Source organism: Momordica charantia, assembly GCF_013281855.1.
Source record: "Momordica charantia cultivar OHB3-1 chromosome 9 unlocalized genomic scaffold, Mcharantia_2.0 BLBB01000009.1, whole genome shotgun sequence".
Classification (NCBI taxonomy): domain Eukaryota; kingdom Viridiplantae; phylum Streptophyta; class Magnoliopsida; order Cucurbitales; family Cucurbitaceae; genus Momordica; species Momordica charantia.
In genome coordinates, this window is record NW_028275167.1 from 19,937,127 (window position 1) to 20,009,215 (window position 72,089).

General features: G+C 37.4%; 1 protein-coding gene and 5 non-coding genes across 8 annotated transcripts; all 6 read right to left on the bottom strand.

The window, feature by feature from the left end:
* Positions 1 to 15,304: 15,304 nt before the first annotated feature.
* Positions 15,305 to 15,391, bottom strand: LOC148209168 (small nucleolar RNA snoR114). The gene has a single exon (XR_015787503.1). It is a non-coding gene; the product is annotated as a small nucleolar RNA snoR114 (small nucleolar RNA).
* A 13-nt stretch (positions 15,392 to 15,404) lies between these two features.
* TRNAG-GCC (transfer RNA glycine (anticodon GCC)) lies at positions 15,405 to 15,475 on the bottom strand. The gene has a single exon. It is a non-coding gene; the product is annotated as a tRNA-Gly (tRNA).
* A 9,568-nt stretch (positions 15,476 to 25,043) lies between these two features.
* TRNAD-GUC (transfer RNA aspartic acid (anticodon GUC)) lies at positions 25,044 to 25,115 on the bottom strand. The gene has a single exon. It is a non-coding gene; the product is annotated as a tRNA-Asp (tRNA).
* Positions 25,116 to 25,192: 77 nt separating this feature from the next.
* On the bottom strand, positions 25,193 to 25,279 carry LOC148209169 (small nucleolar RNA snoR114). Its single transcript, XR_015787501.1, has one exon. It is a non-coding gene; the product is annotated as a small nucleolar RNA snoR114 (small nucleolar RNA).
* Positions 25,280 to 25,292: 13 nt separating this feature from the next.
* Positions 25,293 to 25,363, bottom strand: TRNAG-GCC (transfer RNA glycine (anticodon GCC)). Its single transcript has one exon. It is a non-coding gene; the product is annotated as a tRNA-Gly (tRNA).
* Positions 25,364 to 25,624: 261 nt separating this feature from the next.
* TH1 (thiamine biosynthesis protein) lies at positions 25,625 to 39,979 on the bottom strand. Of its 3 annotated transcripts, none has more exons than XM_022301390.2 (10): positions 39,800 to 39,979; positions 39,023 to 39,283; positions 38,196 to 38,270; positions 37,857 to 37,932; positions 37,705 to 37,780; positions 32,478 to 32,612; positions 27,731 to 27,795; positions 27,514 to 27,641; positions 26,718 to 26,974; positions 25,625 to 26,399 (listed from the first exon to the last, which is right to left on the bottom strand). In XM_022301390.2, exons 1-10 carry the CDS (start codon positions 39,842 to 39,844, stop codon positions 25,868 to 25,870), a joined length of 1,650 nt encoding a protein of 549 aa, XP_022157082.1. In that variant the 5' UTR covers positions 39,845 to 39,979; the 3' UTR covers positions 25,625 to 25,867. The 3 variants fall into 3 exon arrangements, with proteins under 3 accessions (XP_022157082.1, XP_022157083.1, XP_087973960.1); XM_022301391.2 differs by having other exon boundaries at positions 39,023 to 39,248; positions 39,800 to 39,934; XM_088117834.1 differs by having other exon boundaries at positions 39,023 to 39,251; positions 39,800 to 39,933.
* Between the last annotated feature and the right edge of the window lie 32,110 nt (positions 39,980 to 72,089).

A 72,089-nucleotide genomic window follows, 5' to 3' on the forward strand; every position in this document is an offset into this window, starting at 1 on the left:
GATATTCAATATAATAGCTAAAATGAGCATAGTTTAATAGTAATTGACACCTACCTCCAACCAAGAGGTTGTGAATTCGAAACCTCTCCCTACACGTTGAAGTAAAATAAATAATATTTAATATAATAAGAATTTATTGTTAAAAAAAAAGGTGGAGATCCTTCGAGTGCTTTTCCTTCGTTTGTACACTTCAAATCTTGATTTCTCTCCCTATCAGTTTTTTGTTTTCTTTTTTCAAGTCAGGTTTATTTCATCAATATTATAGAAGTGTTTTGCACTTACGATCATAATCGATCGACTGTCTGTGTATTTGATCGGTCTATTTTATGAAGCCCTCTAAAATCAATAATCTCTAATCGACGAAAATCGATAGATCAGTTTTCGATGTCGATTTGTGCCAGAAATCAACTATGACTGACCGTTGATCACCCCTACCTTATATCATTAAAACGGTAAGTAATATTTTGACAAGTCTAACTATCCTCGTAACTAAATATATTGCATCACAATTTGCATATATAATATAGGAAGTAGTTTTAGTAAAGCTTATCTAAAAATTGGAAAAAATGGTGTTTAACAAAGCTTATATATGTTTGTTTCAAAAATCAAAAGTAGCTAAATCTAATATTTCAAAAACAATAAGAAATAAATAAAAAAAAAACTAAAATATATTATATTAACTCTCACGGTATCAATGCAACACATGACATATTATAGTACTAAAAAAAACGACATATTATATTTTATAAGGAAAATTTGGGAACAATTCACATAATTACCATATTTGTAAATATAGGAAGGGGATGTGATTTTGTAAATATGATAATTTTTCAAAAGTTTTTTTTTTACGCCTATTTTGATATTTTTACAAAATTTATTTTTCACTTTTTATATAATACTCATTTACATCTATCAATCTAATATAAGACAAAACAGAGTTTTGGTAACCGTCTTACAAATGTTGTAAAGTATAATATCTCCCTTACATGCAAAATACTTTGAACCTAAGCTATATTCATGCAAAGTATTCTCTTTTTATAAAAACAATAAAATTACCCTCCGGAAGATTCCGAATGTCTGCTTGGTCTAGTAACTTTTCCTCGTGAATCTTCAGGAGGGAAGTTTTTTCCTTATAAAAATAGCGGATCAGTCATATTCTTAATAATGGTAAGGGACGATTCCAAACTTTTTTTTTTAATAAAAAGATCCACCTTTGTGACAAATATGCCCCCACAAAGTATATCTTCACAAAATCCATTTGCTCCAATAACATCTACAATAAAACTTTCCAACCTCTAACTTAGTAATAAAAAACACTAAAATCATAATTAGTTTCCAAGCTTAATTTAAAGATATAATTTAGCTCCAAATTTATCGTTCTAATCAATAAATTCAGCATTGATATAATAAAGCCACTGAACAATTTATGATAAAGAATTTAGTACTAAAATACATCTTTCCTATCGTTTTCCATCGAGAATCTTGATTTTAAGTGGTTAAGTAGAAGGAAAATAACTATTTTATTGAGTTATAATTCGTCCTCAGTCTCAAGAATTTAAGAGATATGGCATAACATTTATATATTAATAAGGTTAAATAACAAATTTGATTTTAAAAAATACCGTGTCTTATAAGTCTCGTAACTTTTATTAAAATGTCTAATAAGTTTTCCTAAGTTTCCGTTGTGTCTAATACATTCCTAAATTTTAAAAATAAGTTGCCTAGTAAATTATTGAACTTTTAACTTTTGTATACAATAAGTCTGTACACTTGAAAAGTATATAATAATACATCTAGGATTATGAGACATTTTTAAGCTCAATGACCTATTAAATAAAAAAAATAAGGTTTATAAACCTATTAAATATTTTTTTAAAGTTCAGAGACCTATTAGACACAGCAATAAAAACTTGTGAATTTTTAAATAAATATTAAATTTCAAAGACACAACTCTAAAAGTGTAAGGACCAAATTTATAATTTAACCAATAAATAAGTATATATAAGAATAATAAGTATAGGCTTTTGAGATGCGTTTATGTGATGTTTGATTTATTTTAAATTGTATCATTTAGGGCCCGTTTGATAACCAGTTTTTTGTTTTGTTTTGTTTTTTTGTTTTTAGTTTTTGGTTTTTGATTTTATGTTTTTAAAAAACAAAAACCATATATCTTTGATAATCATTTTTTGTTTTTGTTTTTTTTTAAAAAAAAAAACAGAAAACCAAACATGTTTGGTAACCACTTTTAGTTTTCTGTTTTTAAAAAGTTAGAAAATTGAAAAAACATATTAGAAAGAGAAAATTATGTGTAGAGTAGAGATTATGACAATGTTATGGGTGCGAGTGAGAACGATTTCCCCCATTCTCATGCTCGTGAAAATTTTTAATCCCCATCTCCTCCTTGTTCTTCGGTCTGCGAGATGTTCTCGAGAAAAATTATCGGTTTTATAATTGTTTTTAATTATTTTTAGAATTTTAAAAATAAAAAAAAGTGTAATAAATATATATTAATTATTTAAAAAATGGAATTGGGGACGGGGTCAAGACATACATTTCCTATTTTCGAGGCCCGACCCTACAGAAATTTTTGTCATCCCTAATGTGTAGAGACATGAAAATTTAAGTTTAGATGTAAATAAACTTTTGGAACATAAATTTTAGAGAGATAAATAAAAAGATTTAGAAAAAAAGTTATTGAAAGAAAAGTTAAAGACAAAAAGAGAAAGATTTTAGAGAAAAAAAAGTAAAGTCGAGAGGAAAAGATAAGTTAAATAAAAACAAAGAAATTAGAAAAAAATAGAAAAATTATAGTGGAAAAAATTTAGAGATAAAAACAATATTCAAAATATACTTTTCAAATAAATAAATACAGAGATAAATAAAAGTTACCGTAAAAGAAAATTGAACGAGAAAAGAATACATAATTTTCAAAGGAAAAAATAGATTAGGAAGAAAAAGAAAAGTTATAAAAGACGAAATTTTAGACGGAAAAAAGTTCGGACAAATATTAAATTTTTAGAGAGATAAATGAAACTAATCGATTAGAAAAGAAATAAAAAATAAAAATACACCAGAGATGAAAATTTTGGAGAGAGACAAAGTCAAGAGCGCTTAACTTTGGAGTTCTTACGATTAATTGCCAAAAAGGAAGGTGCACATTGTTAGTATAAACAGTAACTATCAATTTTTTTAAGTCTTTTCTTAATCATGCTTCCATGGTCTCATGATCCCTCTCATTCGGATATGGTATCGATTCATTCATGTACCCCTCCTCTCTACTCAGACATCACATGTCTACTAGCTTCCGCCTTAGTTTGTCCCCGAACCACATAGTACGGAGAAAATTTTCGCTCTGATACCATTTGTAATGCCCCAGACCTAAGATTTCGAATCCTGAGCCTAGGGCGTTACACCCTAGAATTTCAAAATGGTTTTTGAAAAAAAAAAGCATAAAATTGAATTGGTTATCAAACAAGCTTGTTTTTTAAAAACTAAAATCCACAAAAAACGAAAGGTTATCAAACGAGCATTTAGTTTTTAGTTTTTTTCTTCACCTCTTTCCATGTTACATAGTTCTTTTAAGAGTAAACCCATATTTATTTATTAGATCTCATGTATAGTTTATAGTGGCAATTATTCTACTTTATTCATTATTAATAGTGAGTTTGGAATACATTTTGAAAACAAAAAAATGTTTCAAGTAAAACACTTTTTTTTTTAGCATTTTGAGAGGAAAACTAATCAAATGCTCCCTATAAAACATATTTAAGTACTTTTTTTTTATCTATTTTTAAAATTTCTTAAACTACTTTTTATTGTCGAAAATTTTAAAAAGTGCTTTAGGAATTTCTTAAACTAATTAAATGCTTCCTCTAAAAGTAATCTACTAACCTTTTAAAGTTTTAGCTAAATACTACCATTTTTCACAAAAACGCTTTTAAGCCTAGTGTGGAATTGCTGTAGCTGTCTAAATAATTGTTGTAATATTTGCTTTTAGAAAAATCGGTTGTAAAATGAAATAAATTAGTATTTGGTAAATTTTAATTTTAAACATGAAAAAAAAGTTATAATGTTTAAATTAATATAAATCGGCGTTATTTCTGCTAAAATTTTTTACCACTCAAAAGCTTACCTAAATTCAGAGTGAATCCAAGAAAAACCTTATAAAATTGTGGAATGCCTAAATTCATAGTGAATCCAAGAAAAACCTTATAAAATTGAAGAAAGGCATTCCACCGTGTAAAATAGTAAGAATCCAAGCTATTAGTTTGAAGACAAGCAATTAGATTCACGTACGACCTGTGTATGTAGGAACTGGTATGTAGGTCTTTACTAGATATTTTATACGTCGCGAGATTCCTGGTATGATACTTGTATTGGTAGTGAATTGAGGGTTGATGAGCAGTTTTGTATGATACCTCCACTCTGAAATTTGCTTAGATTAGGGTGTAAAAGCGGTCACCAAATACAATATTCGTCGGACTCGAGCATGAGATGTTGCACCTCAAACTCCAATGACGTTTCTTTTTTCGTGATTTATCTATAACATAATCAATTTTACATCTAATTAATACTTAATTTCTGAATTTTTTTTCACAATAATTATTTTATATTTATATCTGTTCAAATAAAAAATTATATTGTATTTACCCATTAAATTATTTGTTAAAAGGTTAAAAAGAAAAGTAGAATTAATCAAACTAGTTCAAAAACAATAATTTTATTAATTTTTTTTTATCAGACGATTGTGACTGATCCATGATCATAGACGACACAGATTTCATCACAGCGAGATTTTTAATCTCGAGCTTTCTCCCATTTTTATTTTAAAAATTTCAATTTAATCTTGAGCTCTCCCTTCATTTTTTAAAATTTTCAACCTCTTAAAAACAACAATCAAATATATAGGGTTATTAAGTTAAATTAACCAGCTCAATTATTTTTTTACCTTCTTTAAAAGTTGAAGGTTCAATTCTGCACTCCTACATTTATATCAAAAGAATTTGTTTGGGGAAGAGAATACCCTGGACACGTGGAGGACCCCTATTGGTGCTCCAAGATGACTCATGAGTCATGCCCAGCTCGGACGGCCGAGATCACCACCACTAGCGTTGACAGATGCTAAGTATGAGGGCCGAGGTGAACCTGGCCGAGGTCCGACCTACCGGGAAGCTCGGTGGGGGCCGATGTGAGCTACTGTCAGCGGCATGATTATCGGGTATAACCGTTGGTCCCGAGATTACCGGGTGTAACCGACGGTCCCGAGATTACCAGGTGTAACCGTCGCGAGATTAGCGGGACTACCACCCATAAGTAGAGGACTTCACTCCACGATCAAGTACGATGATTTCTGACCTCGAACTAAACTGGGAATCCGACCTATACTGACTCGATCGTCGGAGTGCTCACCTTTTTGTGCAGGTCCGCCCAAGTATTCAGATCGGTCCGGAGGCCGAGTTCGAGCTGCAATCTGATATACACTGTTGTGCATATCCTTGCATAAACATTTGGCGCCGTCTGTGGGGAACGACAATCTAAGTCATCCCAATCCTTTTAAACCAATACGCGAGCGAAAATGGTTCAACCAGCAAACTCGACCAATACGGCAGATCGAAGGACTCTAGCTGCCAGCAATGCCCACCAGAGGGAGGTCGGAGCAGCAGTGGTAGAGGGGCAAGGTCACGACGGCCTAGCAACAGAACCCCTCCGCAGGTCGGCACGAATCCCGCGCCTGTCCTACCACCTGCGCACCCAAGGACATCCAAGGCCACCCGTGGCCGAGGTGGGACCTCTAAGAAGGGCGATCGGGGTCCAGCCCCGGCTCCACCAAGTGAGAACTTTGACGCACTCCAGAGAGAAATGGAGGCAATGCGCACACAAATGCGGTCCATGGAGGAAATGTATAACGAGATGATACTAGCTGCAAGCGCAGGGTCCCGATCTGAAAATCGAATGACGCGCATTGACATACGCGAGCAAAGGGGTTCCCACCTCGGCCCAGTCGAGGAGAAACATCCTGAAGACAACAAGAGTGAGGGACACACTCGCCAGAGAGGAGACCTTCGTGAACACCTCAACAGAAAGCGAGGCTCATCTCTCCGAAAAGGACAGTCACCATCCCGCTCACACAGGAGCTCCAACCAGCAGGCTGAATCCTCTCACAACCCAGCAACTTCCGCAGGGGTGATCACAAGGGCGGAGTTCGACCAGCTGAGGGGCAAGCTCGACGCTCAGGTGGAGGCCTTAAAGGCCAAATGTGAGCAGAAAGAAGGTTCACTGAACGATGGTGACTTGGGAGAATCGCCCTTCACCTCGGACGTTTTGGAAGCACCGATCCCTCCGAAGTTCAAAGCTCCTATCGTGAAGCCTTATGATGGGTCGAAGGACCCCAAGGATTATGTTGAGGTCTTTGAAGGCCTCATGGATTTCCAAGCGGCATCAGACGCAATCAAATGCCGCGCCTTTCAGATCGCGCTTACTGGCAGCGCGCGATTGTGGTATCGGAGACTGCCAGCCAGGTCGATCTCGACCTACTCTCAGCTGAGAAGGGAGTTCCTCGCCCAGTTCTCTTCTCGACATTATGACAAAAAGACAGCGACCCATCTCGCCACCATCAGACAGAAGGAGGGTGAGACGCTGCGAGAATATGTCACCAGATTTCAGGAGGAGCAATTGAAGGTCGCACACTGCTCCGATGACTCGGCCATGTGTTATTTTCTCACCGGTCTAGCCGACGAGGCCCTCACGGTGAAACTTGGAGAGGAGGCCCCGGCCACCTTCGCCGAGGTGCTTCAGAAGGCGAAGAAAGTCATCGATGGACAGGAGCTCCTCCGAACTAAAACCGGCCGACCAGAACGAAAGATCGGCCGGGGCAGAAGTGGAAAAGATATAGAAAAGGCAGATCCCAAGTCCAAGGACAAGGGATCCTTTTCCAGCGGCCGAGCTGAGTATCGAAGGGCGGAGAACGGACCTACCAGGAACCGACCTTACGAACGCTTCACCTCGACCACGATTCCAATTTCTGAGATCCTAACGAACATCGAGGAGTCTGGAATGGAAAAACTACTCAAGCGTCCTGAGAAGCTTCGGGGAGCCCTGGAAAGGCGCAGCAAGGACAAGTATTGCCGCTTCCATCGGGAGCACGGCCATAACACGTCGGACTGCTGGGAGTTGAAGCGCCAAATTGAGGATCTAATTCAAGATGGCTACTTCAAGAAATTTGTGGGAAAGCCCAGGACCAGCTCGGTAGAGAAAAAGGAAGAGCGGAAGCGTTCGAGGACGTCGCCCCGGCGCACTGACCGATCTGCGGTCATCAATACCATTTTCGGAGGGCCAAGCGGGGGTCAGTCCGGACATAAAAGAAAGGAGTTAGCTCGTGCAGCCAGGCGCGAGGTGTGCATCATCAGGGAGCAGAGGCCGACCTGCCCCATCACCTTCGACAGTACAGACTTAGAGGAGGTCCACCTGCCCCACAATGACGCACTTGTGATCGCTCCCTTAATTGATCATGTGGTGGTCAGGAGGGTGCTGATAGACGGAGGCGCATCTGCTAACATCCTGTCCTTACCGACCTACCTCGCCTGGGTTGGACGAGGTCGCAATTGACGAAAAGCCCAACACCGCTGGTTGGGTTCTCTGGAGAATCGGTCATCCCAGAGGGTTGCATCGACTTGCCGGTCACACTTGGGCAGGACCAAACTCAGGTCACCCAAATGGCCGAGTTCGTGGTAATTGATGGTAGGTCGGCCTATAACGCCATCTTTGGGAGACCCATCATCCACTCATTTCAGGCCATTCCCTCGACACTTCATCAAATTTTAAAGTATTCCACCCCCAATGGCGTGGGCACGGTCTGAGGAGAACAGACCGCTTCGAGGGAGTGTTATGCCTCCGCACTCAAAGGCTCATCGGTCTGCGCCCTCGAAACTCTCGCCGGTAGGGATGGGACGCTCGAGTTCGAGGCTGACCTGCTGAAGAGGGAGTTTGCCGCACCCACTGAGGAGCTCGAGCTTGTTCCTCTACTTAGTCCCGAGAAGCAAGTAAGCATAGGAACCAAGCTGGGGGCCACCGACAGAGAGGAGCTAATCCACTTCCTCAGATCCAACTCGGATGTCTTTGCGTGGTCCCATGAAGACATGTCTGGCATTGACCCGAAAATTATGACGCATCGCCTCAGCATAGATCCGTCATTCCGACCTGTAAAGCAAAAAAGAAGACCTATAAACAAGGAGCGGAGTGATGTAATTGTTGAGGAAGTTAGCAAACTTTTGAAAGCTGAATACATAAGAGAAATTTCGTATCCCGAGTGGCTCTCCAATGTTGTATTAGTTAAAAAATCTAACGGAAAGTGGAGAATGTGCGTAGATTTTACGAACTTAAATAAGGCATGCCCGAAAGATTGCTTCGCACTGCCGAGGATTGATCAGCTCGTGGACGCCACATCCGGGCACGAACTGCTCACCTTCATGGACGCCTACTCTGGGTACAACCAAATCAAGATGCATGTCCCAGATCAAGGTCATACCGCGTTCATAACAGACCAAGGTCTGTACTGTTACAAGGTCATGCCCTTCGGGTTGAAGAACGCAGGAGCGACCTACCAGAGAATGATGAACAAAATGTTCGCCAAGCAAATCGGCCGGAATATGGAAGTGTATGTAGACGACATGCTTGTCAAGAGCAAGCAGTCTAAGTCGCATCTCTCCGATCTGACCGAAGCCTTCGAGGTTCTGAGGACATATCAAATGAAGCTCAACCCAGCTAAATGTGCCTTTGGAGTCTCTTCGGGAAAATTCTTTGGCTTCATGGTGAACAACCGGGGAATCGAGGCCAACCTCGAAAAGATTAAAGCCGTGCTCGAGATGGAGGCACCTAAGACGCTGAAGCAGCTTCAGTGCCTCAATGGCAGGATTGCGGCCCTGAACCGGTTTGTTTCAAGATCGACAGATAAGTGCCTTCCTTTCTTCAAAGTCCTACGGAGGAAAGGGCCGTTTGAATGGACAGCGGAGTGCGAGCAAGCATTTCAGCAGTTGAAAAGCTACCTCTGTTCAGCACCTTTGCTCGCCAAGCCCATGTCGGGGGACAAGCTCCAATTGTACTTAGCAGTGTCTGACAGCGCCGTCAGCTCGGCCCTAATCAGGCAAGAGGAAGCGCGGCAAAACCCGGTCTACTACACAAGCAAGGCTATGACCGAAGCCGAGACCAGATACCCTCAAATGGAAAAGTTGGCTCTTGCTTTAGTCACTTTGGCCCGACGGCTTAGACCATACTTCCAAGCCCATACTGTGGTGGTGCTCACTAACTTGCCCCTAAAAAACATCTTCCATAAGCCAGAAGCTTCTAGACGCCTGATGAAGTGGGCAATGGAGCTAAGTGAGTACGACATCCAGTTCGAACCCAGAACTGCGTTGAAAGGACAAGCAGCGGCAGATTTCATAGCCGAGCTCACACCACCTTCCGAGCTGAGCGAGTCCGACCTACCGTGGACAATCTATGTCGACGAATCCTCCAATGAGAAGGGGTGCGGGGCCGGGGTCCTCTTGCTCGGACCAGGAGGCGAGCGATTTGAGTATGCCTTGCGATTCGGCTTCTGGACTTCTAACAACGAGGCTGAGTATGAAGCATTTATTGCCGGCCTGCGAATCGCTAGAGCATTGGGGGCCTCTTGTGTTAAGGTCTTCAGCGACTCCCAGCTGGTTGTGAGCCAGATCAAGGAAGAGTACCGAGCCAAAGACTCCCGAATGGAGAAGTATTTGGGCAAGGTCAGATCGTACCTCGCCCAGTTTCGAACTTACGAAGTAAGTCGGGTTCCCCGAGCAGAAAATTCTAATGCTGACGCCTTGGCCAAGTTAGCATCGGCGTATGAGACCGACCTGGCCAGGTCGGTCCCCGTCGAGATCTTAGATAATCCCTCGATCTCAGAGCCAGATCTGATGGAGATCGGCGCTCCAGAGTCCTCATGGATGGACCCGATTGCAGACTTCATTAGGGGCAACTCACCACAAGACCCCAAGGAGCGCAGAAAGTTGGCAAGGCGAGCAGCTCGGTTCGTGGTCCGAGGTGGAGCATTGTACCGACGCGGCTTTTCCCTGCCTCTATTGAGATGCCTAACCCCTGAAGAGGACCTGTACGTCCTCAAAGAAATCCACGAAGGAGTGTGCGGCAATCACTTAGGCGCCCGGTCGCTATCAGCCAAAGTGATCCGACAAGGATACTATTGGCCGACCCTCAGCCAGGAATCCAAGAAGTTCGTTAGAACTTGCGACAATTGTCAACGCTACGAAACCATAATCCACCAACCTCCCGAGCTGCTCACCCTCATCTTGGCCCCGTGGCCATTCGCGCAGTGGGGGGTAGATATCATTGGTCCTTTCCCTTTGGGCAAGGGCCAGACCAAGTTTGCTGTGGTTGCTGTGGATTACTTCACAAAGTGGGCCGAGGCCGATGCGCTCTCCCACATAACGGAATCCAGAGTCACGTCTTTCGTATGGACAAATATCATATGTCGCTTTGGTATACCGCAGGCCATTGTGACAAACAATGGGAAGCAGTTTGACAACGCCAAGTTCAAAGACTTTTGCAGCAAGCTTGGCATAAGTCACCTTAGCTCGTCCCCCGCACATCCGCAAGCAAATGGGCAGGTGGAGGCAGTCAACAAGATCATCAAGCGAGGCATCAAACTTAGACTGGACTCCAAGAAAGGCAGGTGGGCCGAGGAGCTACCAGAGGTTCTATGGTCGTACCGGACCACCCAAAGAGAATCGACGGGTGAGACCCCGTTCTCCCTGGCCTTCGGCTCCGAAGTTGTAGTCCCGGTTGAGATCGGCATGTCATCTGACAGAGTAGAGCATTACGAGCCTACGGCAAATGAGGAAGAGCTGCTCATCAACCTCGACTTGTTGGAAGAAAGAAGAGCAATGGCCCAGCTACGCCTGGCGGAATATCAGGGCAGAATGGCCAGACATTACAACGCCCGCGTTCGACCTCGGACCTTTCAGGTCGGACATCTGGTCTTAAGGAGGGTCCAAACCCATGTGGGTGCCCTTGATTCGACCTGGGAGGGCCCGTTTGAGGTCAAGGGCATAGTCCGACCTGGGACGTACGTATTGGCAGATCTGAAAGGAGACGTCCTCGCGCACCCGTGGAACGCGGAGCACCTGAAGCGTTATTATCCTTGAAATGCCAAAAGGGTTTTCAATGGATCTGTAAAAACTGTTTCAAAAGAATTATGATCGGAATAAATGTGATGATTTAATTTCATGATTCCGAGTTCGACCAGAAATTAAATGGGGGCCACAGACTCCCACGCGATCACATTCCAGCAGTCGGTTAAAATTCAATCCTCCAAAACCTAAGGGTACGAGGTGCGATGCCAAAACCACTGATGAACTTAAAATTCAAACCTTCAAGGTAAAGGGATGATGTGAAAAGTTCAAAATGATCAAGCCTCTGAACCTGAGGGTACGATGTACGATATGAAGAACAGCTATGGACTTAGGATTTTAGCCTAAGTCCGTAGTTAAGTTAAGGGTGTGATGTTAAAAAATCCAGAGTTGGTGCAATGCATTGAATGCTAGACAGAGATTCAAATTCAAACTTTCAAATTATTTTAATTGAAGGCGCGACCTCAAAAGTAAGAGGTGTGAGGTGACATTGGCTGCAGTTCAAAGAAAAAGCAAAGAAAGGAAAGATGTTGCCAACAACAAAGTAAAAACAAATGGGAGCTTCTTTATTGAATGGAGAGCAGAGCCAAGGCTTATAGACCTTGCAGCTCTGCCCTGACACTTACAAACAAAAAACAAAAGAGAAGAGAAGAAAGACAGCGAAAAGCGTCTTGAAGGGTGGTCGCCTAAGAGCCTGCATGAAGAGCGTCCTCTTGAGTGGTGCCGACCTGATCCTCTTCGAGGTCGGAGTAGTCAGAGTCCAGATCTCTGACGTACTTATCCACCAACGCTTGGGGGCCAGGGGTGCCGCTAGGCCCAGACGCCCACTGCTCAGCATACCTCTTCTTCAGACCACCGAGATCGATCTGAAGGTCAGGCATGTCGGAAGCAATGCCCTTCATGAGAAACTTGAAGCCCGTGTCAGAGAAGTCTTTGGCAAATCCATCGAAGTCAGGATGTTGCCTAAACGATTCCTCCAATAGGGCTTCATTGCTGAGACGCTCCTTCACCGTTTGCAGCTCGGCAGTCGCATGCTTCAGCTCCTCCTCCTTCGCTTCAAGCGCCTGGAGCATGTCGTCCTTCTCCTTGAGGAGTTGGAACTTCTCCTTCTCCAAGCCCTTGGTGATAGCATGGGCAGCTCGAAGCTGGGCCTTGCGTCTGTCTTCTTCCTTCTTCAGCAGCTTGGCCTTGGTCTCCACCTCGGCCTTCAAAATTTCCACCTCAGAGTGAGCCTTCAGCAGCTCATCCTTCATGGTGGAGGAAGTAGCCTCTAAGGCAGCAGAGAACTCCTCTTTCTCCCTCGCTGCCAGAACTTCCCTCCCATCCAGCTCGGCCATCACGGCCAGAGCCGATTGAATGGAAGCAACGAACGCCTGAGAAAAGGTACAAATAAGAAGTTAGACCGAGCTACCTGTTAGGTAAATTGAGCAAAAACATCAATCTTACCTCAGCGGCGTAGTCGATGGTCCTCTGCAGAACGGACCCTGGGTCACTTACAAATTTGGACGCCCTCCTTAGGCAGCGGTCCAAACTTGCGGCCGAGATGCGGGACACCTGGTCCCTCACCCCAGAACTTGACGGCTCAACTCTGAACCGTGCCGTCACATCGGACGTCCCGCCCATCCTGGCCTCAGGATCGTACACCCGATCTGCGAAGCTCGCAGGCAAGACCCCACGAGCTCCGACCTCCAAGGGGGAGGTGGTCTTCTTCTTCTTCCTCCTTCGCTTCAGAGGGACTTCCTCCCTCACCTCCTCGTCCAAGGGCGAGACGTCCACCGCCACGGTCTGATCCCTGGGGCGTTTCTCCCTCGAAGGACCCCCAGAAGACTTCAGCTCGATCACTGGGGCTGGATCTTCCGAGGCTGGCCCTACCACAGCAGGGGTGGCAGGTTTCGAACTCTGGGCGGCCTCAAGAGCATGGGCTCGGACCTTGGACTTGCGCTTCACGTTGCTTGCAAATCCGCAAACCATGGCTGCAAAATAAAAACAGGGGTCAACACAAGGTTAGAGGAAAAAGGGGGGAAGCAAGCTTGGCATACCAAGTTCGGAGTTCGGCCTTGAGGATTCAATGGGACGAACTGCGGGGTTGTAATCTAGCAGCCCAGACTCAAGCAGCAGCTTATCGGTCACCAAGGTTCCGACCTTCCTACCCCTCAGAAAACGCTCCTTGTAATATTTCAGCGTGTCGAAGGAGGCTTGTGTAAGCTCGGGGACTGGTCGGATTGAAACTGCACAAAGACAAAATTTGAGTCAGACCTGAACAACAAGAAAGAAAGTTATGACAAGAAGTAAGAACTACTCCGTACCTAGGTTCCCAAACCTAGTGGGAACGTCAAAGAAGGAACGACCTGACTCGTCCTTTGCAAGCCATTCCCCAGAAGCGTAGAACCACTTCCTCACCCATCCCTTGATGGAGGTCGGCCCCTTAACTATACCGTCTGCGCCTTTCTTTGCGCACATATAGAACTGGCCAGGCTTCTTAGCTATCCTTTTCGCTTCGAAGCACGCGAGGAGCTGTTCTACGTCTAACAGCTCGGCCTCTTCACTATCCCGAGCTCGTAGCCAAAAAAGGATGGCCAAAGCGAAAATGACACCCCACCCATTGGGGGCCACTTGAGCCGGAGCCAGCCCAGTTCGGAAAAGAAACTCTTGGACGAAAGGGTGAAGGGGAAGTCTGAGGCCGTACTCAAACATTTTGAAGTAGAGAGTGACCCATCCCTCTGGAGGATTGTCAGCTTTCTCCCCCTCCTCCGGAATCCTAAGGAGGATGTTCTCAGGGATAGCGAACCCCCTACGTAGGGATCCGAGGTAGTGCTCAGGTATCCTAGAAGGGTATTCCAAACTCTGACCCGAGGTGGAGGCATCACTATCCTCCCCGTCATCGGAGAACCTAAAGTTTTCTATCTCCTCGAGCTCGGACTCTAACCTACGAGCTAAATCCTCATCGGATCCTAAGTTGCTGCTAAAAGAGGACGACATGGCAACTACGTTCGAAAGAGAAAGTGAGGGAAGAGACCGACCTACCAAGGGTTCGAGCTACCTTCAGATCGAACTCCAAGAATTCAGGGAACGTAAGGTATGACCTGAAGGATTGGGGGTATTTATAGCTCGTCGGAAAAATTTCCCCACCGTACACGTGTAATCAACGAGCGGCTAGGATCCTCCCTAAGATCCGAAGCGTCGGAATATTTGAATATTCCGACGATAAATCTACCGCAACGGTTATATTTTTCCACGAATAGGAAGTCGCCACGCGTCCAAAGCAAGTCGAATGAACTTCTCTGCCAGGTCGAGATCGGACCAGACAGAGAAGGGGCCAATGTTTGGGGAAGAGAATACCCTAGACACGTGGAGGACCCCTATTGGTGCTCCAAGATGACTCATGAGTCATGCCCAGCTCGGACGGCCGAGATCACCACCACTAGCGTTGACAGATGCTAAGTATGAGGGCCGAGGTGAACCTGGCCGAGGTCCGACCTACCGGGAAGCTCCGTGAGGGCCGATGTGAGCTACTGTTAGCGGCATGATTATCGGGTATAACCGTCGGTCCCGAGATTACCGGGTGTAACCGTCGCGAGATTAGCGGGACTACCACCCATAAGTAGAGAACTTCACTCCACGATCAGGTACGATGATTTCTGACCTCGAACTAAACTGGGAATCCGACCTATACTGACTTGATCGTTGGAGTGCTCACCTTTTTGTGCAGGTCCGCCCAAGTATTCAGATCGGTCCGGAGGTCGGGTTCGAGCTGCAATCTGATATACACTGTTGTGCATATCCTTGCATAAACAGAATTTATTATGAAAAATTACATAAAAAACAACAAATATTAAAACATGAAGCGAGCAGATTTGGTGGGGGAGAGATTGTAAGGGGCCATATTTCGAACCATATACGTAGCAACAAGCAACAAATTGAGTGATGAAGGAACAGAGAACATACAAGTGACAACTAAGAAAATGTTGATAAAAAAAAATAAAAAAATAGAAAATCGCCTTTGCCGGGGATCGAACCCGGATCCACCCGCGTGACAGGCGGGAATACTCACCACTATACTACGACTTTCTGTTTATAAAGTGACTTTCTACTTTTAACAAATCATAACATTTTCCAAAAAAATTAAAACGAAAAGGAAAATCCAGCTCGGATGCGCCAAATCTTTCATCTGGGATCAGACGGTTGTGATCGACCTACGATCACGAACGGCATAGATTTCTTCATGGCTGGATATCAAATTTCTGCACCAGCCGGGAATCGAACCCGGGTCTGTACCGTGGCAGGGTACTATTCTACCACTAGGCCACTGGTGCTTTATGTGATCAAATTTCGTCTAACTCAGTCATTATTCTCGTTTTAACTCTCAATGTTTCTTTTTTTTCTTTTCTTTGTTTGTTTGTTTTGTTTTATTTTCTTTCAAGAGCATTGTCTCTATTTTTATTTTGAAATTTTCAATCTCTCTAAGAAGCACAATTAAATATATAATTTACTTGAAGAAATTTAACTAGGTGTTACATAATGAGTTAAATTTATTAAGGACCTCACTTCCCATAATGATTTATGGTGTTCCCGAAGGTCGAAAGCTATACCCAATAAACAAGACTCAGTGGGTGTATTGGCATTGTACATAGCAACCTCGATGTAGAAGAAAATAGTTACGATGAACCAAATGCTCGAGGATATTGCCCTATAAAGGAAGCTACATCAGTCACACCAATGCAGCTCATGCAACCATAGTTTGCTGCCCCTTCTCCCGTCTGCCAAATTAATGAATTCACTTGTTCTTACTGTAATGATAACCATCTTTATGAGAATTGCCCGCATAATCCAACTTCTGTTTATTATCTAGGTAATGTGAATCAGCGGAACTTAAACCCCTACTCAAACACGTACAATCTGGGGTGGAGACATCATCCCAACTTTTCATGGGGAGGACAAGGAAGTTCCAATAATGGACCAATCAAGGGCAGAGTCAGCAGTACAAGTAGTCCTATGTTCCTCATACTTTTTCGAATCAACCTATGCAATCATCACTACCGCAGCAGTATAATCAAAATCAAAGAGCTCCGCCGAAGCCAGCTCAAAATAACAATACTAGCCTCGATAATATGATGAAAGAGTACATGGCACGTAAGGACATGTGGATGCAGCCACAAGCTTCTACCGTGAGAAACCTAGAGATGCAAGTAGAACAACTTGCCAATAATATGAAGTTGAGATCGCAACTTTCTTTTGGATGACATACTGAAGTTCCAAAAAGAAAAGGAAAAAAGCAATGCAAGGTGGTGACTTTGAGAAGCGGACTAACATATGAAGGACCAAAGATGTCGGTTAACACAAAGGAACCCTCCACGTCAATTCAAAAACCCCCTAGTGAAACAAAGAAAGAAAAAACTCCCTTAGGTTAGTTCTTATTTTACCCTAATCCCTCATTTTCCACAAAGATTAGCCAAGAAAAATCAAGAATCGTAGTTTAGAAAGTTCTTAGACATCCTTAAACAACTGCACATAAACATTCTTGGAGTAGATGCTTTAGAACAAATGTTGAATTACGTTAAGTTCATAAAGGATATTGTGCCTAGGTAAAAAAAAATGGGTGAACACGAGATGGTAGCTATGACCAAATGTAGTAGTGAAGCCACAGGTAGCCCTATCTATCAAATGTATTGATCTTTGTAGTTTCACCATCTCTTGTTCTATTTGAGGGAAGAACTTGGGTAGAGCTTTATAAGAGTTAGGTGCTTTAGCTTTAACCTTATGCCCTTATCTGTTTTTAAAGAATTAGGCATAAGAGAAGCTAGACCTATGACAATTACCTTCCAATTAACAGACAACTATTAAAAACCTGAAGGAAAAATAAAAGATGTTCTAGTTCAGGTAGACACGTTTATCTTCCCTACAGACTTCATCATAATAGTTTATGAGGCTGAATTTGATGTACCTATCATCTTAGGGAGACGTTTTTTAGCTACTGGAGATCATATTGTGTTTAATGTTCGGAAATAAGAAATAACAATGAAGGTTAATAATGAGGACGTTAAATTCAACATTTTGGATGCAATGAAGCTACCAGGAGATGTGGAGGAGGGTTCAGCCATCAATACTTCAATAGGGGTGTTCAAAAAACCTGATGACCTGAGCAACCCGAATAGCCCAACAGAAACCGTCGTGGTTATAATCTCTTTCGGGTTGGTTTGGGTAGAATTTTTTAAGAACCAAAAATTTGGTTCAGTTCACAGGTTAAAGGAAATTTTGGTCGGTTCAACCCGAACTAAATCGAACTCATTAAACTTTAAGATGTGTGTGTATATATATATATATATACTTATTTACGTGGGTAGAAGCAAGTCGACCACCCCGTCCGTCCGTATTATGTCACTCGTCCGTGCTATTGTTCCCCATCTTCCGTCATCCGTCGTTATTGTCTTCCACTGTCCGTCGTTGTGCTGCTGTCTCCCGCCTGTGTCGGCTTCTGTTGTCCATTGTCGCTGGCCCGCCATAGAGAGAGAGTCCCTTACTTCCATTTTTCTCTTTCTCACACATGCTCACATCCACCATTATTTCTATTTGTACTTCTCAGTTCTTCCCTTCTTCGTGTTCTCTATTTTTATGTTTTGTAATAATAGTATTTTTCTTCTGTGGTGTGTTTCCATCTTCTTGAATGTCGGAGCCTTTTGTCGAGTACCTCTTTTTTTGTTTTTGCATCAAAGTTCTTGTTGTTCAAGTTCTTATTCATGTGGTTTGCATTAGATTTTCTGAATTCCTATATTTTTGCGACAGGTAGGTTTTTTGTTTTGATTGTGCAAAAAAGTTGCGAAAATTTTGGGTTGGGTCGGCTATCAAAATCGGGTCTCTCGATTCCTTGATATGGGCAATCCGAAAATTCGGGTTGGTCTAAAAAAGTCTCCTAACCCGACCCGACCTAACCCGTGATCACCCCTAACTTTCAACCCTGCTTCTTTGATGAATTTTATGACATATTCGTTGCAGGAATAGAAGAAAAGTTAGAGGTTGTAGAATATGAATGCCCAAAAGTAACAGGAGAGCTGCATCCACCGCCGGAGGATATGATGGCATAAGAATGCAAGACGTTGCAACCATACATCATGGAGATGCCAACTTTGGAAAAAATACTTTACCATCTCAATTAAATTATGATTATCTAGGAACTAGTGAAACTTTTCATGTTATTATTTCTTTCCTTCTATCTACTGAAAATGAAATGTCGTTATTGGCAAAGCGTGATCGGGTGGACCATTACTGACATCCAAAGGATAAGTCCTGTGTTTTTTATGCATGAGATCTTAGTAGAAGATGGTGCCAACAACTCAATTGAGAACCAGAGACGGTTGAGTCCAAAACCAAAGGAAGTTGTCAGAAAAGAGATTTTAAAATGGTTGGATGCTAGAGTCATGTACCCCATATTAGATAGCAGTTGGGTGAGCCTAGTACAGTGTGTAAAGGATAGAAGTACTTTATATAGATGGAGAGAACTAGCCAATATAGAATCAAACTTAATAGAATACTAAAATTTGCCTATCACAGGGATTAGAAATTCCATATTTAATTTATAAAATTATGAAAATGTGTTATAGAGTGTTTGTTATAGGTGAACTTAACCCCTTCAAATTTGAGGCATGTATTGGTGTCCGAGTCCGAGGCTATGCCTATATGCGTACATGTTTCTACATAGCTCAATTTATATTCAATTATCCTGAATTTCAAGGAATTTTTTATTCAACATTCATGGAGCATTAATGAAGCGACTATTCTTCGGAATTGATTTATACAACTCAACGTTCGGTAGGGGCCACTGTTATGGGTAAAATTACACTGTCGAGTTGTCTAGACGGGACTACCTGGCCAGACTAGACTAGACAAGGTCAAGCCGGTCCACACCCGAACCGATTCAAAGAGACTCCCTCTATAAATAAGCGAAGAGACTTGGGGCACAAGGACGCTCTCACAACTCTACTCTTACTACTCTTAACTAAATCCTCTGCTAATATAACCATTGGAATGTGTTGGGTTTAGCACCACTCAGGAGCAGATCCACTGGGGTTGGCACTTTCTCCCAGTATTTTAATTAAATACATTATAGTATATAAAAAGTCAAATAAAATATTTGCTTAGGTGGTTCTCCCTTCCCTTGTCTTCATGCCCCAACCTCCAATTTTTTGAGTTCAAGTCACAACTCGGCTATATTTTTTTGTTCTGCTTTTATGAGCTACAACGTCCTGAGTTTGAATCATGGCTCATGCACCTTTTTTATTTTTTTAAATTTTTTTATGCTTTTGTCCCGAGTTCGAATCATGCACACATCCTTTTCATTTAATTTTTGTTTTTCTTTTTTATGTGCTACGACGTCTTGAGTTCGAATCCCGACTCACGCATATTTTTTGTGTGTGTTTTTTTTTGGGATTTTTTAGCACAATTTTTTAAATATATTATTATTGTGATATGATTAAATCTAAAGGCTATTTTAATTTTTAAATATTATATTTTAGATAAATATATTGTTGATTTAAAATAAATAATTTTAACTTTTATGCCTAATTAAATTTTTTTATCTAAAATATAAAAAAATAATATATTTTTTTAATAAATTTAAATTTATAATCTTAAACTTATATAAATATCATAAAAGGTATAATTTGTACAAATCTTTCCATTTTCCAATTCAATCTGATCCATTCGTTCGTCGAGCTATTTACTCAATCACAGACATTTCTGGAACACATCCCATTCCGCAAGAGTGCATGGTCAACAACGCACCTAAAGCGCCTACGTTCTCTGAATTTGAAAGTTATCACTTAGTTGGTTTCCATACCAAGACTCAATCCAATTATGTCCATAGCGTCTACCGATTTCGCCAAATCTTTCTATGGATTGCTTCTTTCACCGGAGAGGACACTACTCAGCACCTAAGGTGGGGTTCTATGCCTAACAAAATCGGCCAAAAGAAAAAAAAAAGAGATGTAGAAAGAAAGAACATATGCATGGAGATTTCGTCTGTCGGAGCTCTATTCAATAAGAAAAATAGAAAGAAAAAAAAACTCACTAAATTTAAATCAAGTTTTTTAAATTAAGTTCGAATAGTAGACAAAATCTATTATTAGATCGGCCAAAACTTATAAATTTAAGCTAAAAAAGCGAACTTTAACATCATTTTTTTTTTTCTAAATCGTATCTATTTCATACAAGTTTACAAGTTTTATTTTTTTACTTGACACAGGAGAACATTTTTTTCGATAAATTTTCAAAAAGGTAAAATTTGCGACACACGTAGAAATTACAACATTTTTTAAGGTTCAAATTGATACACATTGACAAGTTCAAGTTTAAAATTGGTATTTTTCTATTACATTTATATGCTTTTGTGCCCCAACGTAAAATCCTAGATCCGCCCCTGGCACCACGCTAACATACAGTTCTTTTTATGTGCAGGCGTTCTCCGAAATTATTGACGTTGGAGACGGAAACCAAATTCTAGCCTCAACCCACAAATTATAAATTTCAAATTTAATATCTAAAATTAACAAAATTTTTATGAGCTCCAAATCATGCATCTTGCGCTTCAACTTCACATTCACCAAAAACATTCGGTTTGGGAGTACTCACCAAAATATTGTTTTGAGTTTATTCAAAATATAGATATAAAATTCAATATAAAATGGAACATACTTAAACTTGACACCGTATTTGGTCCGGCTCGCTTTCGTTTTTTTTTTAAAAAAAAAATTTATTACTGATTTATTTATTATTATTATTTTTTTTATCTTTATTGATTTAGTTTAAAATAACATAATTTACTTTATTATAAAATTTAATGTAAAGTTTTAATTAAATCAAATTAAGTTTTAAAATTAGATTTTATTTCAAAATAATTGTTTTCCTTCATACGTGTATCCCCTCCCCTTCTTCTCCTCCCTCTTTTTCTCTCTTCTCTTCCCCTTTTTCTTTTTTATCCTTAGTTTTAGGTGTATTTAAGGAGGGCTGCAGTGGGGAGGAAAGACAGACAGAACCCATACAGAGAAGAATCCACTTCCTTCTTTCTCTCTACCATCACCTTCTCTTCCTCTTCACCCAAGCCGGCAACCCCAACGATACACAGACTACACAAGTCCCCGGTGATCACAAGTTCAGACAACCTGCACCACAGTAGTCTGGCGCAAAGTTCAACAATCGACGCACGAATCACCGATCACCTGAATCCGACCTCGAGTGCTCCTTCACGGTTTCAGACCCGCGGGTACACCCAGAATTTCCTCACTGCAGTACGTGGTATAGAAAAATGTTGTTTTAGAAATGATTTGATTTTTTTTATATTTGTTTTAAATAAGCTTGTTTTAAATTTGATATATAATATATATATATATATATATTTTTTTTTTTTAAATAAATTTGTCTAAATATGATTTGATAATTTTTAAAATAAGAAATATGATTTGATTATTTTTAAAATAAATTTGTTTTAAATATGATTTGATTATTTAAATTTTAAAAACATGTAAGAAATATGATTTTGATTATTTTTGAAATAAGAAATATGATTTGATTATTTTTGAAATAAGAAATATGATTTGATTATTTTTAAAATAAATTTGTTTTAAATATGATTTGATTATTTAAATTTTAAAAACAAGTTTGTTTTAAATGTTTTTTTAAGGGAGTTTGTCAGAGGAATTTCAAATCTAAAATAAAATAAATTTATTTTATTATTATTATTTTTTTTTCTTTTCATTTTAGTATTATTATTATTTTTTTTAAATATTTTTTTAAATAAAGATTTGTATGATAAGAATTACTACTAAGTTGTATCATATGGTGTTGGCATAGTGGTAGATTACTTAGGAGTAATTCACATGTCTTTGGTTCGAGTGTTTGCTTGCTTAAATTAATGTTTTTTTATATCATTATTTTACCAAACAACTATTTTAGATAAAATATTTTTTTAATATAAAAAAAACTTTCATTTTTATAAGATTTCAGATGTTAAAACATTTATATAAAATATTAAATGATATATTAGGATGTTGGCACATTGGTAAGAAATTTATATAAGGACTTTCACATCACAAGTTCAAATCTTGATGGCCCCTGTATTAAAATTATTTTTTTTATTTATTAATTTTTCTTTTCTAGGTGCATATTTTATCGTAAAATATGAACCAATAAATTTGGGACATTTAAAATCAAACACAAAAGTATTTTTCTTTTTGGAGCAAAGTATAATAGGATAATTTTTTACAAAATATGGTACCGTTTTCGAACGGGTGTCGTAGGGTGCTAACACTTTCCCTACGCTCAACCGACTCCCGAACCAAAATCTGTTTTTCGTAGACCAAGTTTTTAAAATAGATGACCAATCACACCTCGTAGATGATTGGTGGCGACTCCAAACCCTAATCTCGAAAGAGACCCTTCAGGGGATGATGTCAGCCGCTCCGCGTCGTGATGACGTTGCGACAAAACTTAGTCTAAAAATAACCACAAAGTTTTTTATTTTCCAAACCTCAGGCTCAATTTTTTTTATATATAAAAAAAAACAGAGAATTAAATGTGAGAAACTTAGGAATGAAACTTTATATTTTTCACCAAATATATAGATACGGATTATTAAAAGAGTAAGTAAATTTTGTAGTGACAAATAATAGATAACCATTCTTTAAAAATAAAGAATTACAGTTATAAAAAGACATTAACCACATATTAAGGTACTAAAACAGATTATTAAAAACTTGTTTTTGATAATGTGATCATTTTTCTAGTGGTTTTTCGACCCATCTCATAATGTTCTCCCAATATCTTCCAAAATATACTTTGTAACGTTCTCTTCTGTGAGTAGCTTAAATTTCATAAATAACTATTTAGTCACATTTAAACTACAAATCAAGTCTAAGAATACATCAATTTGACCCTTTAGTTCACAATTAATAAAGTTTTTCACAAGAAACTCTTCGAATCCATTATTTATGACAACGTTGTCATTTTAATTTTTCCGAGATATCATTCCAAAGAATTTTATATTTAGATATGATTGCTAAACTTATGTTTGGAGGTTGAGCCAACCAGAGCACTTTAAGCTAGTTCGAGGGTGAACCCTAGGGTCAATCATACTCCAAACTCGACGAGGTCTCAAGGAGAGCAAGTCGTGCTAAGATCGAGCCCAAAGGTCGACTAGCCTTGAGGCCGAGCACGAGGGCCAACCAAGCGAACTCCAAAGGTACTTATCCCTAGAAATGATCCCTAAACTAGGCCTAATCTTTCAATTATTTTGAAGACCAACTTAAGCTTTGTTTCTTTAATTTCATCTATTTCTTTATAAAATAATAATAATAATAATAACTTCCACCAACTCCTAAGTATAGGTCTCGATACTCACACCCACGTCATATTGTTTCATCATATCCAATAAATGTAAAAAAAAAATGTAATAATAAAAATGAAGAAAACAAAAATCGCTGTCAATTGCACCATCCACTTTGGGGCTGCATCATTGCTTTTAAAATTTAATTAAATCAGACGGACATCTGTATTCCCACGTTTGTTTTGCAGTAATGTAAGATACTTGCATGTCTCGAAATTTCCATATTTAGAAAAGTATTATTATATAATTAACATGATTAACATGATTATTTATGAAAAATATTAGAGTTGGGTTTTTTAAGACACTGTTGGAAAAATATCTTGACAAATATATGCTAAAACCTTCTAAAAATTTTCAAAATCGCCCCTTGTAAAAAGATGTCAAAATCCAAAAATAGGTACGACGATTTATACCTACCAAAAAAACAGTTACATAAATTTCAAATTTTCAAAATGGATTTGGCCAAAGTTATTTATTATAAAATAAATTTAACATTTAAAAAACTATGATTGTTCGTTTTAGATTTTAAAAGGTGATGCCTACCGATTAAAATATTTTAACATTCATGTAATCAGCATTTAGAAATTATAAATTGGACCCAAAACTTCACTACGTGGTTGAATTAAATTTTCAGAAAATATAAATTAAACAACTTGAAATAGATATAAAACTTTGAAAGATAATTCTGATTATTGGTTAAATATTAGGGGAAATAATTGTTATAACAGTAACGACATAGGAAAATGTTAAGGGAAATAATTGTTGGTTGATAAATATAAAATGAAAATAAAAAGCGCCGTTGCCGGGGATCGAACCCGGGTCACCATCCACTTTGGGGCTGCATCATTGCTTTTAAAATTTAATTAAATCAGACGGACATCTGTATTCCCACGTTTGTTTTGCAGTAATGTAAGATACTTGCATGTCTCGAAATTTCCATATTTAGAAAAGTATTATTATATAATTAACATGATTAACATGATTATTTATGAAAAATATTAGAGTTGGGTTTTTTAAGACACTGTTGGAAAAATATCTTGACAAATATATGCTAAAACCTTCTAAAAATTTTCAAAATCGCCCCTTGTAAAAAGATGTCAAAATCCAAAAATAGGTACGACGATTTATACCTACCAAAAAAACAGTTACATAAATTTCAAATTTTCAAAATGGATTTGGCCAAAGTTATTTATTATAAAATAAATTTAACATTTAAAAAACTATGATTGTTCGTTTTAGATTTTAAAAGGTGATGCCTACCGATTAAAATATTTTAACATTCATGTAATCAGCATTTAGAAATTATAAATTGGACCCAAAACTTCACTACGTGGTTGAATTAAATTTTCAGAAAATATAAATTAAACAACTTGAAATAGATATAAAACTTTGAAAGATAATTCTGATTATTGGTTAAATATTAGGGGAAATAATTGTTATAACAGTAACGACATAGGAAAATGTTAAGGGAAATAATTGTTGGTTGATAAATATAAAATGAAAATAAAAAGCGCCGTTGCCGGGGATCGAACCCGGGTCACCCGCGTGACAGGCGGGAATACTCACCACTATACTACAACGACTTTCTGTTTATAAAGTGACTTTAAAAGTTTAATAAATAATAACATTTTCCAAAAAAATTAAAACGAAAAGGAAAATCCAGCTCGGATGCGCCAAATCTTTCGCCTGGGATCAGACGGTTGTGATCGACCCACAATCACGGACGGCACGAATTTCTTCATGGCTGGATATCAAATTTCTGCACCAGCCGGGAATCGAACCCGGGTCTGTACCGTGGCAGGGTACTATTCTACCACTAGACCACTGGTGCTCCATATACAATTAGACGTTTTATTTAATAACTTTAGTTTTTTACGTTTCTCTAATTTTTTTTAATTATTTATATTTTTATATGTTCAAATTACAAATTATATTTTATTTACTTTACATTGTTAAAAGGTCAAAAATGTATATATATATATATATATATATATAGAACTAATAAACTTGTTTAAAAACAATAATTTTAAAAATACCGCAACAATAATAAATTAAGGTTTGCTTCTTTGAACCATGTTGCTTACGCCATTGATTGAGGACATTAGGGGCGATCACTAAGTGGGGATTGGAAACTCTTTCCCGTCCCGTTCCCCTATTTCAATTCTTATTCCTGCAAAATTTTCCACTATCCCAAATTCACTTTTTTGTCACATTGTATTCATATTATGAACAATTATTTCAATTCCCTATCAAAAAGCTTACAAAAATACTATAAGCAGTACAAGCATTCATCAGAGTCGTCCAAGAGTCGAGTCGTTACACTATCGTCTCTCATTTATTTAACAGCTGATGTAGCCTCTACTAGCCTTGCATGTAACTTTAATGTCTCTTCTAAAACACATTGCCTATCAAAAAGAGCTGAGACAACTGCAACACCTTCAAGATTTGGAACACCAATTTCCATCACAGCTGCTGCATTTGTATGGTTAATACCACCAATTGCAACCACAGGCAACTTGGAACCTAAGCAAACTCTTTTCAATCCATCAATCCCAACAGTCAGATTGTTCGCTTTTGTATTTGTGGGATAAACTCCACCGCACCCAATGTAATCTGCACCATCAAGCCATGCCCGTTCTGCTTGCTCTGGTGTCTTGCACGAGACACCGATGATCTTATTGGGGCCAAGAAGGCTGCGAACCGCATGGGCAGGAATGTCGGATTGACCAACATGCACACCATCAGCATCACAAGCGAGAGCAACATCGACGCGATCGTTGATCAACAATGGAACTCCGTGTGCGCGACAAATCTCCAGGCATGACTTGGCTGCTTCCAAGAAATTGCAAGTTTCGGCATCCTTTTCCCTGTTCATGTAAATAAGAGAACACTCAGCCTTACTAGAACATTAAAAATTGAATACAAGTATTAAACTTCTTGCAAAAGAATGTGAGAGAGTTAATTACAACATTCAATAGTTTACAATTTCGTACTAGCCTATAATTTATGAGTAGTTTTAATGCCATTTAACCTTTAAACAACTGAGGAGATGCTTAGAAGGATGTAAAAATGCAACAAGTCTCATATTAGGCTTTTGAGGTAATGAATTGAAAAATATGTCAACTTGTGAAAAACGTTTATAAAGACAGAATAACAAATTGATTAATAGAAGACATTTGACAAACCTTATTTGAACAATAGTAGCACCTCCTTCCACTGCAGCTTTAACAGCATCCGTGATAGAACGGTCCCACCGCTTGTTCATACCTGAATCCGTAACAGCATACAAGAACAAGTCAGCTGGATTAAAACCCCGCTGGCTGTGGGAACTCCGGTCACGAGTCTTGAGCTGACATAGGTGATCAAATGGGCCTTGTGGTCCATTTCCAATGCTAATGTCTTTGCTGTAATCCAAGGCTCTTTCAATAAACCATTTACTTGTCTGTAAAGATCCAGATAAATCAAACCTAAAGTTATGGATCGTCAAGTTTGTTTATCAACAACCAAGAGTCAATCAAGTGATGTTTCTATTTCATGCAAAAATTCAAAAAATAATCAAAGAATTCAAAACTCCCAATTGGGGGATTAAGAGACAACCATAGTAAACTCATTTTTGTTTTTCTTTTGATTGATGCATTCAATACAAACCAATTGCAGTATCAGGGAGCTCCAGTCCTCCCGTCCATTGAAAAACAAGAAGAGTTTAAAGTTATTAAACTTCGACCTCGGGGCTTGAGCCAACAATCTTGGAAGATATCTCCAAACATCTCGAAGCCCTTACTAGGTGAGTGAATATGCCCAGTGATATGGCATTATTTGGAGGCAACTATTATCCTAAACCAAATTGAAAATGGTTTATAAAAATTTTTTATGGATTTCATTATCCATAGTTATATCATTAGCCCTTGAGACTTTCTTCATCATCTAATGGGAGAAAGTTATTAATGGTGAGCTTATAAGAACAAGGCCATAGATTCTCACCTTAACAGCTGAGAACATCGAAGACCCTTTTGCAAGTTCAGCTGCTATGCAAGATGCTAAAGTGCATCCAGTACCATGAGTGTTGCGAGTCTTTATGCGCGAAGAACATAGCTCATGTAGGTCCTTTCCTGTAAATATTAGTTCAAAATTTAGGTTCAACAATCAGTTTCCTTCATACAATATATCAAGTTCTCAGAATTTTGCAATTTATACTCACCATCAAAGAATATATCAACAGCATCCAACGAATCGGGAAGGTCCCCACCTTTGACAAGCACATTTCTGAAAGCAAATATATGCTCTTCAGCATCATTCAGGAGTATTATCACAAATAATAAAACCATTAAATCAAATATGGGTATTGGATATTCTCTTTGAATGGTCTGGCTTTCATAATGAGACCATCTACGATCAAAACATGGCAGTATGAAGAATCTAAAATTTACATGGTTGATTTTAATTGAGTAAAGAATATAAATGAAATTATATTAATAACTTGCAGAATAAGGAATAAATAACTAAGCAATTGCAATTCCCAATAATTTAGCCTACTTATTTGAATTATTCAATCACCTCAAAAAATGCTCTCTCCTTTCCTCTCCCCACCGCCAGAGCTTCTCCGGTAGCCTATCCATGCCTCGCTCAGTAGACTCCCCTTGCTCTCCTCATGGCTCACCCTCCCCATTCTCGCCCCACCACCATCACCATCGAAAGGAAGGGTTTTTCCATCATCACTGATCATAGATATCGAGGAAGTAGAGTCCGCATCACAGAAGCCAACAAAGACCGAGCTTTCTTCATCTCCCTTCACTAGTCATCCATAGCTTGGCTTAAGACTGTCTTCTCTACCCTCATATCTTCCCCTCTTAACCAGAAGTTTTTCAAGGAGACACATATAAACGACCAAACCATCTGGGTTGAAAAGTCGAGTAATAGAAAAGGCTACCTTGCAGAGATTGCTAAGCTGGACATTAATGGAGGTCTTACCAAAATTCTGATTCCCATCGGTGAAGAAAGGAAGAGATGGAAAGCCTTTTACAGACTCCTCCATGATCCGCCCCAACAACCTCCCCCACCAACCCAGCCCATTAATAACACACCTACCACCTCTGCTCAACCCAACATATCAATTGCTAACGGCCCTTTGACCTACCGTGAAGCGATTATACAAGGCAAACAGAAACTTGACCCCCTACCCACTCCACCCACGCCACAGTACAGGAAGAAAAAACAAAAGCCATCCATCGGTGATGATTATGGAGAAGCAGATCCTCAACTAGATTCCTCCATTATTGTCATCCGAATATACTTCCATGATGACTGGTTCAAGATAAATAGAGCCCTCCGAGCACATATCAGTACGTTATGCACCCTCAATCCCTTTACAGCAGACAAGGCTCTCCTTCGATGTGAGGATAGAGAACAGGGTCTCACTCTCTGTCAATTAAAGGATTGGTATCAAGTGGGAGATACCCAACTCAAATTCATGGCATGGAATGATCTTGATCCTTCCTCCACGCCCCTGGTCCCTTCATATGGAGGATGGATAAAAATCCGTAACCTTCCCCTTAATCTCTGGGACAACACGACCTTGCGCCACATTGGGGATTCTTGTGGAGGCTACATTGAAACATAAAAAAAAAACACTGTCAAGACTTGACTTAATGGAGGCTACTATAAGAGTAAAGTCCAATCCTTTTGGCTTTATCCCCGGAGAAGTTAGGATCACCACCCCCTCTTCTCTGCTTTTGAAGGTACAAATCGACCCTTTCTACAAGGCTGAACATTACTTGAGCTTCTCTGCCAGAATCCATGGAGCCTTACTGATCGGAATAGCCTCTGTTCCACATCCAGGGACAAACTCAGAGGGGCTGCTGGGACCTTGCCCAAAACTTTCCTTTTGGAGAAAGGAAACATTTCTATCCTTGAAAGACCCTCTGAAACAACCCCTCATTGTACCCGCCCCGACACACGGGACTCCCAAAGCCCATCAAAATCACCTTTGCGCTGCAACACCTCGAGCCTCGTGACCTTATCTGGCACCCCTGCTTCCTTTGCCTTCCTTGCCGCTGACAAACAACATCTCTCACCTTCCCAAAGACTTGTCACCTCAATACCTTTACTTAACACAGATTTTGGTTGCACTTCGACTGACATCCCACACTCGTACACTCAACCCCACACCCCTCTCTCTCTACCCTCAGAACCTACCCACTCCGACCCACCCCCCCAAAACCCCATCCCACATCCCACCCTCATCCTAGAGGCCCAAAAATAGCCATTAATATCGCCGAAAAGGAAACCTACCTCGCATTGGGCAAAAAACACTCCACAAACCCCCCACGACCAATGTGTCTCTAGCCCCTACCCCCTTTCCACAGAGCCCCCATCCCCTGTTCTCTCTCCACACATTACTGAAGGCACCGCTACTTGTCCCTTTATCCCAGGCGAAACTGACTCTGCCCCTTACCTGTTTTGACCCTGCCATACATCCCTCGTCCTATCTACAGGTGGTTGTTCCTTGGCTCAACACCATGGGCATGGGCATCTTTCCCATACCCATAAAGCTCTCCAAGAAAGCAACGACAAATCGGAAAGAATACAAGGGTCTTAAAGAACTTGCTGGCCTCTCCTCAACCGTTAATTACGAGAAGCATCAATCTAAGCAGGGTGGGTCATCCTCTGTTAGATGATTATCATCTCTTGGAACGTTCGGGGTCTTGGCTCTTGGAACAAATGAGCCTTGATAAAGTCACTCATCACCAAACACAACCCCACCATTGTCATCTTACAAGAAACTAAGTTGAATGTGGTTGATCGCCTCACTATCAAGTCGCTGTGGAGCTCCTGCGACATTGGATGGACTTCTCTTGATGCCTCGGCCACATCAGGGGGTATCACGATCATGTGGAATGACCCCTCCTTCCATGTATCAGAGGGCTCTACACTCTTACTATCCTTCTCACACTGTTTAACGGTTCAAAATTCTAGTTGACAGGAGTATATGGCCCTACAAAATCAGAGGAAAAGCCATCTTTCTGGAGAGAGCTATCCGATCTCTCACTCCTTTGCTCCGACTCATGGCTTTTGGGAGGTGATTTTAATTCTATCAGGTGGACACACGAGAAATCATCTTATCGTAGGCCAACCAGAAATATGCATCACTTCTAGCTAAATGGATCTGGAGATATATCAAAGAAAAGAAGGCTTTGTGGCATACAGTGATTGATTCTAAGTATGGTTGCCCATCTTGGTCCCACAAGCCTAACACAACATCACTCCCCGATAGACTGATCTACAAAATTGGTGATGGGAGCGATACACCTTTCTGGACTGTCCCATGGTTGGTCAATGAACCTTTGGAACACCACTATCCTCTTCTTTTTGCCTTATATTTGAAAAAAGAAGTTGCTGTTCGTGAGCTTTGGTCTGTAGAAAACAATAGCTGGAATTTACGTCTGAGAAAGAATTTAAAGGATGCTGAAATTATAGAATGGGCAGCCCTCACACACAAGCTCTCCACTGTTAACTTATCTACAGAAGCAGATTCTCTAACATGGAAATTAGAAACAAATGGCATATACTCTACCCACTCTCTTATTAAAGATCTCTCACAGCCTTACACGAATACCCCACAACGATTGTATGAGGGCATTTGGAGAGACACATATCCAAAAAAAAGTTAAAATCTTCCTTTGGGAGCTCAGCCATCGTGCAATCGACACCGGTGATAAGCTTCAAAGAAGAATGCCTTACATGGCTCTCTCCCCCCAGTGGTGTGTGATGTGCAAATCAAACCATGAGACCCAACAACATCTCTTTACCAATTGTCACTTTGCTACAAACTTTTGGAACCGCATCCTAAGTACTTTTGGGTGGACCACTGCTTTACCGACCGATCCTCCCCTCCTTCTCGAAGTTACTCTTACAGGTCATCCTTTCAAAAAGGAAAAGGCTCTTCTTTGGCAAAACTTCATGAGAGCTTTCTTTTGGAACCTTTGGAGAGAAAGAAACCAACGTATATTCACAGACAAAACTCTCCTCTTTGATAAATTTTTTGAAGCTATAGTGTTTACGGTCACTACTTGGTGTAAATCCTCCCCTATGTTTCACTACTATAGCTACACTTCCCTCTTAGCAAATTGGAAGTGCTTCATGTAATCTCCTCAGTACGAGGCTTTTGTAATTTCATTCATCAATGAAATTGTTTCTTTCACAAAAAAAAAATAAATAACTAAGAAATTGCTTACCTTCACCTCTCTTCCTCAACCTATTAATAACCTCCTCTATCATTTTTTTTTTTTAATATTCATGAGAGTCCAAATCAACTTATGCGCACTTGGACTAATTTCATAAGAGAACCGAATGATCCTATACCATTTTGTTGTTAGAAAACTAGTTAGATTTTAATATTTTAGATAAGAACCCACCCTGGGGACAAATTGCTAATTACCAGCAATTTGCCCGTTAGTATCCTAATAATATATCTAACATCTACCACCCTAGTGATATTCCTAACACAAATCAGTAGGCCCATTTGATAACAACTTTTTTTTTCTTTAAATTGTGGTCGCTTCATCACCATTACTTTGTTGTGTTTTCCAACAATCAAAAATACATCTAATTTCTTAGCCGAATTCCAAAAACAAATACAAGTTTTCAAAAACAACATAAATAGGAAAGGAAGGAAAAAAAAGAGAAAAAAGGTGGAAGTAGTGTTAATAAGTAAAATAAAAAATAAAAAATAAAAAGCGGAGACCAAAACTAAAATTGTTATCAAATGGGATAGGATTGTAGATACAATACTAAAAATTTTTAATGCATCTTTGAAACAATTAATTGTAATTCAAACGACCAAAGAATTAGTATTTGTTCAAAAGTACATCTTTGAATTAATTAGAATGATATTTGTGTCTCTGTAACTAGAGGTAAACTGAAAATTTCTTGAGTCTCACACAACTTACTTTGACCCCATCTGATGGATTAATGTTGCAGCATGACGCATGTCAGAAATTGTTTTAAGTGGCATACCACCAAGTAAGGCAGATGCTTCTTTCAGATTTGGGGTTACCAGGTCAGCCATAGGTAAAAGCTCTTCCCTGCAAGCAAGAGACAATATCATTTATTTACGAAAAACCAAGATATTAAGATCAAATGTAATTTAGGAAAATGGAAAACCACTATTTTCGTCCAATTAGTAAATTATGGCTTCAAAACGCCCTCTCCTAATCCCCAGGGGAATGCACCTGCCCCACCAGCTCTAGAAGATTTCAATGGGTATGGGAATTAATTCTCTTGATCCCTAGCATCCACTGTTTGGATTAAGGACTTGGAGGGGCTCCAAGGTTGTAATTTCTTACCAACAATGACACACCTTGGGGGCCACAAGAAGAGGCAAGTTTGTGGGAGTATCTTCTAGTCGAACAAAGACTAGAAAATCTTGTAAGTCAAATACATCTAGGCATCTAGCCAAAGGATTCAATTTAAAGGCTAAAGATAGCTTTAGACTTTTAATCCTAAAGAGATGAGACATCAGACTCAATATTTTTAAAAAGACAGCAAGATTTATAAAATTTTGCAATAAAATATTAGTATTATTCTTCTAATCATTAGATTAAAATAGGGGTGCAGGGGTCGGTTTTAGAACAAAACCAACTTACTTCTTTTTAGCTTTGTACAAACCAACTAAAGCATGAAAACATGAAAACAGGTGTCTGACTGTGGTGATGTTACAAGAATCGAAACTTCAAGGAATCGAAACTTCAAGCGGTAGACAGAAGGTTAGTGAAGTCTATTTGGAGCTCGAGACACATAGGCTGGTCTGAGTTAGAAGCGGAAGGCTCGGCGGGAGGTGTGATCATAATGTGGAACCAAAACTCGGTCCAGGTGGTGGAGTCGGTTTTAGGTACATTCTCTAATTATTTTCAAAGATAGCTTTCACAGATGGATCACAGGTGTTTATGGGCCCTCTTCTTATAGAGGCAGAGACGACTTTTGGCAAGAGATTTTTTATTTGAATGGCCTTTGTGCGGATCGTTGGTGTGTGGGGGGCGATTTTAATGTGGTGAGAAGCCTTTAGGAGAAATCAAAGGGGGGCAGAGTTACGAAAAGTATGAAAAACTTCAACCTTTTGATTGATGAACTGAATTTGATTGACATTCCCATGAAGAATGGAGCTTTTACTTGGTCAGATGGTAGAGACAGGCCGGTTGCTACTCGCATTGATAGATTTCTGCTTTCTAAGACTTGGGTGAAGATTTTAAAGAAGTGGAATTACTTCGGCTCCCTCGAATTACCTTGGACCACTTTCCCCTTCACCTGAGACTAGGTAATCAAAAATGGGGTCCTTCCCCCTTCCGCTTTGAAAACATGTGGTTGGATCCCCCCTCTTTTAAGGAAAATTTGGAGTCATGGTGGAAGTCCATCCCTTCGGTTGGTTGGCCAGGTTATGCTTTCATGAAAAGGCCGAAAGAAATCAAAATTTTGTTGAGAAAGTGGAATAAGGAGACGTTTGGGGTGGTTGAAAATGACTTAAAAAACTGAAAGAAAAATTGAAACTTTTGACAAACTTGAGGAGGAGAGGATCCTCACTGAGACAGAGAAAATTGAAAGAGAGGAGCTCAAGAAGACGTATTTCGAGCTAACCATCAGAGAGCAGATAAGGTGGGCTCAAAGTGTAAGTTAGAGTAGCTAAAAGATGGGGATGAGAACTCCAATTTTTTCCACAGATGGTCTTCGGCTAGGAAATCTAAAAACATTATCTCACTGTTGGAAAAAGATAATGCAGACTTACTCACCTCAGAAAATGAGATTGTGCAAGAGATAGTTGGGTTCTATGAGCGTTTATACGGGGAAGTCTCGAGGCCTCGTTTTCTGATTGAAGATATTAAATGGGGTGGACTTGAGGAGAGATGATCTACTTGGCTGGAAAGACCTTTTGAAATCGAAGAGATACAGCAAGCTGTATTCAGCCTAGGAAATTTGAAGTCCCCAGGGCCGGACGGTTTCACAAACGAATTCTATAAAAAATCGTGGGACATCCTCAAGCAAGACATTTTAGGGGTGTTCTAAGATTCTTTAGAAATGATATTATAAACCGTTGCACAAATGAGACATATATTTGTTTGATCCCAAAAAAATTGAAGTCAATGAAGGTGCGAGAGTTCAGACCAATCAGCTTGGTTACTTCTCTGTACAAGATCATCTCAAAGGTTCTTGCGGAAAGACTAAAGAAAGTTTTGCCGACGATTATTCACGATGCACAATCAGCTTTCATAGAAGGGCGACAAATCATAGATGCTATCCTAATTGCTTCCGAGGCAGTCGGAGGTGAGGAAGAAGTCCGGTTTCGTGTTAAAGCTTGATTATGAGAAAGCTTATGATAGAGTTGATTGGTCATATTTGGAGGCAGTCATGGAACAAAAAGGCTTCGGTCCTAGATGGAGAAGATGGATCGTGGGCTGTTTATCTTCAACAAACTTTTCCGTGCTTATAAATGGTAGACCCCAAGGAAAAATTCTTGCAAAACGGGGCTTGAGACAAGGGGATCCGCTTTCCCCTTTTCTCTTCACTATAATAGGAGATTCTTTCAGCAGATTGGTTCATTATTGTAGTCAAAGAAGGCTGATTAAAGGCTTCGGTATAGGCAGATAGATGGTGGAGATCTCACATTTGCAGTATGCAAACGACACTATCATTTTCTGTCCAAATAAGACAGGTATGTTGGAAAATTGGTGGATGATCCCAGACATTTTTCTACAAGCATCCGGGCTGTCTTTGAATTTAAATAAAACGGTCATCATTGGAATTCATGTAGAAGAAGACTTGCTTCAGGCTACTGCCAGAAAAATGGGATGCAGAGTGGAAAGGCTTCCCTTTCCCTACTTGGGAATTCCTTTGGGGGGCAATTATAAGAAGAAATCTTTCTGGGACCCTCTGATTGATAGAGTTAGAAAAAAGATTGACAAGGAAGAATCTTTAACTCTCAAAGGGAGGTCGGCTTACACTCGCGTAGTCAGTGATTACTAGTCTTCCTCTCTACTTTTTCTCAGTCCTAAAAGCCCCAACGAGAGTTAGTCAACGAGATAGAGAAGCTTACACGGGATTTTTTTTGGAATGGGGGTACTTTAAAAAACCCTTGTAACCACTTGGTGAATTGGGGGAAGACTGCGCTTCTGTTGCAATATGGAGGTCTTGGTATAGGGGCCTTACATCAAAAGAACAATAGCTTATTGCTTAAATGGTTGTGGAGATTTACCCAAGAAACTAATGCTTTGTGGCGGAAGGTGATTGTAAGTATCTATGGAGAAGATTCCCAGGGATGGCGTACACTGACTCCTAAAGGACGTGCTAGGGGAAGGCCGAGGTTTGATATTTTTAAAAACAGCACGTTCTTTTTCAAGTTCCTTGATTTCAAGGTGAGAATGGGAAGTAGAGTTAAATTCTGGTCGGACAAATGGATTGGGAATGATTCTCTCCAAAACTTGTTCCCTGCCATGTTCAATCTTTCTTCAAAAAAGGAGGTAACGGTAGCTGAGTGTTGGAACATAAATGAAAATGATTGGGATATTGGGCTGCGCAGAGGCCTTTTCGAATGGGAGGTTGAGAGATGGATGGGGCTTATTCAACAAATTGATGTGGTGCAACTAGGGGAAGGTGAGGATCGAGTAGTATGGTCCATAGACAAAAATGGTTGGTTCTCCACTCGTTCGGCCTTTTTGAATTTGGTGGATTGCAGCCCCTCTTTGAGGTCCCCTCTTATTTCGGCAGTGTGGAATTTTAAGGATCCAAAGAAGGTAAAAGTGTTCCTATGGTCCCTTGCCCATGGAAGCTTGAATACCCATGATAAACTCCAAAGAAAGTGTAGGAACTAGACACTGTCCCCCTCGGTCTGCACTCTTTGTATGAAGCACAGTGAGAACATGGATCACATGTTTCTGCACTGCCTTTTTGCTTCACAGATTTGGCATTTCCTCCTAAATATTTATGAGATCTCCACTTGCTTCCCAAAACAGATTGAAGATTGGATGGCTGAAGCTCTTCATGGTTGGACCTTCCCTAAGAAAACAAGGTTTATCTGGTGTTGTGCCTCTAGAGCTCTCCTTTGGCATATTTGGCTCGAAACAAACTATCGGGTTTTTGAAGATAAGTCCAATACTTTCGATCTCTTTTGTAGGAATGTACAGCACACTACCTCTTGGTGGTGCATCAATTATAGTAAATTCTTTTGTAATTAAAACCTATCCATGTTCATGCACAACTGGATAGCGGTTGTTTAGTTTTTTAGGTGGGGTTTCCTCTACCCCAACCTTTACTCTGTCTTCCTTTTTTGATATATCCAAAGAAAGTTTCTTATCAAAAAAAAAAAAAAAAAAAAAGTGTCTGACTGTGAAAATCGAAACACACCAGAGAAGCAAGAGGGAGAAGAGTGAAGAGACATAGAGGAGGGGAAAGGGAGAGGGAAAGGGATGAAGAAATGAGAGGAGAAAGTTGAAGGAAAATGAAAGAAAAAAATGAGAAGGGGGAGAGGTGAGGGAGAAAAAAAATAGAGGGAGCAGAGAATGAGGCAGAGAGGAAAGAAAAACTGGGGGAGAGAGAAGGGAGAAGAAATGGAGGGAGGGAACACGTGGTGTGGGAGGGAGAGAGGAATTACAAAAAAGGAAAAAGCTTTTTTCTACAAAAGGGGATACTAATGTGGGGCAATAAATTTTTATTTTTATACCTTGGTCGATTGGTCAGTCGGAAATGGTGCTTTCTGACACCTCCGACCAACTGAAGTATCAGTTTTTAATTTTTAAAAACTAAAGTCGACCGAAAATCACTCTAAAACCAATTTACTGACATTGGTTTGGTCTGTTTCAATCTATTTTTCGATTTGGTCTGTTCACCCTACATTAGACATAAGATTTCAAGCTCCAATGCATTCTCATGAGATGCAAGCCTCTCCGATAAGCAGTGCAAGTCTCATACGATCCGAAGAATTTGTGAGCCTGAAGACTAAAAGTTTGAGCTCCAAGCCTCAAAAGCTGTTTAAACCATTGGGAAAGATTTATACTAATTTTGAAGATATTAAAAAAACGCAAACTTGGACAGCAAGATAATCAATCACAATCACAATCACAATCACAATCACAAAAATAGAAATAGTTTGAAGGACACGTGATATTCCTTTTAGAGAGAGAATCTACTTACTGTAACACTGAAAGAATGTTAGGACCGGCCAGAACATCTCCACTGGTAGATACCATCACAGGATCAATCACCAAAGCTGCCTTTAATAATATTAAAAGAATGAATTAACAAATCAAGGAAATGCACAATTAACTTCCTGAATTACTTCATACCTCGAACTGGAAACTCCTTCAGGTGCTGATGTAGAACCTGAACAATGCCAGTAGAAGGTAGCATTCCTGTTTTCACCTAAATTTAATGTCAACGTCAGTACTCTTCTAGCTTCATTTTCAGCTTACATACAAGTACATATTAGTAAGTACACTGGAAAACCAACAGGAGCTATCCTGCACATTGCACAATATCCTATACATGAACAGTCCACAATCTAGTTCACATGAGCTCCAAAAAAACTTTTAATAGGCGATCCCAATTCAAAGCTTCCTTTTCTAAAAACAAAAAAATTAATTGGAGCAACAAACACTGAATCCCAATCGTAAGTAAATGCTCACCACATCCACTTGCATATCAGAGAGAACAGATGTCAGCTGCTCTGAAACAAAACCCTCCGGCACAATGTTTACTCCCTGACAAAGTTATAACACCAAAGTGTTAAATAAAATTCATGTTACAAGAAGTATAATTTATGAAACATCTTTAGTTAATTTGATCTCAAACTAAACAAAAACTAACTTCAAGGATGTGGTATATTCTTAAAGCCAAAGGGAGTTTGGAATGATGTTTGCAAAGATGAAAAGTGTTTTTCGTTCATTAAAAACACTTTCAACATTTCCAATGTTTGATTAGATGATCAGAAGTAATTTTGAAAAATATGAAAAAAACTAAAGATGTGTTTAGGGGTTGCTTGAAGAATAAGTGCTTTTAGCAAAAGTACCTTAACCACTTTAACCAAAAGTCCTTCTCGGTCAAGCACTTTGACAAAATACGCACTGGAAGTTCTTTCTTAAATAGCATTTTAAGTACTTTTGATATTTTTCTAAAAGTACTTTTATCTTACTGCCAAACATGTTAATTTCGAGGGTAATGTTCAAGGCATTCCCAAACAGATCTTGAAAAGTACTTAATTAGTTATTTTTCCACTTAAAATCCGAAAGTTCTTTCAGAAGAGGCGCTTTCAACTTTTTCAAAAATCACCATAAACTCACTACTAGGAATCAGATGATTGCAACATGTTAACGCATTTTCTAAAACCCATTATGATCAAAACAGGCCAAGAAGTCAATGTTTCTTTATTTATCAATCCTTCCTAGTGTCCTTTCAACCCAAAGAAAAAGACATCAATAGACAATTATAGATAAATATGTGTTAAAATACGGACCTGAACCCCCACAGTGTTCTGTGCAGTAACAGCAGTTATCACAGTGGAGCAGTAGACTCCACGAGCAGCACAAGTCTTAAGATCTGCTTGGATTCCAGCCCCTGCTCCTGAATCAGAACCAGCAATGCTCAACACATGAGGAATTCTCATCTCAGACTGACCATTTTCAGCTGCAACTGTTTCTTCCTGCCTCTTCATGGCCACGCAAGTCCTAGAAGCTTGATTGCTTCTTATGTTGAGAGATGGCAAATGCAAACAGCACTGAAAATGTTTCAGTACAGAGGAAAAAGACAGAACAAAAGAATTAAGGCACAGTGAGGAAAACCCCTAAATTATATTTTCATATTAGCTCCTACGTTGATCAATTTCGCCGAACAAAGCTAAGTGAGCTACGTTAAGCACAGAAAAGACATCATAACAAAATTAAGGCACAGGGAAGAAAACCCCTAAATTATATTTTCATATTTAGCTTCTACGTTGATCAATTCCGCCTAATAAAGCTAAGATAACTTATGTGATAAGCTTTTTTCATTATTTAAGTCATTAGAAATATAAATTTCCTGAAATAACCAAACACCAAATCTCCAAGGCTAAAATCAAAGTTCCATTTGCAGACAAGAAAAAGTTCAGAAGTTTAAAAAAATTCCACATTTTTATGGATTATTAACGGCTACAAGTCACGAAATGCAAGTAAGCGACGAAACTGATACGTTGCCTGCTTTTGTGTGTTTATGATTTAACATTATTTGGTTGTAGCGGAGGGGGCGGTGGTTGTACCTTGAGGGAGAAGGAAGAACCAAAGAGAAGCTGAGAGCTGCCCATTCAACCGAAGAGAAGGAGGCGCTAGTGGAGACGTAGGTCTCGTTGCGCCGTTCGTGGAGAAACCGAAGAAGTCGCCGCCAAAATCTGTCCCCGGCCGTCGTCTGCCTCGGCGCTGTCGTTGTTTGCCGTTCGCCGCGCCGCTCGTCGCGTCGCCGGGCGGTTTCGGGTAAGGGTTTTTGGCCAAATGATACCAAAAAATAAATAAATCTAAGATTTTGTAATAAATATGATAAAATGTATATGTCCACACCCTCCACACCATCTTGTGACTTCTATTGTAATCATGGTAGTTTTATGAGTTCTTGTGTAAACATCTCACAACTCCACTCACATGTTGCATGTTGCAAATGTAAGCATAGTTCAACGGATTAATGAACTATGGTCAACGGATTAATAAATCTATTTTCAACGAAAAGATTGTAAGTTTGAATTATCATCGGATCGTGTTGTAATAAAAATATACTTAACGAATAAATCTTCTCTCATGCTATGTAGGTGTTCTTATTCTTGTTTTTATTTCTATTCTTAGTTTTATAACAAATTTATCAGGCCAATAAAAGTAAAATTTATTTTGATTTTTGTAACCTGTAGCCGACGTTTCCGTACATTTCATATATACAGTGTGTATCTATTATATACCTTGTACATACATTGTGTAAAGTTTGAACTTTGACAGTTTGTATTTTATGTATGAAATTATTTGTTATTTTACATGTAATTCTCATAAAGTTTTACTTATTTATGATGATACTATTTTTAAATTTATCTTATTATTCACGATTTAATATTGGGAGAATCGCAAGAATGATATAAATTTAGAGGTGTAAATGAGATATGACACGATTATATAAAACTTGTTAATATGACCTTGCTGACATCATCCTATCACGATAAATTACTTTCTATGTCCTTCACTTATTTCTTTTAGTTATAGCGATAACGGTAAAGGTAGTTATAACGATAGAGAATGACGATAAAGGTAGCTATAGCGGTAGAGAATAAGGATAAAGGTAGCTATAGCAATAGTTTATATTAGCAAAATACTTCCAATTCCATCTCATAGCAATAACGATAACGGTAGAGATAGAGATAATAACTGTAACAGTAGTGATAGCAATAGCTTATATTTACGACGTACTTTCATTTTTTCTTTATTCCTTAATTTTCTCTTTCAATTTTTTTCAACTATGGTTCCTTATTTATCATTTTAAAATTTTCACCAACTATGATTCCTTATTTATCATTTAAAATTTTCAACTCTGATTCTTTATTTATATTTTAATTCTATTTTTATCTCTACTACTACCTATATATCTATTTGTATCCATACATCTAATTATGTTTATACCTTATTTTTCTCTTTCAATTATTTTTCCAACTCGAGGTAGGAGGTAGAGATACAGGCCGATATAGAGATAGAGATACGAGAAAAAAATATAAAAAAATAATTAAGAAAACGTGAAAGAGAAGCGAACATTGGGTATTTCGTGTTGAGAAAAAATTAACTCAAGATTTTGATTTTAAAAACAAAGAAAAAAAATTAAAGTGAACAAATAAAAAATGAAATAAAATTAATAGCGTAAAAATTATGTTATTGCTTAGAGAAATTTGAGAGATTCGAGTTGGAAAAAATTGAACTCAATAGAAAAGAATAAAAATAAACAGTAAATAAATAAAAATAAAATAAAATTCACCGAGCAAAAGTTACCAGAAAATTTAGAGAAGAAAATTTTGAAAATTATAAGCTGACTAAAAAAATTAACTCAATAGAAAAAAAAACAATAAAGAAATACATAGAGATGAGTCAAAATGTAATTTCACATATGATGTCACAAGCACATAATAACAAGTTGTCCAAAGTAGAATCATATCTTATTGACACCTAAAACTAAAGTCATCAGGCGCAATTTCCTCTTTATTAATAGTTCACCATGATATTTTTCAAATAATTATTTATAGTTTTTCTACTCTATGTAATTATTTTTAAGATAAAATATATTTTTAGTCTTTGAGTTCGAAAAAAGGTTTTTATTTATTCTCCGAGTTTCAAAAACTGACGCTTTAATCCCAAATATTTAGACAATAATTCTAAAATAATACCTGAAAACAAATTAACATTAAGTATATTTAACGGAACAATGTGCGGTGGTTAAATTGATGAGTGAACTCTACTTGGATTTTTTAGTTGAGGTGTCAAACTATACTAATTTTATAAATATTTTAGAGATGAGGTGGCATTTTCCATCTCTTTTCCTCTTCCCTTTCATCTCTCCTCCTCCCGTGTGAGAACGATGGGAGGGGAAGGAAAGAAGAGAGAGAGGAGGAAAATGAAAGGGATGGAAAATACCTAGTCAGCCTTAGAATGACTATAAAATAAATATATTTTAACAACTCATCTAAAAATCGTAGTTAGTAGAGTCCACTCGTCAATTTAACTACTACATCATTTTTCTATTAAATACATTAACGTTAATTTATTCTCGGAGATTATTTAGAATCATTTTCTAAAAATTAGGACTAACGTATCAGTTTTTTAAATTTAGAGACCAAATAGAAATCTATCTTTAAACTCAGGGACAAAAAGTGTATTTTACCATTGTTTTTAACTATTGGATCTATTTTAATTTTCTTATGAGCATGTTGGTTTGCTTATATGTTTAAGCATCTATATGGTTGGATCAATATTGTAATTGATGTTGTGTGTAACACATTTTCATTGATGTCTTACCTAACATGTCTTAAATTTTGGTTAAGTTATTGACATTACAATAATGCACTTTTTTTCATAAAAATAATAAGACAAGACTCGATTCTTATTAATTAATCAACAAAAATAAATCAAAATTGAATTATAGAAAATATCCAATATTTATAGTTTCATATAACATTCAACCAAATTTATAGTGATTAAAGATCGATAATTCTATCTATTTCTTTCATTCAAGACATTTCAAAATAACTTGATCAAGTCAAATTAATGCTCTAAACATTTCAACCACCTTAAATTGGTTAAGTGTTTTGTTGCCCAGTTGAAAAATTTTCTGCCAAACAAATATAATATAAAATATCAATAAATATTCATTAAATAAAAAACTAAACTAATTTGAATATACAACTTTTTATTGTACTTGCGGATCAAGTTTGCAATAAATTGTAAAAAATAAAAGTGAAGGTGAGACATTCCATAAGAGAGAAAAAGGGAGAGGGTAAAATACACTTTTGTCCTTGAGTTTGATGATAAGTTTCTATTTAGTCTCTAAATTTTAAAAGGTGACACTTTGGTCCTCACTTTTAAAAAATAGTTCTAAAGTTCCTGGGGTCAAACTTCCATTAATATCACAAAATGTTGACTTATTTATGTTATTTATATTTTATTTATTTATTAATTTTAGGTTACATGTCATTTCTTTTCTTTTCTGTTTTTCTTTTCGTTTTTTTTTTCTCTCTTCTTCTCTCTTCTTCACCCCTCCTCCTCGCTCAGTCGTTCCAAGTCCTTCTACGGTAGGGATACAGAAAATAAAATAAAATCCTTCAAAGCACGATAAATGGGGTTATAATTTATTCTGTCTTCTATAAACACAAAAGCAAATCACCTAAACAAATTGTATTTTTTCCCAAATATTTTGAATCTGGGTTTGGTTTCAAAGATTTTGAGAAATTTTGATTTTGGGAATCGTCAATATGCGAAACTTCTAAGTGGTAATGGGCATTGGATATCGTCGTCGTCGGTACAGACTAAGAATTTCAGGCGAATTTCGGCATAGTGAGGAATTTGAGGAGGCGTTCGGAAGATCGAGGCAAGGAATCAGTTTTGGAATTGGAAGGGCTTCGATTAGGAGGAGACTGAAGAAGCTGAAATCCCTTTCTTGAGGAAGCTGACGAGGAAGAAATCCCGGATGGTGAAAGCCATGAGTGGCTTAATTTCGAAGATGGTCAAGAGATTCAGAGACGGAGAAGTGTATTTGAGAGATCTTCGCTCGAAATTATATGTTTCTTCCAAACTTCACTCCCACCTATTCTCTCCCAACTCTTTTAATTAATGGTGTAATCGTTTTGAAAATGAGAAGAAGGGATTTGGAAAGGAGGAGTACGGGAGAAGAAGAAGGACGGGAGAGAGAGAAACATAAGAGTAAAAGGAAAAAAATTTGACACCTAAGCTAAAATTAATATAAAATAAATAAATATTACACTTATCAACTGCCACATCAGCATTCCGTTAGTGATAGTAATATATTGGTTGTCTCAACGTCTACGATACCCGTCCATGCTCTTGCCACTGTGCCAAAACCTTAAGATGCGACTTAAAATTATTTTTTATAATACAAACTTTTTATTTTTTAATATGAAGGTTTGAACTTGAATTATAGATGTTAATACCAAAGTTTTTGCCACTATGTCATACCCTAAGATATGTACTTAAATTTCTTTTTAAACAACAAAACTTTATACGTAAATTTTGTTTTAAAAAAAAGGTAAACGAGATTCTTTATTATAAAGGAAAAAAATATTAAACCTTTAATTTATTTTGAGTTTTAAATTCGTTTTAAATTTTTGTATTAAAAAAAAAAACCTTATCTCTATCACCAAACTTATTTAAAACATCTTGCTCATTTTTTTTTAAAAAACTGATTTGAAAAATCTTTTATTCTTTTTTTTTTTAAGAAACTTATTTAAAAACAAACAAATGCTTTTATTTTAAAATTAAACCTTTTTTTATTTACTTAAAATAAAAACTTTCGGTACTTTATTTTAAACTCATTTTATTGTAAAAAAAAAAAAATTCTAAAACTTAATTTAAAAGACTTATTTTCTTTTTCAAACTTTAATTGGTAATAAAAAAACAGCCTTTTATTTTGATTACCAAATTTGAAAACCTAAAAAATAAACAATAAAAAAAGTTCCAAATCTACAAATTTTTAATTAAAAAATAATAACCAATTTTCAAATAAAAAAAATCCCAAAATCTACTACAATTTTTCAAAAGCAAAAGCTTCTGAATTCTTCAAATATTACTAAATTCCAAAAGAAACCGCCCATAAATCGACTTCAAAATCTTTAATATTTAACGAATACAACTCATACACACTTCAAAATCAGTAATAAAACAACGTGAAACCTTCCAAAAGCATTCAACTTTCATCAATGAAAAACGTGAAAAATGATCCCAAATAATGGGAAAAAAATCGAAAAAAAATGCGACAGAAATCATAATTAAATATAAACACACAAACCCCATTTAACTCACCTTACTTACCAATGTAAGGGAAAACGTAGATTTAATCGCCAAGGTGGAGGGAGATTGAAAGTGAAATGAAGGAAGACGAATGGGGGTGGTGGTAGTTGATTTCTAGAGAGAAAATGAGATGAAGTGGAGAAAAAAAAACCTCTCCTTTCACATGTTTTCTCTTTGTTTTTGCTCCCTCTGTTCTCTGTGCTTTTCTAATCTGTCCCCTTTCCCTGCACTGCACCCTTTCTTAAATATACAAAAATATAACCGTTGGTCAAATAAGATTGGAGAAAAAAAAGGGAAGGGAAAGCAGGGAACAACACGTGGCTAAAGCTTTGACGGAGAAAAGATGAAGTTTGTTTAAAACAAAATCTTTTTTAGTTAAAAAAAATCCTTTATTTATAACAAATTTCTTAAAATAAAACAAGATCATTTTTTAATTTCTTATTAATAAAATCAAAACATTTAAATAAATCTAACATTTTTTTTAATTTAAGTTAATTTAAACTTTATATTAAAACTAATAATAAGGTAAACTTATGTTATTTTTTAATTAAAATAAAACTTAATAAAGAAAAATACAATAATATAAATTAAAATTAAAAATAAGCCGGACCAAATACGGTGTCTACAGCTTGCCCCCTTTGTGTATCCTTGCAGAAGTAAAATGGTAGACATAGCCAAAAGACAAAGTATTTGGGAATGCGAAAATTTTATTCAGATAAGAGATGGATCAAGCTTGACACTAGGCGGGATCTCAACATGCAAAGGACCTGTACTTGATACAGGCTTCGACCTCGATCTTGGATCGGGTTCGATTTAACCGAATGATAAAATGCAACGGACCTGACTTTAACACAAGCTTTGACCTCGACTTGGATCGGGTTCGATTTAACCGAATGACAAAATGCAACGGACCTGACTTTAACAATAGGCTTCGACCTCGACTTGGATCGGGTTCGATTTAAATGAAGATAAATGCAACGGACCTTGCTTTAATAACAGGCTTCAACCTCTACTTGGATCGGGTTCGATTTAACCGAAGATAAATGCAATGCATCTGGCTTTAACAACAGGCTTCGACCTCGACTTGGATCGGGTTCGATTTAACCAAAGAATAAAATGCACCGGACCTAGCTTTAACAACATGCTTCGACCTCGACTTGGATCAGGTTCGATTTAACCGAAGATAAATGCAACGGACCTGGCTTTAACAACAGGCTTCGACCTTTACTTGGATCAGGTTCGATTTAACCGAAGATAAATGCAATGCACCTGGCTTTAACAACAGGCTTCGACCTCGACTTGGATCGGGTTCGATTTAACCGAAGAATAAAATGCACCGGACCTGGCTTTAACAACATGCTTCGACCTTGACTTGGATCAGGTTCGATTTAACCGAAGATAAATGCAACGGACCTGGCTTTAACAACAGGCTTCGACCTCTACTTGGATCGGATTCGATTTAACCGAAGATAAATGCAACAGACCTAGCTTTAACAACAGGCTTCGACCTCGACTTAGATCCAGTTCGATTTAACCGAATAAGATGCAACGGGCCTGACTTTAACACAGGTTTCGACCTCGACTTGGATCGGGTTTGATTTAAACGAATAAGATGCAACGGACCTGGCTTTAACACAGGCTTCGACCTCGACTTGGATTGGGTTCGATTTAACCGAATAAGATGCAACAAACCTGGCTTTAACAATAGGCTTCGATCTCGAGTTGGATCGGGTTCAATTTAACCGAATAAAATGCAACGGACCTGGCTTTAACACAGGCTTCGATCTTGAAGGGATGTGATTCCCGGAGCGGAAGCGGATCTTCGTTACTGATTTTCGGGATACAAAATCCAAATGGAAAGAAGGAAACACAGGGGAAAACCAAACCTTTGAAGAACGTTTCTTCAGTGAGTTCCCCTCGAACACCACCACCGGATCTTCCTCGCTATCCTCTGGGTATGAAACCGTTCTTGTGGGAGAATTTCTTTGGAACGAGAGGGAGAGATTGAGAGAGCTCTTGAGAGAATTGGTGGGAGTTTTCCTTCCTTCTCTTGTTCTGTTTTCTCCAACCCTTGAAGAAGAAGAACAATGACGTGGGGTAACTCCCCACGTCACAGCAACCTCCCACTCCCCTGCAATATTGTAGGGGAGTTTAATATTAATAATAATAATAATAATAAATAATAATATATAATATATATATAAATATATATATATAATTAATTAATCAAATTAATTAATAAATATAATTAATTATTAACCCAATTAATAATTAATAAATATATATATATACATAAATAATTAACACTTAATTATTTATTATAAAATTAGAATCATATTCTAAAACATTTCTCTCGTATAACCTATAGTTTTAATGTACATCTTATGCACATTATTTTTAAACTATAGTTTTAATATGAATCTTATTCATACTAATTTTATTTGAATCTCATTCAAATAATATCTCTCATAATATATAGTTTTAATTTACAATTAACTATATATTATAATGTATCAATATACATATAATCCCTTAAGTAATTTGAACAATTCAAATTCTTCCAAAAACTTGATCCTCGTTTTACCCGTTATGAGCTAGCAAGGGAACCTAATGGACCTACAGATCCGAAGCTCCAACGATGCAAGATTAATCTGTCAAACTCATTGACCGAGTTAATCTAGATTCGTTAACTACGGGTCATTCCACTAAAGACCCGTAGTTGCACTCTTCTCACTGCAGAATGTTTTCGTGTCCATGGATATACGACCATTAATGACAAGTCAATCCTTCACGAGTGTTCGTAACTCAAGTTGGGTCAAATTACCGTTTTACCCCTGAGTTACATCTTACTCCTTAAACACCACTGCTCCTCTAATGAACAACCCGGTTATGGTCCAACCAATAACCGGAAGTCCCTCTCGTCCAATGAGAGGGTGGGCCCCTTATTCAAGTCCCGGAGTCAGCATTTAAGGGAACACTCATCTACTCCCCTAAAGTCGGGGAGGAGTGAATTCCATCTTGTGAAGTTATGTTCCCAGCTCCCCACTCGGTCTCGTCCCCAAAATGGTAGGAATGTTGAGTCGGCGACTCGGACCACTCTCACCCATATAGATCAAAGGACGAGCCCTCAAGGGTAAGAGTCCATAACTCACTCAGGATTAAGAATGAGTTGCCTGGTCATCCTAAGAAATAGCAATCTATTAGTTAATGGTGTTACATCTAAAGATTGCCTATTTCGCGGTCCGGTCTTATACAGTCTCATTGTACAGGATGCCCCCACTCGCATGTCTCCACACGAACAACCTGGATCGAGTCGTCTGTAACCTTTACAGAGTGGGCCGTATCCATAGTGTTGTCAGGATAAGGTACCTAGCCTTATCCATATACTATAGACCCTTTAGGTTATTCACGAGATATTATCCATTCATATATCAAGGGTATATCAAATATATACCCCGTATATCAAATATATACCCAGTATATATACTGTCCCGATTACATTAAAATAACCTTGGATGTTTAGTTTATTGGATTTGGACAATGCAATGCTATGTTTCAACAACAAATTTATTGAATAAAACTTTATTGAATATACATTGGTTTTTACATAATACAAACTACGAGTTTAGGGCAACACACCCAACAGACCTCGACTTGGATCAGGTTCGATTTAACCGAATGATAATGCAACAGACCTGGTTTTAACACAGGCTTCGACCTCGACTTGGATCGGGTTCGATTTAACCGAAGATAAATGTTGATCACAAAATGACCAAGCTTGCGAGCTCGGCTCTAACGGAAGGATGAACTTGAGGTTGAACTGAAACGTGCTGAGCAGGACACCTGCAAGATAAAACACTCCGACGCCCAAGTTAGAAAGAATCCGAGTTGTATCTGAGAGAAAATACAGTGTTCGCTTACCTAGGATAGAAGCAAATGGTTTCTACATATAGGCAAGGTCTCCGACATGACCTGACAAGGCCTCAACGACTCTGTAAGGTAAGTTGAGGTGATTTGGTTTACTTGAAAGCTCTTTACCTAAGTGTAAGAGATTCTTTTAAACTTGCTAAGTGCATGTGATGTGCACTCGACGCATGACGATAAGACTAACAAAAATCACATGTTCATGCAAATGCGAACTTCCAATGACAATATAGAGTACTTATCGTAGCGGGAGTCTGATATCCGAGCGAAAGGTCAGACCAAACAAATTCATCCTAGCGACCAACACAACACTACGTAGGTATCAGTTGTGGAGGTGAGGTGTCGGTCGGTCCTAGAAATGGCTGCAGTGGCGTGAGGAGTTAACTGGAATACCTAGAGATCATAAACAATAGGATAGGAATGGAGGCTGTGGAAAGCTGTTCTCATATTAAATTGCATCCCCTTGTAGAGCTCCTGCTAGAAATAGCTAATGAAGATCGGATAACCTGTCGCTGACAATTGAGTGTGTTCTATCAACTAGCTCTAACTCTAAAAGTCGAGGAAAAGCTAAAGAGATCCGCAGGAGGCTCCACGGGAAGTTGTTGCGCGACCTCTGCCACAACTATCTTATGAAGGATGGGTGCATCTACAAATGTGCACTGCCCCAATGTCATAAATGACAAATGATGCTCCATTTTATTTTCCATTTATTTTTATCACTTGACAATGTGTGGCAGTATATGATATTTTTTTTTATTTAGCTTAACCAATGAATTTGACCCTCAATACATGATGCAATAATGTATATGCATTCTAAAAGTTAAATGATTGCAACATATATGCATGATACTCATTTTTATTTTTGATCAAACACTAGACTGTGACTATGAATGTACAATGCATGATATTTAAATTTTCATAATCTACCCATGATATAAAAATGATCATTTTCAAAGGACATTGATACAAATGATATGAATGCATGATTTGTGAAAATATGATTGAGAGAACAAAAAGTTTTTTCATATTTTGCAAAGATATTATCTTTTGCCTACTCTCATCCATCTTATTAGCAATTATTTAGCAAAAAAAAAAAAAAACAATAATGTCGACATTGGAGGAAACATGTCAACTCTTTTTCTTTTTCCTTTTCTTTTGCTTTTGATTTTTTTTTAAAAACGAATGCTTTCACTTGATAAGAGATATATACATCAAGGTAATTTCTCAACCATGTTAGGTCTGGTGGGGAGTTTTTTTTTAAGATGTATCTCATGTGCTAGTTTAGAAAACTATCAAAGGTATCATAGCATTATACATCTTGCTTGATTAAACTGATTCATAAACTCAGCCTTGCAACTGACAAGAAGGTCGGACACAAGAACATGAATTTGATATTAGGAACAAGTGAGAATGGAAATCATGAAGCTTAATGATGAATAAAAGTCAGTGAGCTTCTTTTTTTTTTTAAAGAAAAAGAAACCAAGAGTTCAGGGATATTTTGTCAAATCTCTTCAATAATAAGAGATTGAAGTTTTTTTTTAAGCTTTGATGAGAGATTATAATCAAATGAATATAAGAGTAGAAAAATGATCCAATTTCTTTGGATAAGTAACCTTGAGAATTGGTTGCGTAACTCCCCAAGAGTTCATCTCGTGTATCTCGCCTCTTTTTTTTTTTTTTGTGTTTAGCTCAAGATCTTTGATAAAAATCTTCTTTCTCGCCTTTAGCTTCACTTTATGGCCATGTTGCTGCAACTCACTTTTTGAATGTAAGACTCCCTTTTAATCTTGGCTTCCAATTGTAGTTCTCCATGAGAAGTTCAATTTTTGAATGTAAATGACCTCTCTTTCCATCCTTCGACTTTAAAGTCTAGTTTTCTATGGAAATGTTGTCTGACAGCCCACATTGTGAAGTGAAGGATCGAAAGATTTCCTGTGAGGGAAATGAGACCTTCTCAATCTAAAGATAATCTTTGTTTTGAAGTTTTGTAAAATGCAATTACAACTTTGCCCCAATGTAGCATTGTTTGACTTTGCCCCAATTTGAAGATTTGTAAAGAAGACCTTGAAGCCTTTGAAATTGATGTTCGTGATCTATATTGATTGCCCCAGTCATTGAACTAAAGAATTTCATGATCTTAAACATTTCATTTTTTTCTTTATTTTTATTTTTTCTTTATTTTTTATTTTTATTTTTCTTTATTTTTTCTTTTATTATCTTTTTTTTTTTGCTAGACATACTCCTTTTACTAGCAAAATAGGGTGCAATCACATATAAAAAATTTGGTCATGCGTAGTCGCCTCTATTGTTGTTCCAAATTATGTCTTTGCTGCTGCTCCAGTAAAAATTGCTCTCAAACAAAACTTATCAAAGGAGACTAAGATCTTGAGACTATTTGTCAGGTTGCTAATTTCCCAATGCTCAAAATCATTATCCTCGATCTTGGAATCACTTTTTACTCAAAAGAAAAAAACAGACAGAGGATTAAGCTTTGAAGAACAAGACTAAAGAGAGTTGAGAAGAAAAATTTAGGTATGAATAAAAGGCAGTAAAAAAAGGGAGATATTTGTGCAACTACAAGTACCAATTCATGAAGCAGTAAATCATAAGAGCCCAATATTATTTTATTACCTTCAAAGTTCTCAAGATAACACTAGGTGGATAATTTTGGACGTTTACCACACAATTAGATGTGGTGGGCTTAGCAAAAGACTTTTATAGTAAGTAGACAAATATTGATATTCATCACAAAAATTGTATGTGACGAACTGGGCAAAAGATTTTTTTGCAGTAAATGGTTAACTTTCAATGTTGACCATATTTACCATATATCGGTAGGCTAGGCTCAAGGTAGATTAGACTTAAAGCAAACTAAGCTCAATGATACACAAAGGGGGGCAATTAGCAATAGATATTTTGAAACACTAAAGCCATGTTGACCATATTTACTTAGTGTTTCAAAATATCTATTGCATTGAGCTCTAAAAGACAATTCAATGCCTTTTGAATTACTCGAATCGAAGTTCAAATGAATAATTTATAACCAAAACAAGTTTGATAAGAAGAACACATGTGGCAGGTGATGTGGATAGTCCAACCAATTAGAAGTTGACATATGACAGATGACATGACAATTCACTAATGTGGCAAGATGACGTGGTAGATGATGTGGCAAGTGACGTGACATCTAATATTCAAAATATGCCAACGTGGTAGTGATATGACACTAACGTGGCATCAACAATTTTGCTGACGTGGTGGATTGATGTGGATGAATCATGTGATGACATGTGACGTATTCAAATAAATTCTTAATTAATAATTTTCACAATTTCCACAATTTCCTCGACTCCTCAATTCTTTCTCAATTTTCACAAATTCTCTCGATTTTCACAATTTCTCTGAATCTTCATAATTCTCTTTATTAATTTTTCTTTATCTTTCATGTTAATCTTAACCACCCATCCTTTGTTGCCTTAAATCCAATGGTCAATATCCATCATCGATATTCTATATAAAGCCACCAACTTCATTCTCCTCAACACCAATCATCTAAGTAAAAGCTATATTTCTCTTCAATTATTTTGCTCTCAAACTTTTCATTCTCTCCACACAAAAAGTTGTCCATATTTTTCTTTTTTTGTGAGAGATACATTATAGTGCAACTTTTTAGTTATTCCTTTAGTACGAATTTTGTAAATCTACCTTGGTGAGGTATTATATTTGTATGGCTTATTTTACATAACTTGGATTTTTGTATTAAGGTGTGGATGTACCTTGGGATTTTAAAGTGGTTTGACCCTAAACCAATGCAAATGGTCGGAGTGGTTTGATCTTGAACCAACAAAAAAGATTGGTGTAGATTGGATCATTAACCTGCAAAAGGATCGGTAGGGGTTTACTCTTGAGGTCGCAAAAAGTGTGGTCGATCGATTTGGTTCTCACTTGTAAGAGAGCCGGCATAGTAAAATACCCAAGAAGAAGTCTTGGAAAGTAGAGTAGGAATTCTCGAACCACTATAAAAATTTGTATTGTCATTTCTTTCTCTCTATTCTTTTAATTTATGGGTTTAAATTACGTTTAATTTGTTTTCTTGATTCGTAATTCTAAAATAAAAAAGTTGGTAAGAAACACTATTCACCTTCATCTAATGTTGCCATATCGAACCTACAATTAGGACAAATTTGATATAATCGTTTTAGTGAATATTTGTTGATCAAAAGAATGGTATCAAAATAAGCATATTTGTTTTTGTGTTTTCATAAAAAAAATCACATTCAAGATTGTTATCATAACTGTATATGTTGATAACTTGAATATAATAAGAACTCCTGAAAAGTTTTCAAAGACAATAGAATTTGAGATGAAAGATCTCAAAAGAACAAAGTTTGGATTTTTTGTAATATTCTTAAAAATAAAACTAATTATTAAAATAATACAAACTACAAAATAATTTAAAAAATAGTGCAGATTTTATTCTTCCGCCTATTTGTTGTCTCAAGAGAAGACATATGTCACAACAACAAGAAGTTATCTCTTATATGCGACTGTTTTTTGTTTTTTATAAATATGAACATTGAGACGACATACTTTATATATATATAGATATGTACACACACACACACACAATGTGTGTGTGCATGGATGACATCTAAATAGTAAATCTTCCCATAAGTAGGTGGCCTCTGCTAGGTTTTATTAGAAAAAAAACATGTCATATCTCGTATTTATAAAAAATGAAACAAAAACTAGCTACGTATAGAGGTCGTCACTCTGTTGAGGTGGTTTATGTCATCTATTAAAGAGACAACGAACGAAGAGAAGAATAAAATTTATACTATTTTTAAAACTAGTTTGTGGTTTGTATATTTTAATAAATAGTTTTATTTTTAGGAATATTAAAAAAAATCCACAAAGTTTTGCCTTAGCTTGCAAATTAAGTGATGGAATATTTATCGTCAATTAATATAAACTGAAACATTAAAAATATATTTTAAATAGTCAAAGCACACCCATTCAATATTTCAATGGTAGTTCATTCACTTAATGTAAAGAAAGATATCTTCCACATTTTAAAGATAATGCAAACTACTTAGTCTTTTAGTACTATATATTAATACAATATGTGCACTTATGTATTTTGCTAATAATACACGACCATTTATTACATTTTCAGTAAACTGAATTAGCTAGATATATTTCTTCTAAAAAAGAATATAGAAGGAAGTTAAATATATGTTACATTATGTTCAAGTAATAATTATTATGAGTTTATTTTACCCTAACAAAACAACTTTTTAGTTAGCTGGTTATGTAGATAAAAAATATGTATTTGAGCCACATAAAGCAAAATTCTTATAGGTTATTTGTTTACGTGTGAAGGAACTGCTATATCACAACAGTCGATGAAAAATACTATAACATTTTCCACAGTAGGAGTCAAACCGGTACACTGCTCTTCACAAGAGCAAAGACGATCCTCTCCACGGTGAGGATCACACCGTTACAATGAGTTGAAGATTTTGAAACACACACTTACAAACTCTCAAATAGAGTAAATATACAAATTTGAGCTCACAAAAATTTCAATCCTCACAACAATAAAATTTCTCTCACAAATAACATGGAAAGAAAAATTGAGAACTTGGAGAGATTAGCAAAATGAAAATTTTGAAGTTATGGAGGATTGAGAATAAGAGAATTGTTGTATAATTTTGAATGAGAAGTTTAGTTTAAATAGAGGGAAGAAAATGGTAAAAAAAATCAAGTTTAATTTTAAACCATTAGATCTTAATCATTAAGAATGAAGGGTTGAGATAATTTTTAAAAAAATAAATTAAGAATAGTATATATATATATATATATATATATATATATTTTAAAAAGAAGCTTGTCACTTGTTAGCTTACGAACTGTCCACGTCATCTTATCGGGTATTTTTCCTTCCAATTTGTTTCGATCGTAACTTCTCCGTTTGAGCTCCGATTTGGATGATCTAACAGTCGTTGGAATCGTTGTAACGAGCTCTACACTGTGGACACTTTAAAATACAAAAAATGTCAATAAATAAAATTAAGTTTGTTATCATCAAAACATTAATTAATTAATTAATTAAAATTAATTAATTTGAGATTAAGGCCAAAAAGCCAACACCAATTTAAACAAAAATAATACACTTTTTGAGATATGCAATTTTAACAAAGTAAGATAAAATAAATTCTAAGGCAAACAAGAGAAATTTAAAGCAAACAATAAAATTCTAAGATTAATTGCAAAAATAAATAAGAGAGATGGTTAGAGGAATTTGACACAGGGAATTTTTATAGTGGTTTGACACAACTGTCCTACTCTAGTTCCCAAGCACCTCTTGGGTTGTAAATTGAAATTCTGACTCTTTCCACGGTAGGAGTCTAACCGGTACACTGCTCTTCACAAGAGGAAAGACGATCCTCTCCACGGTGAGGATCACACCGTTACAATGAGTTGAAGATTTTGAAACACACACACTTACAAACTCTCAAATAGAGTAAATATACAAATTTGAGCTCACAAAAATTTCAATCCTCACAACAATAAATTTCTCTCACAAATAAGATGGAAAGAAAAATTGAGAACTTGGAGAGATTAGCAAATGAGAATTTTGAAGTTATGGAGGATTGATAATAAAAGAATTGTTGTATAATTTTGAATGAGAAGTTTAGTTTAAATAGAGGTAAGAAAATGGTAAAAAAAATCAGTTTAATTTTGAACCATTAGATCTTAATTATTAAAAATGAAGGGTTGAGATAATTTTGAAAAAAAATAAATTAACAATAATATATATATATATATATATATATTCATTATTTTATATATATATATATATATATATATATAAATAAAGATGTGACAAGTTTTGAATTATATATAATAATAATAATAATAATAAAATAATATATATATATATATATGTGTGTGTGTGTGTGTGAGAAAACGGTAAAGTTTTCAAAACTTTTTTTTAACACTGACACATGTCAGCATTTAATGCTGACATGATGTAAATTTTTTTTTTTTTTAAAAATCAAAGTTACCGTTTGTAACTTTTGAGTTTTTTTTAATCTTTTTCTTTTCTTTTTCAATATATATATTTTAAAAAGAAGCTTGTCACTTGTCAGCTTACGAACTGTCCACGTCATCTTCTCGGGTATTTTCCTTCCAATTTGTTTCGATCGTAACTTCTCTGTTTGAGTTCTGATTTGGATGATCTAACAGTCGTTGGAATCGTTGTAACGAACTCTACGTTGTGGATACTTTAAAATACAAAAAATGTCAATAAATAAAATTAAGTTTGTTATCATCAAAACATTAATTAATTAATTAAAATTAATTAATTTGAGATTAAGGCCAAAAAGCCAACATTCTCGTCGCGTCGTCGAAGGGAATGTTGTTGTTATTGTGTTTGCCGTAGGGATGATGCAATCGTTGGAGGGTCGTCACCGGCGAGGGAGGCTATGTGGCGGTTGGAATAGGGGGCAGTGGCTTGGTCAAAAGAAGAAAATGATAAACTGTCTAGGGTTTTTCTTTCTAAAGGAGAAAATAAAGACGTCACAAAAGGAGATAAAATTTTACATATCATTATATATTATATAACCTATTGGGGTATATTATTATCATAGTGTAAGTTAGATAAAATATATATATTATATAACCTTCTAGTTTAGTATATAATGAGGAATATATGTTTATCATACTGTATATTAGAAGATTAAAAGGAAAAATCTATTATATAAGTGTCGTTAGAATATATTATATAATCCAATAGGTTAGTATAAACCAATAAAAAGTATATATTATATAACATTTTCGAGAAGTACATGTTTATCAAACTATTGAAAGAAAAGACATCGAGAAAAACATTTGAAAAATAACATCGAAAAAAAATAATATACGCCAGAAAATTCAAACAAGAATTGCTGAAAAATTCAAACAAGAACCGCCGAAAAATTAAACAATAATAAATTTGGAAATAATAAAAAAGTGTATGGTTATGAAGAATGAAATAAAAAATGTAATGACAGGTGACAGATTCCTGTGAAGATTGATATTGAGAATGTTTTTGTTATAAATAGAAAAATTTAGAGATTATTATTGAATTGAGAAAAATAGGGGAATAAATTGGATGGGGCCATGATAGATTGATTTTTGAAATTTTTGAAATTTTGATATAATTTTGAATATATCATGGGCCCACGAGAGATTAATGTTTGAAAATCTAAATATATCATATTGAACATGAAAAATTCAAATTTGGAAACATTTAATTAAAAATAAAATCTGAATATTTAAATAAAACTCAAATCTTATTAAATACAAAAGCAATAAATGAGCACAATTTTGGAATTAATAAAAAAAAATTATAATCTCTGAATCTAAATATGGGAAATATGAAAACACAACTTGGAGTTTTGTGTAGGAGAAATTTCTTTTCCTATTTCTTAATTGGTGAGTAACACCCATATTTATACAAGAGACTCTAACCATATGAACTAAAAACAAGTAATTTAGTTTACAAAGATCTTAGCTAACTTCCTAATTTCCAGCTGAAGTAGTTGAACTTTAGCTTGATTTTCTACACAAACCATTTGTGAAAAATAGTTTTCAAACAACCCATAAAAAACAATTCCTCTAATTTCAAGCGATAAGGTAGTGGGCTTAGGCATTTACACGGGCCCAACAACTGATTTAGAAATAAGGGATACGTACATTATTAGCCCATTTTGAGACCTCAATTACAAAAAATGTCTATTTTAACCAAATATTTCACAAAAGTCTAAAGTTAGTCCATTTAAAAGGGAAGATAATATATAAATTACAAATTTGCCCATTAGAGGATATATAATATTTAAAAATAAAAGAAAAATCATACGTTGAAAGAGATGTTAATTGTGCCAAATAAAATATATAAGATTTTTTTTAAATAGACGGTCATAAATAGAAAGAGATTTTAATTGTACATTATTTATGGAATCTCTTATGCTTCTTATACCTAAAAATAGTTTCAATCTAATCTGAAACATCTATTTCCATTTTTCATTTCTTCCCCCCCTCTCTTCATTCTACCATCAATTTATGGAGTGATGAATTTTCCGATGATGAAGTATTTGAGTCGTCGGCACTCTTGGCTACTCGATGTTGATGGTGAACAATATCATGAGATTGAAGGCAAGATCCAAGAGTAGAGTTGAAAAAGTCACGAGCATTGTTAGTCTTAAGTACTTTGATTTTTAACTTGAAACTGACTTTGGATCATGTAATGAAAGACTGTGAATAGGTGGTTAGTTTCATATTTATCTTTCACAAGGAATGTCTAACTCAGTCGGGCGTGATTATCAACAAAGAGAAGAAACCAACGTGCCTCATTGATATTTTTTACTCTTGAAAGTCCCCAAATATCTCCGTGAATAAGAGAGAAAGGTTGGGATGGAGAATAAGTATGAGGTGAAAAGTAAGCACGTGTGTGTCTGGAGGCTAGCAAATTTCGCATCAGAAAAATAGACTCTTTTTATTGAGAAATAAAGAAGGGAACAAATGTTCAAGATACGTAAAGTTGGGATGACCAAGATGATAGTGCAACATCATGACAAGACTACTATCTTTATTTGAATTATTCAAAGACAGAAACACAAGTGGACTCACGATGAACTTGAATTACAAGTTTACTACTTCTCTTTGTTGGTGGAGTACGCGTTGCTTGAAGAAGATACATCCCTGCATATAATTCAACATTGCTAATCATCTTCCCCAATCCCAAGTCTTGAAAAATATAAGAGTTGACACAAAATTTAATTTCACAATTTAAGTCCTTATCCAGCTTACTCACAGATAGTAGATTATATTCCAATGTTGGCACAAATAAAACTTAGTCAAGAGTTAAGTAGCTTGATATTTGAACACGTTAATCCCAATTACTTTAGCAGGTGTAACATTAACAATGTGAACGAAATGATCACCCGTATAAAGTGAAACAGATGAGAACAAGGATCTAGCAACTGTAATATGATTTGATGCTCCAGAGTCAACTATTCATTCACATTGAAAAGTTTGAGTATGGAGAGGCATGAGATTCTGGTTACCTTGTTGAGGCACATTCCTAGAACTACTTACTGTCGGTGGATTTGTTTTGTTCAAGAGTTGTTGTAACATGTCTAACAAATCTTTGGTGAATGGTTGTTGGCTAGAACTTTCAGAGACAGCAGCATTGCCCCTAGGTTCTCAATCCGATTTGGTAGTATTTGGCTTCCAACTTGTTGGTTTCCCAAGTAATTTCCAATAAGTGTCGTTAATATGTCCCAATTTATGGCAATGGTCACACCATGGTCGCCCTTTGCGTTGCCAACTATCACCATATGGTTGGGAATTTCCTCAAGTAGCAAGAGAGATTTGATTATTCTGATAATTATATTGGGAAATGAGAACAGATCCACTTTGAGTGGGAGAATGTTCAGTGGGTCTCAAAATTATTTGTTTTCGATTTTATTCTCGACGGACTGTAGAAAAAACTTTTCGAAGTTTGGGAAGTGGCGTAGAACCAAGGATTCGAGCACGAACTTCGTCAAGAGATGTATTGAGGCCCATAAAAAATTTGAAAATTCTTTTTGTCCCCAAAATTTTCTCTTCGCATCAGCAAAACATTTCCAGTAATGAGGTGAAATAAGTCCAACTGTTGCCAATGACTAGTTAAAGTGGTATAATAAAGTGTAACAGGCGAGTCACCTTATTTGAGATCTTGGAGAGTAGTCTCTATCTGAAAAAGTTCAGCAGTGTTGTTCTTGTAGACACCGTATTTGGTCCGGCTTTATTTTAGTTTTAGTTTTAATTATTTAATTTTTATTTTATTAAATACTATAGGATTACTTTTTTATTGGTTATAAGCTAAAGTTTAAATTAAATTAAAAAAAAAATAAATTTTGTTTTAAAGAATTTGATTTAATATTAAAATAAAAGAAATAAAAAGATTTGATTTTATTTATATAATTTTGTTTTAAATAAATTTAGATTCTGTTTTGGTTAAAAATAAACATTTTGTTTTTCCTCCCGTTTTTCCTTCGTCAAAACCGAACGTTTTCCCTTCCCTCTTTTTCTCTGGTTTTTCTTGACTCACGCATGTTACTGTTATTTTTTTGGTATATTTAAAGGACACACAACACACAGAGGAGGGGAGAAAAAACAGAGAGCACACAGAAGAATGATTTGGGTAAAGAAAATTTTTTATTTTTTATTTTTTCCCTTAGTCTCTGAAAGCGGTTCAATAGAACCAACACACAACATGACTCTAGTGCACACCTCACGACCTCCATTGCTGTCTTGAGACCATCCTCCGGTGATTGACCGACGACGACCAAGAGTCCAGCGACCCACTCTAACACGACGAACGACATCCATGGTAAAAATCTTTGCACAGTATACCCCTACATTTCTTTTAATAATAAAAAAAGTTTATTTTTAACAAAAAAATAAAAAATTTCCTTTTAAAGAAAATAAACTTTTTAAAATAAGTTTTGAAAAATAATGTAGATAATTTTTTTTTAAAAGTAAAATAAAATAATTTTTAAATAAAGTAACAAAAAGTTAATTTCATTTAAATAAAAGATTTTGCATTAAAGTTTTGTAAGTTAAAAATAATAATAATAAGAGTTTTATAAACTAAATCTTTTAAAAATAAATTGGATTCTTTAAAATTTTCATTCAAAAGTTCTTAATTTTGTTTTCTTAATTTTTTTATTTATTTTTAGAAAGAGAATTTCTGCTGCAGAGATTTAAAAAAAAGAGGATTTACAGAAAATTATTTTCTAGGATTTGTTTTAATCTTGTAACATTTGTAATTTACAATAAGTTGTTAGGAGAATGAAATCTTTTTTTAAATGATGATTATCATTTTAGAAAAGATCTTAACAATTTGTTTTAAGTAAAATTTAATTTTTTTTTAATTAGAAATAAAAGATTTTCTTGAAAAAATCTTTTTAATGTCAAAATACATAAAAAATTATTTTTTTGTTTAAATTTAACAAAATTCGTTTTTTTTTAGTTTAAAAATTAAATTAGAACTTTTGTTTTTTGTAAAAGAGTACAATGTTTACTTCTTAGGGTGTTGACATAGTGGTAAGATGTTTGGTTTTTAATATACAGACCCAAGTTCGAGTCTTTGCATGCCTCTTTTTATTGTTTTTACTAAATAATTATTTTAAATAAAAGATTTCGTTTAGAGTTTTTTCCTTTTTTTTTAAACAAAATTTAAAAATACAAAGTTTGTATTTTCAAAAAAAACATCGATTACATCCTAAAGTGGTGGCACCTTGGTTAGATGTTTAAATGCTAACGCTTAAGTTACGAGCTCAAGTCTCAATGTGCCTTAAAATAAATATTTTTTTGTTATTATTTTTTTTTACTAAATAATTATTTTGAAAACTCCAATGACGGGAATTGGAACCCTCCAATTTACTCGAGGTGCTTAATTTTTCTAATGGTCTTCGTGTCACTCATACATATTAATTCATATCTTATAACAAGGTGTGAATTAATATAACATGGGACATTTCGATCAAAACAAAAATATTTTTTTTCTTGGACCAAATAAAATAATAGGATAATTTATGATAGAATGTGGTACCGTTTTCAAACGGGTGTTGTAGGGTGCTAACACCTTCTCTACGCTCAGTCGACTCCCGAACCAACAATCTGTTTTCGCAGACCTTGTCTTTATTTTTAGGTGACCAATCACACCTCGTAGATGATTGGTGGCGACTCCAAACCCTTATCTCGAAAGAGACCCTTCAGGGGATTACGTCGGCCGCTCCGCGTCGCGATGACGTTGCGACAGTTCTTATGGAGAATGTATCCTGAGCTGTATCCCAAATTTCTTTGGCAGTTGAAAATACAAGAATGTTCTCCACAATCTCAATGGTCATAGAGTTGATTAACCAATCCATTACTTGGTTGTTTTTTACCCTCCATGTGTGAAATTTTGGATCATCAGCCTTGGGTGAAACTGCTTTGCCTATGAGATGGTCTTCTCGCCCACGACAATACATAAACATCATCGAAGATTGAGACCATTGGAGATAGTTATGGCCTCTGAGTTTGTGACATGTTACTGAGTATGGTTGTTCTCAGTGAAGGGCGAAACAGGAATTTAGATTCTCATCCTTGAAGGGATCGAATCCCAAGTGAAAGCGATTTATCGCTTGTGATTCAATTTGGCTTTAGAAGAGGAACGATACCGGTTCTTATAAAACCAGAAGAATTATATTTAAAACTGAGGTTAAGCCTCACGGAGAATAAGAAAACCACTTACTTTTGAGGACCGTTGGTAGATTCTCTTCCTCGAGCACGACATCGTGATAGTATGAACAAAAACTCCCGAATGCATGATTGAACACCACCACCAAGTTACCTCGCTATGTCTCGAGGACTTAAGAACGAGATTGTGGTATCTCGTATCTTGGAGAAATGAGAACGAAAATAAAGGAATTGAGAATCGATTTTCGTGAGAGAGAGCGTGTTCTTCCTTTCTTAATCAACAACCCCAAAACGCAGGAAAATTCCGTGTGTTTATAAATAAATTAAATAATTAATTAAATTAAAACTATTTTAATTTAATTAATAATTAATTAAATCTTAATTAATTAATTAAATATAATTAAATCATATTTAATTAAACAAATAAATATTTGAATCATATTCAAATATACATTTCCCTCGTAACCTATAGTATTTAATGAATCTAATTAACATTAAACTTTAACCTATAGTATTAATATGAATCCTATTCATATTATTCTCTCATAATATATAGTTTTATAATGTATCATCATACATTATTTTAAATTGTGTCATACACAATTAACTCAAATTCCCTTTAATTAAATTTGAACAATTCAAATTACTTTCCAAGATTTGATGTTCTTAATTATCCTTTACGAGCTAGCAAGAGCACCTAATGGATCTATAGATCAGAAGTTCCAATATTACGAGATTAATTTGGTTAAACTCATTAACCACCTTAATCAACATAAGTTTACGGGTTACTCCACTAAAAATCCGCAGCTGAACTCTTCTCACTATAGATTATTTTTGCGTCCACGGATATTGACCATTAATGGCAAGTCAATCCTTCACGAGTGCTCGTAACTCAAGCTGGATCAAATTACCGTTTTAACCCTGAGTTACATCTTACTCCTTAAATACCACTACTCTAATGAACAACCCGGTTATATCCCGACCAATAATCGGAAGTCCCTCTTGGGCCAGTGAGAGGGTTGGGCCCCTTGTTCAAGTCTCGGAATCATTAATTAAGAGAACACTCATCTACTCCCCTAAAGTCGGGGAGGAGTGAATTCCATCTTGTGAAGTTATGTTTCCAGCTCCCCACTCGGTCTCGTCCCCAAAATGATAAGAATATTAAGTGGACGACTCGAGCCACTCTCACCCATACAGATCAAAGGACGAGTCCTCACGGACGGAGTCCATAACTCACTCAAGATTGAAAATGAGTTACCTGGTCATCCTATGAAATAGCAATCTGTTAGTTAACAGCGTTACATCTAAAGATTGGCTATTTCGCGGTCCGGTCTTATACAAACTCATTGTATAGGGTAACCCCACTCGCATGTCTCCACACGAACGACCTGGATCGAGTCGTCTGTAACATTTACAAAGTGGACCGTATCTATACTGTTGCCAAGATAAGGTACCCAGCCTTATCCATATACTATAGACCCTTTAGGTTATTCATGAGACATTATCCACTCGTATATCAAGGGTATATCAAATATATACCTAGTATATCAAATATATACCCAGTATATATACTATTCCGGTTATATGATAATAACCTTGGATGTTTAGTTTATTGGATTTTGGACAATGCAATGCTATGAATTCAACAACAAATTTATTGAATAAAACTTTATTGAATATACATTTGTTTTTTACATAAATACAAACTACGAGTTTAGGGCAACACACCCAACAAACTCCCAGTTGAACTAAACTCAAGTGAGATGTACATTATCATAAAGCAAAGGGAAAATACAATAAACTAGGGCATACAATATACCCATTACATTTCTCCCACTTGCCCTAGACTAATCGTATAAAGCTTGTAGACCTAGACTTTCTAGATGACCCTCAAACACTTTAGCCGTGAGTGCCTTCGTAAAAGGATCAACAATGTTGTGCTCCGAATCAATCTTTGTGACGATCACATCTTCTCGTTGCACTATCTCCCCTATTAGGTGGTACTTCCTTTCGATGTGTTTGCCTCTCTTGTGGTTTCGAGGTTCTTTAGAATTTTCCATAGTACCACTGTTATCACAATAAAGTGTGATGGGCAAGTACATGTTTGGAACGACTTCCAAATAAGTTAAGAACTTTCTAAGCCAAAGCGCCTCTTTTACTGCTTCACAAGCTGCAACATACTCAGCCTCCATGGTGGAGTTTGCGATGCATCCTTGTTTGATACTTCGCCAAACTACTGCTCCTCCGTTAAGAGTGAATACTGACCCCGTCGTGGATTTCCTTGAATCCTTGTCTATTTGGAAGTCAGAGTCAGTGTATCCTGTAAGGATCAAATCCTTAGCGCCACGAGCTTGTAGTCTCTCGTTCTCCTAAGATACTTGAGGATTCCTTTAACAGCAGTCCAGTGATCATATCCTGGGTTGGATTGATACCTACTGACCATCCCTACCGCATAGCAAATATCAGGCCTAGTGCACAACATAGCGTACATCAGACTGCCCACTACTGAAGCATAGGGTATATGTCTCATATTGTAACGTCCCCAAAATCACTACAAGGTATGGGGTATTGTTGCCATAACTAATCACTTTTTTTTTCTTTTCATTAATGGAACATGAAACGGAGGAAAAACCTGTGGGGTTTCAGTCACAACAAAAGGACACCTGGAAACTTAGATTGGCCTCAATGGCTAGCAACCCAACTAAGAAAAAGACCGGATCCTAGAAAACCCGCAATTTGCCTCAGTGGCTAAAACCAATTAAAGAAAGTTACAATTATTTGCTTCCACAATTCAACAACTCAACCTGGTTTTAAACAACAATAATGAATCCGGGCAGCTGACAGCTCGGTAAAGAACAAGTATGAAATAAAAAGAAAAGAACAAAAACATAAAACAAAAGAAAGAAACGCCCCGTGAGTCAACAAACTCTGACAACGCTGGCACTAAGTTTCTAACGCGAAGGGCAAGGAAATCCCAGTCCAACTATCCTAAACAAAACATAACTAGTGGTCCCTCCTCGGTCAAGCCTTCTCCACGTCATCACCACGGCCGAGGGTCCTGTTCACACCTGAAACCAACAACATAGAGGGGGGGTGAGTATATAATATACTCCGTAAGTAGCCCTTACCAAATAGATACCAAACAGCATACTCACAATCACATCGACATCATACACAACAATCTAAGTATTAAACATCAAGAACTAATAACAGTAAAGTGACCTCTCGACACTCCAACCAACTTCGGAACTATCGTGGCTTTGATTTGCACAACCCGCTAGCTCCTAACCCTTTCAACATACAACTTGTATCAAACCCTGAGTTAGTACTCCAAGGCTAGCCCTTCGAGGCGCATCGGTCCTTGACATTTATCCCCAAGGTACCGATAACCCTCCATAGAAGCTTGGCATTCGACCTTGCTATTTATTCCCAAGGTCCAACGGTCTTTGATATTGGTTCTTGGCCTCCACCCCGTATAAAATCAAGGCTAGTCTCAATTAGACTCATCGTGCCGACCCCCGACCCTTTGTACCCGGAGCCTCGACATTCATCTCAACCAAAAAATGGTGTATCGACCCCCGACCTTTTGTACCTGGAGCCTCGACACCCATAGAGACGTATCAGACCCCGACTCTTTACTCACGGGGCTTAACCCTCATTCAACATCCTACCCGAACCATACAACACTGACGAACCCACATCTTGCTTCCAACAAGGGTTCCAACTCACAATGACCCATCCTGCTTGACAGAGCAACCTACACATTAAGGTAGACCCAATATTCCTACGACTAGGCCTTAGTAACCACAACTAGACTTCTCAAAATGTTTGGGATCCTACTCACACGTCTAACATATCACACCAATGTTTTACCATACGACAGATGCAACAAGCCCATCAAGAACAACAAACAAGTATAATGCACGCCTTAATTACATGGTTTATTCTAAACGAAACCAAGCAACTTGTACAAATCACTCAACTAGGGATGACCTCATGAAACTGTCCAACATACTCAGAATCACCGATACAACAGTCATACTCAGAAACATAGACTTCCACAGATGCTTCACAACATTTTAGCCAGCACAACTACAAGTTCAGCAATAACGGGCAATATTCAGTCATAACCAAATCTAACGTCGACAATTATAATAGAATCCATTCTTCCAGAATTATCTCAACGAACAAAAGACAGCCAGAATCAATAGTAACAGACATTCAAATCTAGATTAACGCGAACAATAACACAAAGACTTATCCAAGGAATTTAGCACACATTCACTCACACACGCCCCCCACCCCCGGTACTACTTACACACTGCTAGGCTTCCAAATCATGCGTCGATTCAACACCTAAACACCAAGGAAAAAAAAAGCAATTAAAATAGAAGTTTCAGCCATCGAATTAGTTCTAAGGTGCTATAAATGCTTCGTTACTGCCAGAAACGATTTCGTTCAGGTGCGGGTAGCTCCAATCCTAGTCGACGGGGCGTGGGTTGCATAGATTGGGCTGTTATCAGGTGTGGGTAGTCGCCAAACACTATAAGACCCCGCTGTTTGAAATTCCCCGCTGTCACCGCCACATCTACTACCCCCGCTGTCACGGATGGCAACACTCAATCGTCACCGTCGCACGCTGCTAGCACGAACGGAGTCGCCGCCCGCCGCTGCCATGAACGGACGCCGCTGTTGCACACCCCGCTGTCCGAACACGCCGCCGCGCCAACGCCGCAAGTCGCCCGCTGTTCTCGAACACACCACCGCAAGCTGCTAGCACGAACGGAGTCGCCGCCCGCCGCTGCCACGAACGGACGCCGCCGCTGCCACGAACGGACGCCGCCGCTGCACACCTCGCTGTCCGAACACACCGCCGCGCCCACGCCGCACGTCGCCCGCTGTTCTCGAACACACCGCCGCGCCCGTTGCCGTGAAATGGAGCCGTCGCCGTGCCTGCCGCCGTGGACTGGGTAGTCGTGCCGTCGCCGGTTGTGGTCTTCAGAGGGAGGCTCGCTGGCGAAGGTCGTGAGGCAGCCCTAGTGGAGGGAAAGGCTAAACGTGAAGGTGGGGGAAAAAGGCTAGGGTTTTTCTTTTTCTTTTCTTTATAACTCTTTGTTTTAATTTGCAAATAGCTAGGGTTTTGGGCATTTGACAAAACCACACAAGGCCCCTTCTTTGGATAAGTTTTGGGCTTCTAATAAAGCCCATTTAACTAAAAATTGAATGAAAGAAAACAAGACCCATGGACTCCAAAAGATTACGAATGCAAACCTCACCTCCCTATACTTAATTTGTTCTACTAATAGAATTAAGCAATCGGCTCAACGACCCAGGCAAGTGCCACGGCAACACACTCACAATCAACAACCATTAAATACATACATAAAACCAATAACTCACAACAATTACTATAGTAGTTCAAAATAACTAACACAGAGCAATTAGATAGATTTAAAATTATCTCTGAGAAGAAAGCCCCGGGACTCGAGGGTAACCTGACCTGAGTAACGTAGGGCCGGACCTGAGTAACGCGGGGCGTTACACATATCCTCAACTTCTTGAGGTGTCTAAGGACATTGTTCCTTAGACAGATGAATTCCATGCCTAAAGGGCAATAAGCCTTTCTTGGAATTCTGCATCGAATATCAAACAAGATATTGTCGATATAAGTTGCTTGAGACAGGACTAACGTTTTATTCTTGCGATCCCTTAGAATTTGGATGCCAAGAACATACTGAGCTTCTCCCAAATCCTTCATTTGGAACTCAGTAGCTAGCCACTTCTTTATGTCAGTGAGGTATCCTACATCATTCCCAATGAGTAGGATATTATCCACATATAACACTAAAAAGGCTACAGTGTTGTTGATGATCTTCTTGTATACACAAGGCTGATCAACGTTTTGGTCAAAACCATAAGATTTGATCACAGTATCAAACCTTATGTTCCAAGATCGAGATGCTTGTTTCAGTTCATATATGGACTGTTGAAGCTTGCAAACCTTTTGCTCTTGACCTTGTGCTATGAACCCTTCGGGTTGAGACATATAAATACTTTCTTCAAGATTGCCATTCAGAAAGGCAGTCTTGACGTCCATTTGCCATATCTCATAGTTATAATATGTGACAATGGACAAAAGTATTCTGATGGACTTAAGCATAGCTACTGGGGAAAAGGTTTCTTCATAGTCCACCCCTTCCTTTTGTGTGTTGCCTTTTGCCACAAGTCTCGCCTTATAGGTCTGTACCTTTTCTTCGGCGTCTCGTTTTCGCTTATAGATCAATTTGCACCCTATGGGTTTTACCCCGTCAGGTTGATCTACAAGTTCCCAAACAGAGTTGAAGTACATAGACTCCATTTCCAGGTCCATGGCTTTGACCCATTTGTCCTTGTCAGCATCTTCCATTGCCTTTTTGTAGGTCAATGGATCCTCGACATCGTTATCAGTTATGACAACTTGGGTTTCAGTTAAATCCACGTAGCGGTCAGGTTGTGACACAATCCTCCCACTACGTCGAGGTACCCTTAATTCTTGAGGTGGATGTGACTGACGTGATGTACTGGCTTCATCAACAACTCTTGTTGAAGTGCCAGCTTGATCAACAACTCTTGTTTACATATTTGTAGCCTCTTCGGAAATCTCGTTTATCACTACCTTACTTCGTGGTTTATGATCTCGAACGTGGTCTTCTTCCGAGAAGGTGACGTTTGTCGATACAAACACTCTGTTTTCTTGTGGATCGAAGAAAAGACCACCTCTCATCTCTTTAGGGTAACCTACGAATAGACATACTTTTGAACGAGGTTCCAGTTTCTTTGAGTTAGTCATGAGCACGTGTGCCAGGCATCCCCAAATGCGGAAGTGACGTAAACTAGTTTTACGACCCTTCCATAGCTCAAAGGGTGTTTCAGAAACACTCTTCGATGGAACTACATTCAAAATGTAAATCGCAGTCTCCACTACGTAACCCCAAAACGAGTTAGGCAACTGAGCATAGCTCATCATTGATCGATAACCATGTCCAACAGTGTTCTATTTCTCCTTTCTGATACACCATTTTGTTGAGGTGTACCAGGGGCTAAGAGTTGGGATGTGATTCCATGTTTTATCATATAGTCCTGAAATCTCAAGTCCATATACTCTTCACCCCGATTGGATCAAGTGTTTTAATGGATTTACCTAATTGATTTTCAACTTCTGTCTTGTGCTCCTTGAACTTTTCAAGGGCTTCAGACTTATGTTGCATTAGGTATAAATAACCATACTTTGAATAATTATCTATAAAAGAGATGAAGTATTCATACCCTCATCGAGCTTTAACATTCATTGGACCACAAAAGGTCTGAATGTATAAGTTCTAAAGGCTTTTTGGTTCTATAACCTTTTCCAGAAAAATGTCTTTTAGTCATCTTCCCTTCAAGACAAGACTCACATGGTAGTAAAGAATCGTCTTCTAACTCACTTAGAATGTCATTCTTAACCAACTTCCCAATCCTATTGAGATTAATGTGACCTAATCTTAAGTGCCAAAGATAGGTATTTTCTTTGTGAGAAACTTTTTACCTTTTATTTTGAGTTTTAGCATTTTTAATCAACTCGGTATTTAAAATTGCTTTAGTTATGGTTGGTCTTAGCACATACAAGTTGTTTTCAAGCAAAGCAGAACAAATTTTGACACCATTTCTTGAAATGAACACTTCATTTAAATTAAAAGAAATGAAATATAAATGTTCTAACAAACAAGAAACTGAAATTAAGGTCCTTTTAATTTTAGGAACTACGTACACATATCTAATAATATATACATATTATTGTTTGTCAACAACTTGAGCTCCCCTACCGCCACAGCTGAGACGACCTCTCCCGTTCCGACCTTGAGAGTCATCTCTCCAGCGTCAAGCTGCCTCCAGGAGCTAATTCCCTGAAACGAAGAATAAACGTGATTAATGGCTCCTGAATCCAATATCTAGGCAGAGTCATCGTTCTCCACTAAACATGTTTCCAAAACAAGTAAATCATATTTACTTTCGTTGGCTTTCTTCTTTTCGGCCAAGTATTTTGGGCAGTTGTGCTTCCAATGCCCGTCCACATTGCAGTGGAAACACTTTCCTTCTTCTGCAACCTTGGCCTTGCCTTTCTTGGCAGTGGCAGCAGTAGGGTGAGGTCTAGGCCCCTTACCAGTGACCTTTTTCTTCTTGAAAGTCTTACTTCCAGAAGATGATGGCACAGACTTGGCTCCAAAGGTCGAACCTTGGTGGGACTTTTTCGAGGTGGCAACGTTTGCCTTCCCTTCATGTCCGTTACTTTTAATAATAGACTGGTAAGTCTGAGCTCATTTAAGAGCGTGGTAAGAGTGTACTCCAACTTATTCATAACCGTATTGCTGCGGAATGGCAGGAAACTCTTTGGAAGAGATTCCAGAATGAAGCTGAGCTGACTCTGCTCGTCTATGATAGTTCCGTTCGACTCTGCCACGTTGAAGTGGACCATCAGGTTGAGAATATGTTCTCGCACTGAGGAGCCCTCCTTCATGCGGGAGTTGTAAATGAACTTAAGGGCTTCATGTCGAGCCTGTGAGGACGGTGTCCAAACATGCTCTGCAGCGAGTCCATGATCTCCTTAGCGGTGACCGTGTCCTTATGCTTCTTAGCAAGCACATCAGATATGCTCGCCAAGATGTAGACCTTGGCCTTGTCATTGGCCTTGATCCATCTGTAATAGACGTTGCGCACCACCACAGTGGCGTTAGGCGCAAGAGCTTGAGGACAATCCTCTTGCAAGACGAACCTAAAATCATCTATCACGAGAATACTGTTTAGATTAGATTTCCATTGTTTGTAATTCTCGCTGTTAAGTTTTTGTGCGGCAAGGAGTGCAATAATAGAAGTAGACATGCTGAAAGTAAAAACAAACCTATATTAGTTTCATGCATTAGCCTTTAAACTCAATCAAATTTTAGTAAAAGTAATTAAGCACCCTAACAAAATTGTTTTGTAACGACGCTTTAGTGATTTAGAGCAACAACTACCGTAGGGTAGACATGTACTCCTTCATTAAATTGAAACGTTCTCAACTAAATTTTACACCAGAATAATTCTTATTCTTATAATCTTTAGTCATCGTTCATTTGGTCAGGGAATTGCTAACTAGCTTATCAACTCCCCATAAGTGTGACCCACCATTTTCAAACCTCAGAGGTCCGCCCCAATACTCCCGCCGTAGGGAAGGAAAATATTGGAGTAAAACCTAAGAGATCCTTATCCATTTCTGGAGTTTGCCTTGGTTTTGATTCCATACAATGAACCCTCCGTAGGGATGGTCGCTCCAAGACGACACGCAGGTCATGTATGAAACCTCACGGTGCAAACCAATGGCGGAGACCGCAGGATGTATTGTCACACGTCTTTCTCCCACTTACTATGAATACTATCTCCATTCATCTCGATATTGAACCATGCAAAGACCTTCCGTAGGGAGACCGCGCCTAGGGCGACACGAAGTCGAGCATGGAACTCACAGTGTGAATATAAGGAGAACGTGAGAAAGAGAAAAAAACATGTTATATATACCTTGTATATCAAATATATACGCAGTATATTACATATTCTCTTTTGCTCCCACTTAGTGTTCTAAGACTAGGGTATATTACTTAGATAAATTCCGGCTAAGTGAAATTAACTAAGTGAATTTTTAGTCCGCCCAATATAACTATTTATATTGGAAGTTGTACAATAATGTTTTAGTTTATCAAACGTTTTAATAAACTAATGGCATTATTGTATGCATAAAATATTGACTAATTCAACCCTCAG

Excerpts from the sequence above, each read along its gene's own strand:
- TH1 (XM_022301390.2), bottom strand. The coding sequence starts at position 39,844 with ATGGGCAGCTCTCAGCTTCTCTTTGGTTCTTCCTTCTCCCTCAAG. Across the intron at positions 38,271-39,022 it reads AGAACACTGTGGGGGTTCAG|GGAGTAAACATTGTGCCGGA; the intron begins GTCCGTATTTTA and ends TAACTTTGTCAG. Across the intron at positions 26,400-26,717 it reads GCTACTATTGTTCAAATAAG|GGAAAAGGATGCCGAAACTT; the intron begins GTTTGTCAAATG and ends TTACATGAACAG.